At 57.1% G+C, this 70255-nt stretch overlaps 1 pseudogene; it reads left to right on the forward strand.

Annotated features, from left to right (window-relative positions):
• The first annotated feature begins 14850 nt into the window (after positions 1-14850).
• Positions 14851-54958, forward strand: LOC146839167 (uncharacterized; annotated as a pseudogene).
• Positions 54959-70255: the final 15297 nt, after the last annotated feature.

Below are 70255 nucleotides of genomic sequence, written 5' to 3' on the forward strand. Positions count from 1 at the left end.
CTCGTGTAATCTGATTCTGTCTCTTTCTCGGATCTCCTCCTGCGAGAGGCCCGTTCCCCGCTCCTCGGGAGCCGTGGCGTTCCCCTCTGGTGTGATGCTGTTTTGGTCTGGTGTGACGCTGCTTTGGTCGGAGGGTCCTGCGACCCCAGTTTCTGTCCATGACTCAAGAGCGCGCTTTAGATCATCCTTGGTACTCAGGCCGGTGGTAGCAATGCCAAGTTCTATGCAAAATTGTCTCAGTTCGCGGTGGTTGTATTCTTCTAATTTCTCCATTTGGAATTTCTCGGTGGGGCTGCTATCTTTGGTCGACATCGTGTTTTTGTCGTGGGGTGAGCTACTCTCTGTACGATTACGCGTTGATTCGGATCCCACCGCTGCCACCAATGTTAGAAAAGGTAGACGGACCGGGAGGGTCGGCCGGGGTCAGGGGGAGAGGTCTCCGGGGAGAGCCGTCTCCAGCGATCGTACAGACAAGTAACTTCCCCCCCACAGACAGATACCACACACGGATAAGGTTCAGTGTTCTTTATAAGCACTCATCAAGGTACGGTTGAACGGTACAAGGAGGTCTGGACTCAGGGGTCCCCTCGATTAGAGTCTCGCAAGGTAGGGAAGGGGGTAGCGGGACAGTCTGTTTACTAATCAGGCAGTTCGGATGAGATGATGATGAGCTCACAATCCTCGAGCTTGGTGGTTAGGTGGTACGGGCCGCGGCAGCGCCAGCAGTTCCCAGAAAGATGGACGATGTACGGTCCGCGGCAGCGCCAGCAGGTCCCGGTGAGGATAGTCGGTACAACGGGCCGCGGCAGCGCCAGCAGGTCCCAGGAAGATGTACGGTCCGCGGCAGCGCCAGCAGGTCCCGGTGAGGATGGTCGTTACAACGGGCCGCGGCAGCGCCAGCAGGTCCCAGGAAGATGGTCGGTGTACGGTCCGCGGCAGCGCCAGCAGGTCCCGGTGAGGATGGAGGTTGCAGAAGGCCGCGGCAGCGCCAGCAGGCAGGACGATGGTTCACAAGAGCGGGCTACGGCAGCGCCAGTAGACCGTCAAGGTTGAGTTCACTCGGTGTCTCTCGACTCCAGGATACAACTGCCTTCCTGCTCCGGAGCTGCCCCAGTTATAGGGCTGGTGCCCTTTGATGTCCGGACCCTCGCACTTGGAGGTCGGAGGGTCCGGGATGAAGGTGTCCAGACACCCAGCAGGGGGTGGAGCCAGTGCCTGGGGGAGCTGGGGGTGATCGGCACCTGGCGGGGGAGAGCCCTTGACACTTCGTTCTCCCATTGACCTGCCAAGTGGTCCGCTCACCTCCTGGGTGGATGGTGGTGCCGGGATGTCGGGGCCGGCCAGGCCCGGGGTTAGGGTCGGGGTGAGGCCACGCGGCCGCGTGGTGCAGGGCCCAAGATGGCGGCTTGACCTGGCCGGGGAAGCCGGTGGGGCTGGAACCCGTGATGAGTAGAGGTTCGAGGGCAGAAGATCCGTCGGAAGACGGGGTACAGGTGCTTGTCGCGGGGATATGCCTGGGGGGCCGGAGCTCGGGCCCTGTCGTGCGGGGAGGGAGCAAGCCGTCTGTGTGGCCTGTCCAACACGAGGCCTGTCCAGGGGTGCAGAGCAGGCGAGGCCTGTCCAGGAGTACAGAGAAGGTGAGTCCTGTCCAGGGGCTGAAGAGGGGGTGAGGCCTGTCCAGGGGGGCAGAGGAGGAGAGTCCTGTCCAGGGGTACAAATGATGTGAGGCCTGTCCATGGGGGAGAGGAGGAGAGGCCTGTCCAGGGATGCAGGGGAGGTAATGCCTGTTCAGGGATGCAGAGGAGGAGAGGCCTGTCCAGGGGTGCAGAGGAGGTGAGGCCTGTCCATGGGGCAGAGGAGGTGAGGCCTGTCCAGGGGGTGCAGAGGAGGTGAGGCCTGTCCCGGGGTGCAGAGGAGGCAAGGCCCGTCCAGGAGTACAGAGGAGGTGGGGCCTGTCCAGGGGCTGAAGATGAGGTGAGGCCTGTCCAGGGGTGCAGAGGAGGCTAGGCCTGTCCAGGGGTGCAGACGAGGTGAGGCCTGTTCAGGAGTACCGAGGAGGTGATGCCTGTCCAGGAGCTGAAGAGGAGGTGAGGCCTGTCCAGGGGGGCAGAGGAGGTGAGGCCTTTCCAGGAGTACAGAGGAGGTGAGGCCTGTCCAGGGGTACAGAGGAGGTAAGGCCTGTCAAGGGGTGCAGAGGAGGTGAGGCCCATCCAGGGGTGCAGAGGAGGAGAGGCCTGTCCAGGGGTGTAGAGGAGGTGAGGCCTGTCCATGGGGCAGAGGAGGTGAGGCCTGTCCAGGGGTGCAGAGGAGGTGATGCCTGTCCAGGAGTACAGAGGAGATGAGGCCGGTCCAGGGGCTAAAGAGGAGGCAAGTCCTGCCTGGGGGGCAGAGGAGGCGAGGCCTGTCTAGGGGTGCAGAGGAGGTGAGGCCTGTCCAGGAGTACAGAGGAGATGAGGCCTGTCCATGGGTGCAGAGGAGGTGAGGCCTGTCCAGGGGGGGCAGTGGAGGTGAGGCCTGTCCATGGGTGCAGATGAGGTGAGGTCCGTCCAGGGGTGCAGAGGAGGAGAGGCCTGTCCAGGGGTGCAGAGGAGGTGAGGCCTGTCCATGGGGCAGAGGAGGTGAGGCCTGTCCAGGGGTGCAGAGGAGGTGAGGCCTGTCCAGGAGTACAGAGGAGATGAGGCCTGTCCATGGGTGCAGAGGAGGTGAGGCCTGTCCAGGGGGTGCAGTGGAGGTGAGGCCTGTCCATGGGTGCAGATGAGGTGAGGCCTGTCCAGGGGTGCAGAGGAGGTGAGGCCTGTCTTGGGGTGCAGCGGAGGTGAAGCGTGTTCAGGGGTGCAGAGGAGGTGAGGCCTGTCCAGGGGTACGGAGGAGGTGAGGCCTGTCCAGGGGGTGCAGAGGAGGAGAAGCCTGTCCAGGGGTGCAGAGGAGGAGAAGCCTGTCCAGGGGTGCAGAGGGGGTGATGCCTGTCCAGGGGGCAGAGGAGGTGAGGCCTTTCCAGGGGGTGTAGAGGAGGTGAGGCCAGTCCATGTGGCAGAGGAGGTGAGGCCTGTCCAGGGGTGCAGAGGAGGTGAGGCCTGTCTAGGGGTTGAAGAGGAGGTGAGGTCTGTACAGGGGGGCAGAGGAGGTGAGGCCTATCCAGGGGAGCAGAGGAGGTGAGGCCTGTCCAGGGGGTGCAGAGGAGGCAAGGCTTGTCCAGGGGTGCAGAGGAGGTGAGGCCTGTCCAGGGGGTGAAGAGGAGGCGAGTCCTGCCTGGGGGGCAGAGGAGGCGAGGCCTGTCTAGGGGTGCAGAGGAGGTGAGGCCTGTCCAGGAGTACAGAGGAGTACAGAGGAGATGAGGCCTGTCCATGGGTGCAGAGGAGGTGAGGCCTGTCCAGGGGGTGCAGTGGAGGTGAGGCCTGTCCATGGGTGCAGATGAGGTGAGGCCTGTCCAGGGGTTCAGAGGAGGTGAGGCCTGTCTTGGGGTGCAGCGGAGGTGAAGCCTGTTCAGGGGTGCAGAGGAGGTGAGGCCTGTCTGTTGGACAGGCCACACAGACGGCTTGCTCCCTCCCCGCACGACAGGGCCCGAGCTCCGGCCCCCCAGGCATATCCCCGCGACAAGCACCTGTACCCCGTCTCCCGACGGATCTTCTGCCCTCGAACCTCTACTCATCACGGGTTCCAGCCCCACCGGCTTCCCCGGCCAGGTCAAGCCGCCATCTTGGGCCCTGCACCACGCGGCCGCGTGGCCTCACCCCGACCCTAACCCCGGGCCTGGCCGGCCCCGACATCCCGGCACCACCATCCACCCAGGAGGTGAGCGGACCACTTGGCAGGTCAATGGGAGAACGAAGTGTCAAGGGCTCTCCCCCGCCAGGTGCCGATCACCTCCAGCTCCCCCAGGCACTGGCTCCACCCCCTGCTGGGTGTCTGGACACCTTCATCCCGGACCGTCCGACCTCCAAGTGCGAGGGTCCGGACATCAAAGGGCGCCAGCCCTATAACTGGGGCAGCTCCGGAGCAGGAAGGCAGTTGTATCCTGGAGTCGAGAGACACCGAGTGAACTCAACCTTGACGGTCTACTGGCGCTGCCATAGCCCGCTCTTGTGAACCATCGTCCTGCCTGCTGGCGCTGCCGCGGCCTTCTGCAACCTCCATCCTCACCGGGACCTGCTGGCGCTGCCGCGGACCGTACATCGACCATCTTCCTGGGACCTGCTGGCGCTGCCGCGGCCCGTTGTAACGACCATCCTCACCGGGACCTGCTGGCGCTGCCGCGGACCGTACATCGACCATCTTCCTGGGACCTGCTGGCGCTGCCGCGGCCCGTTGTAACGACCATCCTCACCGGGACCTGCTGGCGCTGCCGCGGACCGTACATCGACCATCTTCCTGGGACCTGCTGGCGCTGCCGCGGCCCGTACCACCTAACCACCAAGCTCGAGGATTGTGAGCTCATCATCATCTCATCCGAAACTACCTGATTGGTAAACAGACTGTCCCGCTACCCCCTTCCCTACCTTGCGAGACTCTAATCGAGGGGACCCCTGAGTCCAGACCTCCTTGTACCGTTCAACCGTACCTTGATGAGTGCTTATAAAGAACACTGAACCTTATCCGTGTGTGGTATCTGTCTGTGGGGGGGAAGTTACTTGTCTGTTCGATCGCTGGAAACGGCTCTCCCCGGAGACCTCTCCCCCTGACCCCGGCCGACCCTCCCGGTCCGTCTACCTTTTCTAACATTGGTGGCAGCGGTGGGATCCGAATCAACGCGTAATCGTACAGAGAGTAGCTCACCCCACGACAAAAACACGATGTCGACCAAAGATAGCAGCCCCACCGAGAAATTCCAAATGGAGAAATTGGAAGAATACAACCACCGCGAACTGAGACAATTTTGCATAGAACTTGGCATTGCTACCACCGGCCTGAGTACCAAGGATGATCTAAAGTGCGCTCTTGAGTCATGGACAGAAACTGGGGTCGCAGGACCCTCCGACCAAAGCAGCGTCACACCAGACCAAAACAGCATCACACCAGAGGGGAACGCCACGGCTCCCGAGGAGCGGGGAACGGGCCTCTCGCAGGAGGAGATCCGAGAAAGAGACAGAATCAGATTACACGAGTTGGAGATGGCACGACTCAAGATGGATGGGGAACTCAAGTTAGCTGAACAGAAACTCAACCTCGAGCATATGCGGCTTCGAGAGGAACGAGAAGAAAAGCAGAGACAGAGAGAGCTGGAAGAGAAAAAAATAACGCTCGAGCACGAGCGCCGACTAGCGGAAATAGAACTGCGAAAACAGAATAAGGAACTGGGGGTGCCTGAGCGACCACACACCCCGGGGCCAATTGAGAAAAAAGTCCATATCCCCAAGGATGTTGTCCGCGAGTATGTCCGAGAAGACGACATACAACAGTGGTTTAAAGCCTATGAGATCGCCATGACCTCCCACCGGATCGACCGGAGTGATTGGGGAGCCGGACTTTGGGGGAGATTTATCAACGAGGGTCGCGATGCCCTGCTGCAGCTCCCCGATCACCAAATGTCGTCCTACGACCACATGAAGGCTGCCCTCCTCACCCGCTACGGCCTCACGCCCGAGATGTACCGCCAGAGGTTCCGAAATTGCACCCGGATCCCAGGTACAACTTGGGTAGAATACGTGAACTATTTCAGCCGTGCCTTCGAGGGTTGGATCAAGGGAAGTCAGGTCACCACCTACGAACAACTCTTCAACCTTATGGTATGGGAGCACCTGTCAAACAACTGTTTCGTCGAGCTCAGGCAGCACCTCCTCGACAGTAAGCTGACTGACCCCCGGCAGCTCGCCGCCGAAGCTGACCGATGGGAAAGCACCCGAGTGGGCCGGAAAGGGCCACACGACCAGAACAGAAGCAGCCAAGGCCAACACCGTCCTCGGGGAGGAGGAGGGGGCCAGGGTCGAGGGAGAGACGCCTTGCCAGCAACACCCGTGGCCAGCACCCCGCCTCCGGCCGGCCGGGGCAACCCCCCGTTGCGGCCTGGATTCCGAGCCAACGTCACGTGCCACCGGTGCCAGCGACTAGGCCACTACGCCAATGACCCGAGCTGCCCGCTAAACCAAACACCCAAGCCCCGCCAGGTAGCTGCCTGTTGGACAGGCCACACAGACGGCTTGCTCCCTCCCCGCACGACAGGGCCCGAGCTCCGGCCCCCCAGGCATATCCCCGCGACAAGCACCTGTACCCCGTCTCCCGGCGGATCTTCTGCCCTCGAACCTCTACTCATCACGGGTTCCAGCCCCACCAGCTTCCCCGGCCAGGTCAAGCCGCCATCTTGGGCCCTGCACCACGCGGCCGCGTGGCCTCACCCCGACCCTAACCCCGGGCCTGGCCGGCCCCGACATCCCGGCACCACCATCCACCCAGGAGGTGAGCGGACCACTTGGCAGGTCAATGGGAGAACGAAGTGTCAAGGGCTCTCCCCCGCCAGGTGCCGATCACCCCCAGCTCCCCCAGGCACTGGCTCCACCTCCTGCTGGGTGTCTGGACACCTTCATCCCGGACCCTCCGACCTCCAAGTGCGAGGGTCCGGACATCAAAGGGCACCAGCCCTATAACTGGGGCAGCTCCGGAGCAGGAAGGCAGTTGTATCCTGGAGTCGAGAGACACCGAGTGAACTCAACCTTGACGGTCTACTGGCGCTGCCATAGCCCGCTCTTGTGAACCATCGTCCTGCCTGCTGGCGCTGCCGCGGCCTTCTGCAACCTCCATCCTCACCGGGACCTGCTGGCGCTGCCGCGGACCGTACATCGACCATCTTCCTGGGACCTGCTGGCGCTGCCGCGGCCCGTTGTAACGACCATCCTCACCGGGACCTGCTGGCGCTGCCGCGGACCGTACATCTTCCTGGGACCTGCTGGCGCTGCCGCGGCCCGTTGTACCGACCATCCTCACCGGGACCTGCTGGCGCTGCCGCGGACCGTACATCGTCCATCTTTCTGGGACCTGCTGGCGCTGCCGCGGCCCGTACCACCTAACCACCAAGCTCGAGGATTGTGAGCTCATCATCATCTCATCCGAACTACCTGATTGGTAAACAGACTGTCCCGCTACCCCCTTCCCTACCTTGCGAGACTCTAATCGAGGGGACCCCTGAGTCCAGACCTCCTTGTATCGTTCAACCGTACCTTGATGAGTGCTTATAAAGAACACTGAACCTTATCCGTGTGTGGTATCTGTCTGTGGGGGGGAAGTTACTTGTCTGTACGATCGCTGGAGACGGCTCTCCCCGGAGACCTCTCCCCCTGACCCCGGCCGACCCTCCCGGTCCGTCTACCTTTTCTAACATTGGTGGCCAGCGGCGCGATCCGAATCAACGCGTAATCGTACAGAGAGTAGCTCACCCCACGACAAAAACACGATGTCGACCAAAGATAGCAGCCCCACCGAGAAATTCCAAATGGAAAAATTAGAAGAATACAACCACCGCGAACTGAGACAATTTTGCATAGAACTTGGCATTGCTACCACCGGCCTGAGTACCAAGGATGATCTAAAGCGCGCTCTTGAGTCATGGACAGAAACTGGGGTCGCAGGACCCTCCGACCAAAGCAGCGTCACACCAGACCAAAACAGCATCACACCAGAGGGGAACGCCACGGCTCCCGAGGAGCGGGGAACGGGCCTCTCGCAGGAGGAGATCCGAGAAAGAGACAGAATCAGATTACACGAGTTGGAGATGGCACGACTCAAGATGGATGGGGAACTCAAGTTAGCTGAACAGAAACTCAACCTCGAGCATATGCGGCTTCGAGAGGAACGAGAAGAAAAGCAGAGACAGAGAGAGCTGGAAGAGAAAAAAATAACGCTCGAGCACGAGCGCCGACTAGCGGAAATAGAACTGCGAAAACAGAATAAGGAACTGGGGGTGCCTGAGCGACCGCACACCCCGGGGCCCATTGAGAAAAAAGTCCATATCCCCAAGGATGTTGTCCGCGAGTATGTCCGAGAAGACGACATACAACAGTGGTTTAAAGCCTATGAGATCGCCATGACCTCCCACCGGATCGACCGGAGTGATTGGGGAGCCGGACTTTGGGGGAGATTTATCAACGAGGGTCGCGATGCCCTGCTGCAGCTCCCCGATCACCAAATGTCGTCCTACGACCACATGAAGGCTGCCCTCCTCACCCGCTACGGCCTCACGCCCGAGATGTACCGCCAGAGGTTCCGAGATTGCACCCGGATCCCAGGTACAACTTGGGTAGAATACGTGAACTATTTCAGCCGTGCCTTCGAGGGTTGGATCAAGGAAAGTCAGGTCACCACCTACGAACAACTCTTCAACCTTATGGTATGGGAGCACCTGTCCAACAACTGTTTCGTCGAGCTCAGGCAGCACCTCCTCGACAGTAAGCTGACTGACCCCCGGCAGCTCGCCGCCGAAGCTGACCGATGGGAAAGCACCCGAGTGGGCCGGAAAGGGCCACACGACCAGAACAGAAGCAGCCCAGGCCAACACCGTCCTCGGGGAGGAGGAGGGGGCCAGGGTCGAGGGAGAGACGCCTTGCCAGCAACACCCGTGGCCAGCACCCCGCCTCCGGCCGGCCGGGGCAACCCCCCGTTGCGGCCTGGGTTCCGAGCCAACGTCACGTGCCACCGGTGCCAGCGACTAGGCCACTACGCCAATGACCCGAGCTGCCCGCTAAACCAAACACCCAAGCCCCGCCAGGTAGCTGCCGCTGCCCTAGGGGAAGAGCGATCATCGGAGGAACCCGAAGAGTATGAGCCGGCCCAGCAAGGGTGGGAACCGGCCGCCATGGTCCTGGCGTGCTTAGGGGGGAGAGACATGGTCCCGCGGGCTCCCCTACCCGCCAACACCAGGAAATACGGTCAGTGGGTGACCATTAATGGACAAAGAGCCGAGGCCTTGCGGGACACCGGCGCCAGTGTGACGGCCGTCCGCTGTCACCTGGTGAAGCCCGAGCAGATCCTGCCGAACATTCTCTGCCCCGTCCGCTCGGCAGATAACTCTGAGAGTATGTGTAAGATGGCCTGCGTTCCATTTGAATGGGGAGGGGTCTCCGGCCTGCTGAAGGTGACGGTCCGGGACGATGCCCCCGTGGACTGCCTCCTGGGGAATGACCTCGAGAGTTCCCCGTGGGCCACCGTCGAGAGAAGAGAACACCTGGGGATGCTGGGCCTCCCGGACTGGGCCTGCATAACCACCCGGTCCATGGCCGCCCGTGCCGCCCCCCGATCAGAAGAACCCGAATGGCCAGCACCTCCGCCCCCGGTCGCCCCAGTAGAAGACAACGACGAGGCTAGCCTCCCGGACCCGACGACCGAAGAGGACGCGCAACCCCAGGACCTTCCGGATCTGGCTCAGTGGCGTCAAGAAGGGGGGCCCACCCAAGAACAGTTCCGCCAGGAACAAAAGACCTGTCCCTCCCTCGAGGGACTCCGCCAACAAGCCAGCACCCAAAACGCAGGGGACGCCACCGGAACTCACTGGGTCTACTGGGATAACGACCTGCTCTACAGCGAGCAAAGAATCGCCGAGCTGGGGGCCGGTCGGGTTCTGGTGGTACCTCTCCGCTTCAGAGACTTTCTGCTCAACTTAGCCCACGATGTCCCCCTGGCTGGACACCTGGGCCAGGACAAAACGTACAGTCGCCTGGTGACCCACTTTTTCTGGCCAAAAATGAGGAATGACGTCCTGAACCACTGCCGATCTTGCCCCACATGCCAAGCCAGCGGGAAGAGTGGTCGGAAGCTGAAAGCCCCTCTGCAACCCTTCCCTGTGGTCACCACCCCGTTCGAGAGGGTGGGGATAGACATTGTGGGGCCTCTGGACCCCCGCACGGCACAAGGACACAGGTTCATCTTGGTACTAGTGGACCATGCCACCCGCTACCCCGAGGCGGTGCCCCTACGGACAGTGACAGCTCCGGTGGTTGGCCGGGCCCTAATGGGGATCTTCTCCCGGGTAGGCTTCCCCCGAGAAGTCGTCAGCGACCGAGGCACGAATTTCATATCCAAATACATGAAGTCCCTCTGGCAACAATGCGGGGTCACCTACAGATTCACGACCCCCTATCACCCCCAAGGGAACGGACTAGTGGAGCATTTTAACCGCACTCTCAAGGGGATGATTGGGGGATTGGAAGAGCCCCTCCGTCGCCAGTGGGATGTACTACTCCCGTGCCTCCTCTTCGCCTACCGGGAAGTTCCACAGAAGTCCCTCGGTTTTAGCCCTTTCGAACTCCTGTACGGGCACCCTGTGCGGGGGCCCCTCAGCCTAGTCAAGGAAGGTTGGGAGATGGCCCCCCTAGCGACCCCTCCAGACGTCTTCAAATACATCCTGGCCTTACGAAACCAGACCCGGCGCTTCAGGGAGATAGCCAAGGCGAACCTCGAGGCCAGCCAGGAGGACATGAAGAGGTGGTATGATCACAATGCCTCCTCCGTTGAATTCGAGCCTGGGCAGCAAGTATGGGTGATGTCCCCCACCGAACCCTGTGCCCTGCAAGATAAGTGGACGGGGCCCTTCAAAGTGGTCGAGCGCAAAAGCCCCGTCACTTACCTCATCGACATGGGGACCTCCCGGAACCCCCTTCGGGTCCTCCACACCAACCGGCTCAAACCACACTTTGTGCGCTCAGAACTTAGCCTCTTGATGGCTACGGACAGTGGTGCAGAAGAAGACTCCGAGCCCCTCCCGGATCTCCTGAAGACTCAGGAGAATGACGGCTCCGTGGACGGGGTCCGGCTCTCTGACGCCCTCACTTCGGAGCAACGCCAGGACTGCCGGAACCTCCTGCTGCAGTTCGCTGCCCTGTTCTCCCTCACCCCCGGGGTCACCCCTTGGTGTTTGCACGACGTAGACACCGGGGACAGTCCCCCTGTCCGGCACCGGGCCTACCGCGTACCAGATCGGGTACGGGCCTGCATACAGGAGGAAGTGGCCAAGATGCTTACGATCGGGGTCATCGAGCCCTCGGACAGTCCCTGGGCCAGTCCGGTTGTATTAGTTCCCAAGGCCGCTGCCCCCGGCACCGCACCTGAACTGAGATTCTGCGTCGACTACCGGGGCTTGAACACTGTCACCCGGACCGACGCTCATCCCATCCCCCGAGCAGACGAGCTGATCGACCGGCTGGGGGCCGCCCGCTACCTTAGTATCTTTGACCTAACGGCGGGCTACTGGCAGATCGGCCTCACACCCAGGGCTCAGGAACGGTCAGCCTTCTCTACCCCCGATGGCCACTATCAATTCAAGGTCATGCCCTTTGGCATGAAGAATGCCCCCGCCACGTTCCAACGCCTTGTGAACCAGGTCTTGGCGGGGCTCAAAGAGTTCAGCGCTGCCTACCTGGACGATATCGCTGTATACAGCCGCCACTGGTCCGACCACCTCCGTCACCTCCAAGAGGTCCTGCAAGCCCTCCAGCGGGCCGGCCTCACCATTAAGGCCGGCAAGTGCCAAATTGGCCAAGGGTCTGTGACCTACCTTGGGCACCAAGTGGGAAGCGGGCTGGTGGCCCCACTACAACTTAAGATTGCTGCCATCCAGTCCTGGCAGCCCCCCGTCACCCAGACCGAGGTCCGAGCCTTCTTGGGGCTCACCGGCTACTACCGGCGGTTCGTGAAGGACTACGGCAGCATCGTGGGGCCCCTCACGGGTCTCACGTCCAAGAACCAACCGAAGCGGATCAACTGGACTCCTGATTGTCAAGCGGCCTTCGAGAAGCTGAAGGCCGCCCTGTGCACCGCCCCTGTGCTCCAGGCCCCCGATTACAGTCGGGAATTTGTGGTGCAGACCGACGCCTCCGACCACGGCATCGGAGCCGTCCTCTCTCAGTTGAACCCCGAAGGTCATGACCAGCCGGTGGCCTTCATCAGTCGACGTCTCCTGGCCCGAGAACAGCGTTGGAGCACCATCGAGAGGGAGGCATTTGCAGTAGTGTGGGCCCTCAAAAAGCTCCGACCCTATCTCTTCGGTACCCACTTCCGGGTACAAACCGACCATCGACCCCTGCAATGGCTGATGCAGATGCGGGGGGAGAACCCAAAACTCTTGCGCTGGTCCATTTCCCTGCAGGGAATGGACTTCACCGTGGAGCATCGACCAGGCCAAGACCACGCCAACGCGGATGGCCTGTCCCGCTTTTTCCGCCTCGACGAAGAGAGTCCCCAAGGAGATGGGTGACTCTCCCCGCCTTCAGCTGGGGGGGACGCATGTTGGACAGGCCACACAGACGGCTTGCTCCCTCCCCGCACGACAGGGCCCGAGCTCCGGCCCCCCAGGCATATCCCCGCGACAAGCACCTGTACCCCGTCTCCCGACGGATCTTCTGCCCTCGAACCTCTACTCATCACGGGTTCCAGCCCCACCGGCTTCCCCGGCCAGGTCAAGCCGCCATCTTGGGCCCTGCACCACGCGGCCGCGTGGCCTCACCCCGACCCTAACCCCGGGCCTGGCCGGCCCCGACATCCCGGCACCACCATCCACCCAGGAGGTGAGCGGACCACTTGGCAGGTCAATGGGAGAACGAAGTGTCAAGGGCTCTCCCCCGCCAGGTGCCGATCACCTCCAGCTCCCCCAGGCACTGGCTCCACCCCCTGCTGGGTGTCTGGACACCTTCATCCCGGACCCTCCGACCTCCAAGTGCGAGGGTCCGGACATCAAAAGGCGCCAGCCCTATAACAGGGGCAGCTCCGGAGCAGGAAGGCAGTTGTATCCTGGAGTCGAGAGACACCGAGTGAACTCAACCTTGACGGTCTACTGGCGCTGCCATAGCCCGCTCTTGTGAACCATCGTCCTGCATGCTGGCGCTGCCGCGGCCTTCTGCAACCTCCATCCTCACCGGGACCTGCTGGCGCTGCCGCGGACCGTACATCGACCATCTTCCTGGGACCTGCTGGCGCTGCCGCGGCCCGTTGTAACGACCATCCTCACCGGGACCTGCTGGCGCTGCCGCGGACCGTACATCGACCATCTTCCTGGGACCTGCTGGCGCTGCCGCGGCCCGTTGTAACGACCATCCTCACCGGGACCTGCTGGCGCTGCCGCGGACCGTACATCGACCATCTTCCTGGGACCCGCTGGCGCTGCCGCGGCCCGTTGTACCGACCATCCTCACCGGGACCTGCTGGCGCTGCCGCGGACCGTACATCGTCCATCTTTCTGGGACCTGCTGGCGCTGCCGCGGCCCGTACCACCTAACCACCAAGCTCGAGGATTGTGAGCTCATCATCATCTCATCCGAAACTACCTGATTGGTAAACAGACTGTCCCGCTACCCCCTTCCCTACCTTGCGAGACTCTAATCGAGGGGACCCCTGAGTCCAGACCTCCTTGTACCGTTCAACCGTACCTTGATGAGTGCTTATAAAGAACACTGAACCTTATCCGTGTGTGGTATCTGTCTGTGGGGGGGAAGTTACTTGTCTGTACGATCGCTGGAGACGGCTCTCCCCGGAGACCTCTCCCCCTGACCCCGGCCGACCCTCCCGGTCCGTCTACCTTTTCTAACACTGTCCAGGGGTACAGAGGAGGTGAGGCCTGTCCAGGGGGTGCAGAGGAGGAGAAGCCTGTCCAGGGGTGCAGAGGAGGAGAAGCCTGTCCAGGGGTGCAGAGGGGGTGATGCCTGTCCAGGGGGCAGAGGAGGTGAGGCCTTTCCAGGGGGTGCAGAGGAGGTGAGGCCAGTCCATGTGGCAGAGGAGGTGAGGCCTGTCCAGGGGTGCAGAGGAGGTGAGGCCTGTCTAGGGGTTGAAGAGGAGGTGAGGTCTGTACAGGGGGGCAGAGGAGGTGAGGCCTATCCAGGGGAGCAGAAGAGGTGAGGCCTGTCCAGGGGGTGCAGAGGAGGCAAGGCTTGTCCAGGGGTGCAGAGGAGGTGAGGCCTGTCCAGGGGGTGCAGAGGAGGCGAGGCCTGTCCATGGGTGAAGAGGAGACGAGGCCTGTCCAGGGGTGCAGAGGAGGTGAGGCCTGTCCAGAGGGTGCAGAGGAGGTGAGGATTGTCCAGAGGGGTGCAGAGGAGGTGAGGCCTGTCCAGGGGTGCAGAGGAGGAGAGGCCTGTCCATGGGTGAAGAGGAGACGAGGCCTGTCCAGGGGTGCAGAGGAGGTGAGGCCTGTCCAGAGGGTGCAGAGGAGGTGAGGATTGTCCAGAGGGGTGCAGAGGAGGTGAGGCCTGTCCAGGGGTGCAGAGGAGGTGAGGCCTGTCCAGAGGGTGCAGAGGAGGTGAGGATTGTCCAGAGGGGTGCAGAGGAGGTGAGGCCTGTCCAGGGGTGCAGAGGAGGTGAGGATTGTCCAGAGGGGTGCAGAGGAGGTGAGGCCTGTTTTGAGAAGTTGGCCTGGCATATGATGGTCACGTGTTAAAGTGGCCACCTTGCACCAATCCAATTAGACTCTTATGGTAGATAGGTCACCAAAGCGCCCGGAGGCATTTAAAAGACAGACGCTCCCTCCGCGTCGCGGGATCGCGCGCGGGTCGGCGCCGGGAGAAGCCCGGGACAAGGGCGGGACCGTCTGTGGCCGTCAGGGGCCGAAGGAGGCCGGGCTGGGCCACCCCTCTAAATCGTTGGATCTGATGTGCTGCACACTAAACAGGTACTGTGCCCGAGTAGCACCGTCACCCACCACCTGCGGTGGTCTTGGACTGGGTAGTGCCTATTGACTGATTATTTCCTATTGTAGCCGCCGTACTTACGTAAGGCGTTTTTGTGCCTAGAACCCCCACTCTACTTACTTGTTGGTTCCTGATTTATACACTTGCTGCTTATTGTATACCCGACCGGGGCTTGTGTTGTTCTGCCTCACGGCCCGACTCTGTATTATTACTAATGTCGACACGTTCAGGTAAAAGTCTGAGGGGGAACGTGGGGGCCATGGCTGGAACCATGGACCAGTACATTACCCGTGTGGCCAATGTCATTGACAGAGAAATATCTATGGCTGAGCGGCGGCTATCTGGAAGCCCATTTGGCGACAGACAATCATCGATTGGCCCGATAGCACAGATATCTTCACCAGAACATGCTATGGTTCCACTTTCGCACCCTCTTGACCCCTCCCCTCCGGACCACCCTCGGGTGGCGGCTTTGAGAGCCAATTTAGAAGGGCTTGAAAACCTGTCAGATACGGCACTTAATGCCCAAAGCCTAGTGACACCAGTTGTAGTATTAAACAAGTCTGCTACTGCTATTTCCCATTTGACTGTCCCCATCATTCCCTCAACTATACCAAACCCGAAATCTATCATGGTACAGGCGGATGTCCACCCTGCCCCCCCTAAATCTAGAAAACTTACCACCTTACAGAAAAATAGATTTTCTAGAACTGGTAAAAACAAGAGGCGGGTGGCTGTTAGGAGGGGCTGCCCCACTAAGGTTACAGGAGGGGAATCCAGTTTATTCCAGGCAGATAGAGAAGAGGGCACCGTTGAGGGGAATGTAACTTTTGCTGTTAATACCCAAAATGTCGGTAGCTTAGAGCCCCCTCCCTCAGATTCACCCCTGGCAAAACAAATGGAGGAAACAATGAAAGCCCTACTTCTGCCAGTATTAGACAAAATTAGAGGGATATCCGAGCGATTGGATAAAATGGAGCAGACAACCCTAGACAATTTTTTCTCATTAAAATCTTTTATAAAAATGCAGTTAAAATCTAGGGATGATAGCTTGGGTAGGGGCTCTGACAAAAAGGCGACGTCTACTGCCCGACATAATCTAGCTCCTTCAGTTGATAAACCAGTAGTTTTGGAGGTGAGTGATCACAATTTGTTCTCTACGGCGTCTGCCGATGGCACTTCCAGTGTCATCGGCTTGTCTTCTGTTAAGCCGGCTGAGAAGTCCAAATCCCCCAAAGCTACATCCAACACTCTGGGCAAAAAAACTGCTTGTCCCCCTGCACTGGCTAGCGTAGGCGAGAGTAATTCTACTAGCACTGCTACATCTTCGACCATGGAACCATCAGAAAATGCAAAAGCCCAGGCCCCTCCTGGCGGGAGAAACGCTATTATTAATCTTCCTCCTGAGTGTAAGCCCTATGTAGTCATTTTGACTGGGGTTCCCGCCCTTAGACCAGGCAAGAAAGAGTCCTATGCTGAACTGTTTAATAAGACCCTATTTTGGCTCAAAGAGAACAGACCTCTGCCCGAGTTTTGGGGGGGCAGGATACTACACGTACGTAGAGTTGGCTGGATTGGCTCCAGGGAAAAAGTTATTTCTGGTGATTGTATTATAGTGAATTTCGAAGATCCAAGGATTGCCAGTTTTATATGTAGTGGCGCTACAAAGGAACATAGTCTAGTAGGAAGCCCGGGTCCAATCGGCACGTGCGACCTCAGCTATTTTTATCCCCTAATTTTGCCAAGGCAGACTGATCATGATATGAGGGATGGTTGGGTCCATAGACATATTGGTGGCTGTAGTTCTCAATCCAGTATAGTTAATAATGGCCCTGGTCACCTGCAGGGTCGTTTATGGAAGGGTAATTGGCAGGTAATTTCCCCCATATGTGAGTTACACGCTGAACCATTTGGGGAACTTTTATTGGAAAGTTTACCCCTTGGAGAGCTGCAGGTGAACTCTTCAATTACTATCTTTCCTCCTCCCTCCACTTTGCTTAGGGGTTACCCACAGGCGTTGTCCCAACTTAGTGGGGAGACGCCTGTTGAAAATCTTCCAATTTACTCTACTGTGGTGCCCCCTATTGACCATAAGGATATTTTCACGGATTGCACTCCCCCTATAGGAGACCTGGTTTCTGAGCACGGAGGGATTCCCAACAACCCCCTGAAGGTCGTAAGCTGGAATATTGCCGGCTTAACCCGAAATATAAGTATCCCAGAGTGGAACACATTCATCGAATCTTTTTCGATCTGTTTGTTCCAGGAAACCTGGTGCATGGACCCACAATATAAGCTGGGATACACTACCTATTTTGCACCAGCTGTCCGCCCGATTGGAGGTAAAGGGCGCCCCTCCGGAGGACTGTTAATTTGGGTAAGCACTTCCTTGCGGTACTCTATTAAAAGCATAGCCACCAATTCCCCAGACCTCTTGAGACTAACTGTAAGATGCCCGTCTGGTGGAGGAGTGCTTGAAATATTCAATATCTATGTTAGGAGTACTAAAGGTGGTCTATCTATTTTAGCTCCATCTGGTATCGACGAGGAACTAAAGCGCTGTGGTCCAGATTCCCATGTCCTACTAGCTGGGGATTTTAATTGCACATTCGAACCTCTTGCTCTGGAAGATGTGTTGGGCATTGGTGAGGATGATGCAAGGAGAGGCATTCCTCCATTGTCTATCTCGCCTATTAGAAAATGGACCCAAAATGCAATAGACCTCAATGCTCTTTGTCTGGAGCATGGTCTTAGAGCAACAAATGGCAGATCCAAATCGGACCAAAGGGGGGCACACACGTTTAATAGAATAGGGCATTCCTCTAGAATTGACTACATTATGTTGAATTTTCGGTTGTGGTCTTTTCTGGTGGACATGGAGGTTTGGCCTTCGATTGATAGTGACCATAATCCCCTAATCTTGTCTCTGTCCCAACCTTGGAAGGGCTGGTCTCCTCCCCAAACCCCTCATGTATGGAAATCAACCCATGAAGTGCGCCCCTCCAATTGCGGGAGGCGCCTGAAATGGAAAAATATTGTTGACAATGAGGCTAAGATGTCGGAGGTGCAATCTGTGATGGCTAATACCATACTTTATTTAGATTCCCCCTCATTCAGTGTCCAAGAGGTACCTTCAATCTTTGAACAAACCACAAAGGCTATTGGCGAACTATTTATAGCCCCAAATGTTGGAAAGAGGGCCAACAAGAGTGGCGACAGGAAGGGTTCTGCTGGGTGGTTTTCAGTTGCATGCCGCATGGCCAAACGGGATCTCTTAATGGCAGTTAAATCCAAGACTAGAGTGCGAATTTGTGCTGCGAGGGGTAACTATAGGAGGGTACTATTAAAGGCAAAGTCAGATTGGGAAGAACAGTTTTGGTGTGACCTGAAGGCTGCAAGTCTTAGGAAGGATGCTAAGGGTTTCTGGGATCTACTTAGAAATAGAGAAAGACCTGTGGATACTCTGATTACCTGCAATGTCCCCGAGAGTGCGTGGGTCTCCCATTTTTCCCAACTCTATTCAATGACCCCGGACCAGGTTGAAAGCCTGAGAATACGCCACCCTTCCGCTCATTCTCAATCTATGGATGAGATTATGTTTACACCCAAGGAAGTGGTGGAGGCGATTATTTCCCTTACGCCCAACAAAGCTGCTGGTCCGGATGGGATCCCAGGAGATTTGCTACGCATCAATCCTGAGGAATGGGGAAAACTCATCTCCGCACTATTGAATGCCAGCCTCAGTGGGGCCGCCCTGCCGACCTCCTGGAAGGGCGCTGAGGTCGTTCCTATTTTCAAAAAAGGATGTCGTAACGACCCAGCTAATTATCGCCCAATAAGCCTGCTAGATACCTCACAAAAAGTGGCAGGAAAAGTGGTTTTGGCAAGGATATTACAATGGGTAGAGGAAAAGGGCATTCTTTCGGACTTTCAGGCTGGTTTCAGATCAGGCACAGGGACAATAGAGCAATCTTTTCGCCTCTTAATGTTATACTGGAAGGTGGTTCTACTGGGCAAGGGCAGCCTGTACCTTGCTTTTATTGACTTACGGACTGCCTTTGACCTAGTTCCCCGTAGCCAATTATGGAGTGTGCTCAGCGAACAGGGTATCCCACCTTATTTGCTGAGCTTGTTGATAAACCTCCATTCGGAAAATTTTGCCCAGATCAGGTGGGGAAATCAGGGACAAAAAACACCCCGCATCCCAGTAAATAGAGGGGTACGCCAGGGTTGTGTTCTTGCCCCCAGTGGTGGAGCATCTGCTACAACATCCTGCAGATGCACCAACCCTGGCTGGCAGAAGAATCCCTACCCTTCTATTTGCGGATGACACCCTCCTGATTTCTAAAACCCCGGTGGGTTTACAGAGTCTATTAACCAACTTCAAGTCTTTTTGTGATGTGAGAGGGTTAGTTATTAATACAGCTAAAACCAAGTATTTGGTCCTTAACCCCCCGAAAAGGTTGGCTAAACCTCCATCTTTGGACTCTGTTCTCCTCGATAGAGTGTCAGATTTTGACTATCTTGGTATCCGCCTCTGCGACTCCATGAGTTGGAAGTGTCACCACCAAAAAATGTTACTGACTCACAAGAGGGTGGCGGGTGCCTTGCTTAAGGAACATCGTGCTTCATCATTGAAACTCATTGCTCCTGTCCTTGATATATATGGGGCAAGGGGGGTTAGCGCAGCTCTTTATGGGGCGGAACTCTGGGGCGTCCATAAGGTCGACCATTTGTCCCGCTCAGAAAATAAATTCCATAAAGATCTTATGGGGCTTCCATATAGTACCCCAACTCTTCCACTCCTCTTGGACCTGGGCACCCGACCAATTAGCGATCAGGCTAGGCTCCGCCCTCTTCTCTTATGGGCGCGCATATGGAGAACACCTGAACTATCTAGCTATGCGGAGGGCCTTAATGAGGTGCTGGGGTTAACAGGCTGGTCCAAGATCTTTTGGCTGAGGGAGGTTAAGCGTCTCCTTGTTTGCCTTGGTCTTGGCGAGGCCTGGTCCAATAGAACTGCACCACCTAAGTCTGTGCTAAAAAAGATTTATTGGAGCTGGGTGGTGGGTACCAGAAGCAGTAATGCCAATCTGTGCAGGTCCACTCTGGATTTTCTTTTGGTTAAAGAAATTTATTCTTGTGAGCCTTACCTGGATGTTATCTCTAATCGTAAAGACAGGGCCCTATATTTTCAATTTAGAATAGGACTACTCCCTGTAGGAGAATTAACTTCCAGGTGGAAAGTCCCACTCCAAACAAATTCCCTCTGTCCGTTTTGTGATAAGCGGTCTGAGTCTGTTCCTCACTTCTTGTTTGAATGTCCCGCCTATGCAGCCCCTCGGAGTAGGTGGTTAAAACCGCTCTGCAGAGAACTTGGTACCAGACATTGCATAGAAGCCTTACGAATATTAAAGAATGATTCAAGGCCCCTCTTTGCTTGTGGTTTAGCCAAGTTCTTAGGCTGGGCTTGGCGTATCAGGTCATCTAGGCTTTTGCTTGTTGTTTAATCTGTTTTTTAATTGCTGTTTTTAGTTAATTTAACGGCTTTAGTAGTAGCATGAACTGTATAAATATCTTTCCTTGCACTGCTTCCCTTTTATTTTTTTATTGTACAAATGCTGTTGCTATGCTTTTTAAGATATATTCATATCGAAATAAAGCCTCTTTGACTGACTGACTGATAGGTTTAATACAACCTTTTAAAGAAAGCTATCCTAGTGGTAGCTATGGAGAGCAGCCTTCAGGCTAAGTCTCTGAGGAATGTAAAGCAGCTTGTTTTACCTTATAATCTCTTGAATTACCAAATGAAAGGACACCACACAGGTATATATATCAAATATATATGTATTTATTTCAAGACGCACTCTACTAATCTCTTTATGAGATTAGAAGTCAGGAACATATGCACAAATCAATGTTTCACAACAAATTAAGCACAAATATGGCTGGGGCCCTAGGAGCGTACCAGACCATATACTAAAAAAGAGGTATAAGAAGAACGACTTGAGAAGGGAGAAGGCCTAAGGTCTTCAGAAGCGCTGGGGCCTCACTAATCCACCCAAGGCAGGTAAGTAAAGGACCCACGGGAGACGCATGCAGTGTGAGAACACAGCCGCGGATCCCAATAGACTTCAATGGAGCAAGTCGCGGTTGGAATTTTAAAGTTTTAGGATACTACGGGAGAGACTACAAGCAAGTCACTTACAGGGTAAGTAGTTCTAGAGCCAACACACACAGGAGTGCACGAGTTACCTACCCAGGGAAGCCGGGTGCGTAGGTGTCTTTTGGTGTCGGGTCGCGGCGTCGTTTTCAATGGGAGCCAAAGAAGACTTGCTGCTTGTGATGACAGGAGAAGTGTCCGGTGGAATCCAAGGATGGATTCTGAAGAAAGAAGACCTGAAAGCAGAGGAGACAGTGTTCAAAGTCACTTGCCAGTGATCCGGGCCCAGGAAGATGGATGCCCACAGTCGTCGGGTGATTTCAGGTGATCACAGGTGTCTTGACTCTTCAGCCACGAGGTCCAGGAGGCGTCGACAACAACCAGGAGCTGGATTCAGAGTGTCCAACGAAGTCTGCAGCTTACTGAGGTGTCGGAAACCAGATTGGAGCCAACGAGCCTTGGCAACAGCAAGTCTCGTGGAATATGAAGAAAGTCAGCGGTGCAGACCAGCAAGGTCTGAGGGACTCACCAAGAAGGGTAAGTCTGGGCAGGCCTGGAGAAACCAGGGGAGCCCTTTGGTTCGATGAGAAGGTCTTCAGGGGACCCACAAGCCAACTGGCAAGGGATCGCGAAGACGCCTCAGGAGGATTCACTCCACAGGAGCCCACGGTCACTCTGGACGAGGTAGGCCTCTGATCTTCGGAGGAAATCCTGCTGGAGGCTTGGACCACACGTGATCCAATGCACAAGTTTGTTGAACGTCGTGAAGGGATTGCACTCGAAAATAGTGTACGGTACCCGGGTATTGCTGTTCCTCGTCACTCGTGGGGTCCACTCGCCTCAGCTCTGCTGGGGACTCACAATGGCCGTCGAGAAGTCAGGAAATTCACTTCCGGAGCTGCAGGGACTTCGGACTCCGGTGGGAGAGGGAAAGTTTGCGACCGTTGATTCAAAGTTTTGGTGCCTGCCAAGCAGGGGAGTCACTCCTTGTTTCCAAGGGAGATTCTTCAGTCTTCCAAAGGTAGTGGAACTTCGAAGGTCCAGGATTCTTCTTGTAGAGCATCGTCCAGGGATATCTAGCTTGCAATGGCAAGGGTTCCCTAACTTATACTAAAGGAAAGGGAGGGACTAGCTCTATGACCACTCCTCTGGGAGGGTCAGGGTAGGGGGTGGTTACACCCACTTCCCTTTGTCCAGTTTCGTGCCAGAGCAGGGGCACGTTGCCCCTGAACCGGTTTGAGCTGGCATATGCAGAGAGGAGCCTACTGCTCCCCCAGTGCAGGACTTCAAAGCACTCTAGGAGTGCACCCACCCAGCCCCAATATACTAAATCCTGTCTGGAAGGTGGTGACACCTCCCTGTGACAGGATGCCCATTGTTGGGCCTCCTCCACTGTGAGTTTCGGTCAGCAGCAGGAGGGCAGCCCAGTGTCTGTGCTGGTGGTATCCATTTTGTGATGCCAGGGCTCTTTCAGGATTCTACCGTGTTTCCACAGTAGGTACATGTCTACCCCTCTAGAAGGGTGGGATCATACTCCCACACCAGTTACTGGTGTGGGGGTATGATTCCAAAGCGTTTGACACCAAACACAACATGTTTTGATGCAGCCATCCCAGAGTTAGCATTAACCGCGAGGTTATAATGCACTTAAGAGTATATGTTTTAACCGCATCCACAAACAGCCACAGAGAATAGACTCTGAAGGCTGCAGAGGGGCCCTGCTCAGGCACAGGCACACCCTCACATGTAAACCAAGCACCCTGCCATCAGGATTGATAGGGCCTGCGTTAGGGGTGACTGATAGGTTTATATGTGTGTGTAAGGAGAGATATAGGGAACCTATATCTCAGTGAGGAGTGCTAACACTACCTCACCCAGGCTGCAGTAGCAGGCCTGTGGTGTCAGATTTAGTCTGCTTCCCAGGGGTGGGATAATACATGCTTCAGCCCCTGGTAGGCCTGTGAAGTACCTATGCCCTTGGTACCTAATGTACCATATACTAGGGGCTCATAAGGTACCACAGTATCCAATCACTAGTGCATCTAATATGCACTCCAAGTTGTTTAGAGAGAACAGAGAGACTGGGGCACTGCTTAGCAGGGACCCAGCCAGACTATAGCCAGAAACCAGTGTTAACATCAGAAAAATAGTGGGGGCATCATAAGTGCAGATCCTACTCTCCTACACCTGTCCATGGGGGCAGAGGAGGTGCGGCCTGTCCAAGGGCTGAAGAGGAGATGAGGCCTGTCCAGGGGTGCAGACGAGGCGAGGCCTGTCCAGGGGGGCAGAGGAGGTGAGGCCTGTCCAGGGTGCAGAGGAGGTGAGGAATGTCCAGGGGTGCAGATGAGGTGAGGCCTGTCCAGGGGTGCAGAGGAGGTGAGACCTGTCCGGGGGGTAGAGGAGATATGGCCTGTCCAGGGGTGCAGAGGAGGTGAGGCCTGTCCAGTGGGCCTAGGAGCTGAGGCCTGTCCAGGGGGAAGAGAGGAGGTGAGGCTTGTCCAGGGGGAGCAGTGGTGGTGAGGCCTGTCCATGGGACAGAGGAGGTGAGGCCTGTCCAGGGGTGCAGAGGAGGCGATGCCTGTCCAGGAGTACAGAGGAGGCGAGGCTTGTCCAGGGGCTGAAGAAGAGGCGAGGTCTGCCAGGGGGGCAGAGGAGGCGAGACCTGTCCAGGGGTACAGAGGAGGTGAGGCCTATCCAGGGGTGCATGGGAGGTGAGGCCTGTCCAGGGGTACAGAGGAGGTGAGGCCTGTCCAGGGGTGAATGGGAGTTAAGGCCTGTCCAGGGGTGCAGAGGAGAAGAGGCATGTCCAGGGGTGCAGAGGAGGCGAGGCCTGTCCAGGGGTGCAGAGGAGGAGAGGCCTGTCCTGGGGGCAGAGGAGGTGAGGCTTGTCCAGTGATGCAGAGGAGGTGAGGCCTGTCCAGGTGTGCATGGGAGGTTCTGCCTGTCTAGGGAGGTGCCGAGGACCTGAGGCCTGTCCAGGGGTGCAGAGGAGGAGCGGCCTTTCCAGGGGTGCAGAGGAGGAGAGGCCTGTCCAGGGGTGCTGAGGAGGTGAGGCCTGTCCAGGGGTGCAGAGGAGGTGAGGCCTGTCCAGGGGGGCAGAGGAGAATAGGCCTGTCCAGGGGTGCAGTAGAGGTGAGGCCTGTCTTGGGGTGCAGAGGAGTGGCCTGTCCAGGAGTGCAGGGGAGGTGAGGCCTGTCCAGGGGGGCAGAGGAGGTGAGGCCTGTCCAGGGGTGCAGGGGAGGTGATGCCTGCCCAGGGGTGCAGAGGAGGTGAGGCCTGTTTAGGCGTGCAGAGAAGGAGAGGCCTGTCGAGGGGTGCATAGGAGGTGAAGCCTGTCCGTGGGGCAGAGGAGGTGAGGCCTGTCCAGGGGGTGCAGAGGAGACGAGGCCTGTCCAGGGGTGCAGAGCAGGTGAGGCCTGTCCAGGAGTGCAGAGGAGCTGAGGCCTAACCAGGGGCTGAAGAGGGGGTGAGGCCTGTCCAGGGGGGCAGAGGAGGTGAGGCCTATCCAGGGGTGTAGAGGAGGAGAGGCCTGTCCAGGAGTACAGAGGAGGTGAGGCCTATCAAGGGGTGCAGAGGAGGTGAGGCCTGTCCATGGGGCAGAGGAGGAGAGGCCTGTCCAGGTGTGCAGGGGAGGTGAGGCGTGTCCAGGGATGCAGAGGAGGAGAGACCTGTCCAAGGGTGCAGAGGAGGTAAGGCCTGTCCATGGGGCAGAGGAGGTGAGGCCTGTCCAGGGGGTGCAAAGGAGGTGAGGCCTGTCCAGGGGTGCAGAGGAGGCGAGGCATGTCCAGGCGTACAAAGGAGGTGAGGCCTGTCGAGGGGCTGCAGAGGAGGTGAGGCCTGTCCAGGGGTGCAGAGGAGGAGTGGCCTGTCCAGGAGTGCAGGGGAGGTGAGGCCTGTCCAGGGGTGCAGAGGAGGTGAGGCCTGTCCAGTGGGCCTAGGAGCTGAGGCCTGTCCAGGGGGAAGAGAGGAGGTGAGGCTTGTCCAGGGGGAGCAGTGGAGGTGAGGCCTGTCCATGGGGCAGAGGAGGTGAGGCCTGTCCAGGGGTGCAGAGGAGGCGATGCCTGTCCAGGAGTACAGAGGAGGCGAGGCTTGTCCAGGGGCTGAAGAAGAGGCGAGGTCTGCCAGGGGGGCAGAGGAGGCGAGGCCTGTCCAGGGGTACAGAGGAGGTGAGGCCTATCCAGGGGTGCATGGGAGGTGAGGCCTGTCCAGGGGTACAGAGGAGGTGAGGCCTGTCCAGGGGTGAATGGGAGTTAAGGCCTGTCCAGGGGTGCAGAGGAGAAGAGGCCTATCCAGGGGTGCAGAGGAGGCGAGGCCTGTCCAGGGGTGCAGAGGAGGAGAGGCCTGTCCTGGGGGCAGAGGAGGTGAGGCTTGACCAGGGAGGCAGAGGAGGTGAGGCCTGTCCAGGTGTGCATGGGAGGTGATGCCTGTCTAGGGAGGTGCCGAAGACCTGAGGCCTGTCCAGGGGTGCAGAGGAGGAGAGGCCTTTCCAGGGGTGCAGAGGAGGAGAGGCCTGTCCAGGGGTGCTGAGGAGGTGAGGCCTGTCCAGGGGTGCAGAGGGGGTGAGGCCTGTCCAGGGGGGCAGAGGAGAATAGGCCTGTCCAGGGGTGCAGTAGAGGTGAGGCCTGTCTTGGGGTGCAGATGAGTGGCCTGTCCAGGAGTGCAGGGGAGGTGAGGCCTGTCCAGGGGGGCAGAGGAGGTGAGGACTGTCCAGGGGTGCAGGGGAGGTGATGCCTGCCAAGGGGTGCAGAGGAGGTGAGGCCTGTCTAGGCGTGCAGAGGAGGAAAGGCCTGTCCAGGGGTGCATAGGAGGTGAGGCCTGTCCATGGGGCAGAGGAGGTGAGCTCTGTCCAGGGGGTGCAGAGGAGACGAGGCCTGTCCAGGGGTGCAGAGCAGGTGAGGCCTGTCCAGGAGTGCAGAGGAGCTGAGGCCTAACCAGGGGCTGAAGAGGGGGTGAGGCCTGTCAAGGGGGGCAGAGGAGGTGAGGCCTATCCAGGGGTGCAGAGGAGGCGATGCCTGTCCAGGAGTACAGAGGAGGCGAGGCTTGTCCAGGGGCTGAAGAAGAGGCGAGGTCTGCCAGGGGGGCAGAGGAGGCGAGGCCTGTCCAGGGGTACAGAGGAGGTGAGGCCTATCCAGAGGTGCATGGGAGGTGAGGCCTGTCCAGGAGTACAGAGGAGGTGAGGCCTGTCCAGGGCTGAATGGGAGTTAAGGCCTGTCCAGGGGTGCAGAGGAGAAGAGGCCTGTCCAGGGGTGCAGAGGAGGCGAGGCCTGTCCAGGGGTGCAGAGGAGGAGAGGCCTGTCCTGGGGGCAGAGGAGGTGAGGCTTGTCCAGGGAGGCAGAGGAGGTGAGGCCTGTCCAGGTGTGCATGGGAGGTGATGCCTGTCTAGGGAGGTGCCGAGGACCTGAGGCCTGTCCAGGGGTGCAGAGGAGGAGAGGCCTTTCCAGGGGTGCAGAGGAGGAGAGGCCTGTCCAGGGGTGCTGAGGAGGTGAGGCCTGTCCAGGGGTGCAGAGGAGGTGAGGCCTGTCCAGGGGGGCAGAGGAGAATAGGCCTGTCCAGGGGTGCAGTAGAGGTGAGGCCTGTCTTGGGGTGCAGAGGAGTGGCCTGTCCAGGAGTGCAGGGGAGGTGAGGCCTGTCCAGGGGGGCAGAGGAGGTGAGGCCTGTCCAGGGGTGCAGGGGAGGTGATGCCTGCCAAGGGGTGCAGAGGAGGTGAGGCCTGTCCAGGGGTGCATAGGAGGTGAGGCCTGTCCATGGGGCAGAGGAGGTGAGCTCTGTCCAGGGGGTGCAGAGGAGACGAGGCCTGTCCAGGGGTGCAGAGCAGGTGAGGCCTGTCCAGGAGTGCAGAGGAGCTGAGGCCTAACCAGGGGCTGAAGAGGGGGTGGGGCCTGTCAGGGGGGGTGGGGCAGAGGAGGTGAGGCCTATCCAGGGGTGCAGAGGAGGAGAGGCCTGTCCAGGAGTACAGAGGAGGTGAGGCCTATCAAGGGGTGCAGAGGAGGTGAGGCCTGTCCATGGGGCAGAGGAGGAGAGGCCTGTCCAGGTGTGCAGGGGAGGTGAGGCATGTCCAGGGATGCAGAGGAGGAGAGACCTGTCCAAGGGTGCAGAGGAGTTAAGGCCTGTCCATGGGGCAGAGGAGGTGAGGCCTGTCCAGGGGGTGCAAAGGAGGTGAGGCCTGTCCAGGGGTGCAGAGGAGGCGAGGCATGTCCAGGCGTACAAAGGAGGTGAGGCCTGTCGAGGGGCTGCAGAGGAGGTGAGGCCTGTCCAGGGGTGCAGAGGAGGCGAGGCCTGTCCAGGGGTGCAGAGGAGGTGAGACCTGTCCAGGAGTACAGAGGAGGTGAGGCCTGTCCAGGGGCTGAATAGGAGGTGAGGCCTGTCCAGGTGGGCAGAGGAGGTGAGGCCTGTCCAGGAGTACAGAGAAGGTGAGGCCTGTCAATGGAGCAGAGGAGGAGAGGCCTGTCCAGGGGTGCAGGAGAGATAAGGCCTGTCCTGGGGTTCAGAGGAGGAGAGGGCTGTCCAAAGGGTGCAGAGGATGTGAGGCCTATCCAGGGGTGTAGAGGAGGAGAGGCCTGTCCAGGAGTACAGAGGAGGTGAGGCCTATCAAGGGGTGCAGAGGAGGTGAGGCCTGTCCATGGGGCAGAGGAGGAGAGGCCTGTCCAGGTGTGCAGGGGAGGTGAGGCGTGTCCAGGGATGCAGAGGAGGAGAGACCTGTCCAAGGGTGCTGAGGAGGTAAGGCCTGTCCATGGGGCAGAGGAGGTGAGGCCTGTCCAGGGGGTGCAAAGGAGGTGAGGCCTGTCCAGGGGTGCAGAGGAGGCGAGGCATGTCCAGGCGTACAAAGGAGGTGAGGCCTGTCGAGGGGCTGCAGAGGAGGTGAGGCCTGTCCAGGGGTGCAGAGGAGGAGTGGCCTGTCCAGGAGTGCAGGGGAGGTGAGGCCTGTCCAGGGGTGCAGAGGAGGTGAGGCCTGTCCAGTGGGCCTAGGAGCTGAGGCCTGTCCAGGGGGAAGAGAGGAGGTGAGGCTTGTCCAGGGGGAGCAGTGGAGGTGAGGCCTGTCCATGGGGCAGAGGAGGTGAGGCCTGTCCAGGGGTGCAGAGGAGGTGATGCCTGTCCAGGAGTACAGAGGAGGCGAGGCTTGTCCAGGGGCTGAAGAAGCGGCGAGGTCTGCCAGGGGGGCAGAGGAGGCGAGGCCTGTCCAGGGGTACAGAGGAGGTGAGGCCTATCCAGGGGTGCATGGGAGGTGAGGCCTGTCCAGGGGTACAGAGGAGGTGAGGCCTGTCCAGGGGTGAATGGGAGTTAAGGCCTGTCCAGGGGTGCAGAGGAGAAGAGGCCTATCCAGGGGTGCAGAGGAGGCGAGGCCTGTCCAGGGGTGCAGAGGAGGAGAGGCCTGTCCTGGGGGCAGAGGAGGTGAGGCTTGTCCAGGGAGGCAGAGGAGGTGAGGCCTGTCCAGGTGTGCATGGGAGGTTGTTAGAAAAGGTAGACGGACCGGGAGGGCCGGCCGGGGTCAGGGGGAGAGGTCTCCGGGGAGAGCCGTCTCCAGCGATCGTACAGACAAGTAACTTCCCCCCCCACAGACAGATATCACACACGGATAAGGTTCAGTGTTCTTTATAGGTACTTAGTTACGATACGGTAGAATGGTACAAGGAGGTCTGGACGCAGGGGTCCCCTCGATTAGAGTCTCGTAAGGTAGGGAAGGGGGTAGCGGGTCAGTCTATTTACCAATCAGGTAGTTCGGATGAGAGGATGATGAGCTCACAATCCTCGAGCTTGGTGGTTAGGTGGTACGGTCCGCGGCAGCGCCAGCAGGTCCCGGTAAGGATGGTTGATACAACGGGCCGCGGCAGCGCCAGCAGGTCCCCGGAAGATGTACGGTCCGCGGCAGCGCCAGCAGGTCCCGGTGAGGATGGTCGTTACAACGGGCCGCGGCAGCGCCAGCAGGTCCCAGGAAGATGACGGTCCGCGGCAGCGCCAGCAGGTCCCGGTGAGGATGGTCGTTACAACGGGCCGCGGCAGCGCCAGCAGGTCCCAGGAAGATGAAGGTTGCAGAAGGCCGCGGCAGCGCCAGCAGGCAGGACGATGGTTCACAAGAGCGGGCTACGGCAGCGCCAGTAGACCGTCAGGGTTGAGTTCACTCGGTGTCTCTCGACTCCAGGATACAACTGCCTTCCTGCTCCGGAGCTGTCTCAGTTATAGGGCTGGTGCCCTTTGATGTCCGGACCCTCGCACTTGGAGGTCGGAGGGTCCGGGATGAAGGTGTCCAGACACCCAGCAGGGGGTGGAGCCAGCGCCTGGGGGAGCTGGAGGCGATCGGCACCTGGCGGGGGGAAGAGCTCTTGACGCTTCGTTCTCCCATTGACCTGCCAAGTGGTCCGCTCACCTCCTGGGTGGATGGTGGTGCCGGGATGTCGGGGCCGGCCAGGCCCGGGGTTAGGGTCGAGGTGAGGCCACGCGGCCGCGTGGTGCAGGGCCCAAGATGGCGGCTTGACTCGGCCGGGGAAGCCGGTGGGGCTGGACCCCGTGATGAGTAGGGGTCCGAGGGCAGAGGGTCCGTCGGGAGACGGAGTACAGGGGCTTGTCACGGGGGTATGCCTGGTGGGCCGGAGCTCGGGCCCTGTCGTGCGGGGAGGGAGCAAGCCCTCTGTGTGGCCTGTCCAACATGCGTCCCCCCCAGCTGAAGGCGGGGAGAGTCACCCATCTCCTTGGGGACTCTCTTCGTCGAGGCGGAAAAAGCGGGACAGGCCATCCGCGTTGGCGTGGTCTTGGCCTGGCCGGTGCTCCACAGTGAAGTCCATTCCCTGCAGGGAAATGGACCAGCGCAAGAGTTTTGGGTTCTCCCCCCGCATCTGCATCAGCCATTGCAGGGGTCGATGGTCGGTTTGTACCCGGAAGTGGGTACCGAAGAGATAGGGTCGGAGCTTTTTGAGGGCCCACACTACTGCAAATGCCTCCCTCTCGATTGTGCTCCAACGCTGTTCTCGGGCCAGGAGACGTCGACTGATGAAGGCCACCGGCTGATCATGACCTTCGGGGTTCAGCTGAGAGAGGACGGCCCCGATGCCGTGGTCGGAGGCGTCGGTCTGCACCACAAATTCCCGACTGTAATCGGGGGCCTGGAGCACCGGGGCGGTGCACAGGGCGGCCTTCAGCTCCTCGAAGGCCGCTTGACAATCAGGAGTCCAGTGGACCCGCTTCGGTTGATTCTTGGATGTGAGTCCCGTGAGGGGCCCCACGATGCTGCCGTAGTCCTTCACGAACCGCCGGTAGTAGCCGGTGAGCCCCAAGAAGGCTCGGACCTCGGTCTGGGTGACGGGGGGCTGCCAGGACTGGATGGCAGCAATCTTAAGTTGTAGTGGGGCCACCAGCCCGCTTCCCACTTGGTGCCCAAGGTAGGTCACAGACCCTTGGCCAATTTGGCACTTGCCGGCCTTAATGGTGAGGCCGGCCCGCTGGAGGGCTTGGAGGACCTCTTGGAGGTGACGGAGGTGGTCGGACCAGTGGCGGCTGTATACAGCGATATCGTCCAGGTAGGCAGCGCTGAATTCTTCGAGCCCTGCCAAGACCTGGTTCACAAGACGTTGGAATGTGGCGGGGGCATTCTTCATGCCAAAGGGCATGACCTTAAATTGATAGTGGCCGTCGGGGGTGGAGAAGGCTGACCGTTCCTGAGCCCTGGGTGTGAGGCCGATCTGCCAGTAGCCCGCCGTTAGGTCGAAGATACTAAGGTAGCGGGCGGCCCCCAGCCGGTCGATCAGCTCGTCTGCTCGGGGGATGGGATGAGCGTCGGTCCGGGTGACAGCGTTCAAGCCCCGGTAGTCGACGCAGAATCTCAGTTCAGGGGCGGTGCCGGGGGCAGCGGCCTTGGGAACCAATACAACCGGACTGGCCCAGGGACTGTCCGAGGGCTCGATGACCCCGATCGTGAGCATCTTGGCCACTTCCTCCTGTATGCAGGCCCGTACCCGATCTGGTACGCGGTAGGCCCGGTGCCGGACAGGGGGACTGTCCCCGGTGTCTACGTCGTGCAAACACCAAGGGGTGACCCCGGGGGTGAGGGAGAACAGGGCAGCGAACTGCAGCAGGAGGTCCCGGCAGTCCTGGCGTTGCTCCGCAGTGAGGGCGTCAGAGAGCCGGACCCCATCCACGGAGCCGTCCTTCTCCTGAGTCTTTAAGAGATCCGGGAGGGGCTCGGAGTCTTCTTCTGTACCACTGTCTGTCGCCATCAGGAGGCTTAGTTCGGAGCGCACAAAGTGTGGTTTGAGCCGGTTGGTGTGGAGGACCCGCAGGGGGTTCCGGGTGGACCCCATGTCGACGAGGTAAGTGACGGGGCTTTTACGCTCGACCACTTTGAAGGGCCCCGTCCACTTGTCCTGCAGGGCACATGGCTCGGTGGGGGACATCACCCATACTTGCTGCCCAGGCTCGAATTCAACGGAGGAGGCATTGTGGTCATACCACCTCTTCATGTCCTCCTGACTGGCCTCGAGGTTCGCCTTGGCCATCTCCCTGAAGCGCCGGGCCTGGTTTTGTAGGGCCAGGATGTATTTGAAGACGTCGGGAGGGGTCGTTAAGGGGGCCATCTCCCAACCTTCCTTGACTAGGCTGAGGGGCCCTCGCACAGGGTGCCCGTACAAGAGTTCGAAAGGGCTAAAACCGAGGGACTTCTGGGGGACTTCTCGGTAGGCGAAGAGGAGGCACGGGAGCAGCACATCCCACTGGCGACGGAGAGGCTCTTCCAATCCCCCAATCATCCCCTTGAGAGTGCGGTTAAAACGCTCCACTAGTCCGTTCCCTTGGGGGTGATAGGGGGTCGTGAATCTGTAGGTGACCCCGCATTGTTGCCAGAGGGACTTCATGTATTTAGATATAAAATTCGTACCTCGGTCGCTGACGACTTCTCGGGGGAAGCCTACCCTGGAGAAGATCCCCATCAGGGCCCGGCCAACCACCGGAGCTGTCACTGTCCGTAGGGGCACCGCCTCGGGGTAGCGGGTGGCATGGTCCACTAGTACCAAGATGAACCTGTGTCCTTGTGCCGTGCGGGGGTCCAGAGGCCCCACAATGTCTATCCCCACCCTCTCGAACGAGGTGGTGACCACAGGGAAGGGTTGCAGAGGGGCCTTCAGCTTCCGACCACTCTTCCCGCTGGCTTGGCACGTGGGGCAAGATCGGCAGTGGGTCAGGACGTCATTCCTCATTTTTGGCCAGAAAAAGTGGGTCACCAGGCGACTGTATGTTTTGTCCTGGCCCAGGTGTCCAGCCAGGGGGACATCGTGGGCCAGGTTGAGCAGAAAGTCTCGGAAGCGGAGCGGTACCACCAGAACTCGGCCGGCCCCCAGCTCGGCGATTCTTTGCTCGCTGTAGAGCAGGTCGTTGTCCCAGTAGACCCAGTGGGTTCCGGTGGTGTCCCCTGCGTTTTGGGTATCGGCTTGTTGGCGGAGTCCCTCGAGGGAGGGACAGGTCTTTTGTTCCTGGCGGAACTGTTCTTGGGTGGGCCCCCCCTCTTGACGCCACTGAGCCAGATCCGGAAGGTCCTGGTGTTGCGCGTCTGCTTCGCTAGTCGGGTCCGGGAGGTCGGACTCGCCGTTGTCCTCGACGGGGGCAACCGGGGGCGGAGGTGCTGGCCATTCGGTTTCTTCTGATCGGGGGGTGGCACGGGCGGCCATGGATCGGGTGGTTATGCAGGCCCAGTCCGGGAGGCCCAGCATCCCCAGGTGCTCTCTTTTCTCGACGGTGGCCCACGGGGAACTCTCGAGGTCATTCCCCAGGAGGCAGTCCACGGGGGCATCGTCCCGGACCGTCACCTTCAGTAGGCCGGAGACCCCTCCCCATTCAAACGGGACGCAGGCCATCTTACACATACTCTCAGAGTTATCTGCCGAGCGGACGGGGCAGAGAATGTTCGGCAGGATCTGCTCGGGCTTCACCAGATGACAGCGGACGGCCGTCACGCTGGCGCCGGTGTCACGCAGGGCCTCGGCTCTCTGTCCATTAATGGTCACCCACTGACCGTATTTTCTGGTGTTGGCGGGTAGGGGAGCCCGCGGAACCATGTCTCTTCCCCCTAGGCAGGCCAGGACCATGGCGGCCGGTTCCCACCCTTGCTGGGCCGGATCGTACTCTTCGGGTCCCTCCGATGATTGCTCTTCCCCTAGGGCAGCGGCCGCTACCTGGCGGGGCTTGGGTGTTTGATTTAGCGGGCAGTTCGGGTCATTGGCGTAGTGGCCTAGTCGCTGGCACCGGTGGCACGTGACGTTGGCTCGGTACCCAGGCCGCAACGGGGGGTTGCCCCGGCCGGCCGGAGGCGGGGTGCTGGCCACGGGTGTTGCTGGTAAGGCGTCTCTCCCTCGCCCCTGGCCCCCTCCTCCTCCCCGAGGACGGTGCTGGCCTTGGTTGCCTCTGTTCTGGTCGTGGGGCCCTCTCCGGCCCACTCGGGTGCTTTCCCACCGGTCAGCTTCGGCGGCGAGCTGCCGGGGGTCGGTCAGCTTACTGTCGAGGAGGTGCTGCCTGAGCTCGACGAAACAGTTGTTTGACAGGTGCTCCCATACCATGAGGTTGAAGAGTTGTTCGTAAGTGGTGACCTGACTTCCCTTGATCCAACCTTCGAATGCCCGGCTGAAATAGTTCACGTATTCTACCCAAGTTGTACCTGGGATCCTGGTGCAATCTCTGAACCTCTGGCGGTACATCTCGGGCGTGAGGCCGTAGCGGGTGAGGAGGGCAGCCTTCATGTGGTCGTAGGACGACATTTGGTGATCGGGGAGCTGCAGCAGGGCATCGCGACCCTCGTTGATAAATCTCCCCCAAAGTCCGGCTCCCCAATCACTCCGGTCGATTCGGTGGGAGGTCATTGCGATCTCATAGGCTTTAAACCATTGTTGTATGTCGTCTTCTCGGACATATTCGCGGACAACGTCCTTGGGGATGTGAACTTTTTTCTCACTTGGCCCCGGGGTGTGTGGTCGCTCCGGCACCCCCAGTTCCTTATTCTGTTTGCGCAGTTCTATTTCCGCTAGTCGGCGCTCGTGCTCGAGCGTTATTTTTTTCTCTTCCAGCTCTCTCTGTCTCTGCTTTTCTTCTCGTTCCTCCCGAAGCCGCATATGCTCGAGGTTGAGTTTCTGTTCAGCTAACTTGAGTTCCCCATCCATCTTGAGTCGTGCCATCTCCAACTCGTGTAATCTGACTCTGTCTCTTTCTCGGATCTCCTCTTGCGGGAGGCCCGTTCCCCGTTCCTCGGGAGCCGTGGCGTTCCCCTCTGGTGTGATGCTGGTTTGGTCTGGTGTGACGCTGCTTTGGTCGGAGGGGCCTGTGACCCCCGTTTCTGTCCATGACTCCAGAGCGCGCTTTAGGTCATCCTTGGTACTCAGGCCGGTGGTAGCAATGCCAAGTTCTATGCAAAATTGTCTCAGTTCGCGGTGGTTGTATTCTTCTAATTTCTCCATTTGGAATTTCTCGGTGGAGCTGCTATCTTTGGTCGACATCGTGTTGTTGTCGTGGGGTGAGCTACTCTCTGTACGATTACGCGTTGATTCGGATCGCGCCGCTGGCCACCAATGTTAGAAAAGGTAGACGGACCGGGAGGGCCGGCCGGGGTCAGGGGGAGAGGTCTCCGGGGAGAGCCGTCTCCAGCGATCGTACAGACAAGTAACTTCCCCCCCCACAGACAGATATCACACACGGATAAGGTTCAGTGTTCTTTATAGGTACTTAGTTACGATACGGTAGAATGGTACAAGGAGGTCTGGACGCAGGGGTCCCCTCGATTAGAGTCTCGTAAGGTAGGGAAGGGGGTAGCGGGTCAGTCTATTTACCAATCAGGTAGTTCGGATGAGAGGATGATGAGCTCACAATCCTCGAGCTTGGTGGTTAGGTGGTACGGTCCGCGGCAGCGCCAGCAGGTCCCGGTAAGGATGGTTGATACAACGGGCCGCGGCAGCGCCAGCAGGTCCCCGGAAGATGTACGGTCCGCGGCAGCGCCAGCAGGTCCCGGTGAGGATGGTCGTTACAACGGGCCGCGGCAGCGCCAGCAGGTCCCAGGAAGATGACGGTCCGCGGCAGCGCCAGCAGGTCCCGGTGAGGATGGTCGTTACAACGGGCCGCGGCAGCGCCAGCAGGTCCCAGGAAGATGAAGGTTGCAGAAGGCCGCGGCAGCGCCAGCAGGCAGGACGATGGTTCACAAGAGCGGGCTACGGCAGCGCCAGTAGACCGTCAGGGTTGAGTTCACTCGGTGTCTCTCGACTCCAGGATACAACTGCCTTCCTGCTCCGGAGCTGTCTCAGTTATAGGGCTGGTGCCCTTTGATGTCCGGACCCTCGCACTTGGAGGTCGGAGGGTCCGGGATGAAGGTGTCCAGACACCCAGCAGGGGGTGGAGCCAGCGCCTGGGGGAGCTGGAGGCGATCGGCACCTGGCGGGGGGAAGAGCTCTTGACGCTTCGTTCTCCCATTGACCTGCCAAGTGGTCCGCTCACCTCCTGGGTGGATGGTGGTGCCGGGATGTCGGGGCCGGCCAGGCCCGGGGTTAGGGTCGAGGTGAGGCCACGCGGCCGCGTGGTGCAGGGCCCAAGATGGCGGCTTGACTCGGCCGGGGAAGCCGGTTGGGCTGGACCCCGTGATGAGTAGGGGTCCGAGGGCAGAGGGTCCGTCGGGAGACGGAGTACAGGGGCTTGTCACGGGGGTATGCCTGGTGGGCCGGAGCTCGGGCCCTGTCGTGCGGGGAGGGAGCAAGCCCTCTGTGTGGCCTGTCCAACAGAGGTGATGCCTGTCTAGGGAGGTGCCGAGGACCTGAGGCCTGTCCAGGGGTGCAGAGGAGGAGAGGCCTTTCCATGGGTGCAGAGGAGGAGAGGCCTGTCCAGGGGTGCTGAGGAGGTGAGGCCTGTCCAGGGGTGCAGAGGAGGTGAGGCCTGTCCAGGGGGGCAGAGGAGAATAGGCCTGTCCAGGGGTGCAGTAGAGGTGAGGCCTGTCTTGGGGTGCAGATGAGTGGCCTGTCCAGGAGTGCAGGGGAGGTGAGGCCTGTCCAGGGGGGCAGAGGAGGTGAGGCCTGTCCAGGGGTGCAGGGGAGGTGATGCCTTCCAAGGGGTGCAGAGGAGGTGAGGCCTGTCTAGGCGTGCAGAGGAGGAAAGGCCTGTCCAGGGGTGCATATGAGGTGAGGCCTGTCAATGGGGCAGAGGAGGTGAGCTCTGTCCAGGGGGTGCAGAGGAGACGAGGCCTGTCCAGGGGTGCAGAGCAGGTGAGGCCTGTCCAGGAGTGCAGAGGAGCTGAGGCCTAACCAGGGGCTGAAGAGGGGGTGAGGCCTGTCAAGGGGGGCAGAGGAGGTGAGGCCTATCCAGGGGTGCAGAGGAGGCGATGCCTGTCCAGGAGTACAGAGGAGGCGAGGCTTGTCCAGGGGCTGAAGAAGAGGCGAGGTCTGCCAGGGGGGCAGAGGAGGCGAGGCCTGTCCAGGGGTACAGAGGAGGTGAGGCCTATCCAGAGGTGCATGGGAGGTGAGGCCTGTCCAGGAGTACAGAGGAGGTGAGGCCTGTCCAGGGCTGAATGGGAGTTAAGGCCTGTCCAGGGGTGCAGAGGAGAAGAGGCCTGTCCAGGGGTGCAGAGGAGGTGAGGCCTGTCCAGAGGGTGCAGAGGAGGTGAGGATTGTCCAGAGGGGTGCAGAGGAGGTGAGGCCTGTCCAGGGGTGCAGAGGAGGCGAGGCCTGTCCATGGGTGAAGAGGAGACGAGGCCTGTCCAGGGGTGCAGCGGAGGTGAGGTCTGTAATGGGGATGCAGAGGAGGTGAGGCCTGTCCAGGGGTTCAGATGAGGTGAGGCCTGTCTAAGGTTGCAGGGGAGGTGAGGCCTGTCCAGGGGGGCAGAGGAGGTGATGCCTGTCCAGTGGGCAGAGAAGGGGAGGCCTGTCCAGGGGCGCAGAGGAGGTGAGGACTGTCCAGGGGTGCAGAGGAGATGAGGCCTGTCCTGTCCATGGGTGCAGAGGAGGTGAGGTCTGTCCAGGGGTGCAGAGGAGGCGAGGCCTGTCCTGTCCATGGGTGCAGAGGAGGTGAGGTCTGTCCAGGGGTGCAGAGGAGGTGAGGCCTGTCCAGGGGGAAGAGGAGGAGAGGCCGGTTCAGGGGTGCTGAGGAGGAGAGGTCTGTCCAGGGGTAGCAGAGAGGTGAGCCTGTCCAGGGGTCCGAGGAGGTGAGGTTTGTCCAGGGGTGGAGAGGAGGTGAGGCCTGTCCAGGGGTGCATGGGAGGTGAGGCCTGTCCAGGGGTGCAGAGGAGGTGAGGCCTGTCCAGGGGTGAATGGGAGGTAAGGCCTGTCCAGGGTTGCAGAGGAGTTGAGGCCTGTCCAGGGGTGCAGAGGAGGAGAGGCCTGTACAGGGGTGCAGAGGAGGTGAGGGGTGCAGAGGAGGAGAGGCCTGTCCTGGGGTACAGAGGAGGTGAGGCCTGTCCAGGGGGCAGAGGAGGTGAGGCTTCCCTAGTGGTGCAGAGGAGGCGAGGCCTGTCCAGGTGTGCATGGGAGGTGAGTCTTGTCTAGGGAGATGCAGAGGAGGTGAGGCCTGTCCAGGGGTACAGAGGAGGAGAGGCCTATCCAGGGGGCAGAGGAGGTGAGGCCTGTCCAGTAGTTCAGAGGAGGTGAGGCTTGTCCAGGGGGGTAGAGTAGTTGAGGCCTGTCCAGGGGTGCAGAGGAGGTGAGGCCTGTCTAGAGGGGTAGAGGAGGAGATGCCTGTCCAGGGGTGCAGATGAGGTGAGGCCTGTCCTGGGCTGCAGAGGAGGAGTGGCCTGTCCAGGGGTGCAGGGGAGGTGAGGCCTGTCCAGGGGGGCAGAGGAGGTGAGGCCTGTCCAGGGGTGCAGAGGAGGAGAGGCCTATCCAGCGTTGCAGAGTACAAGAGGCCTGTCCAAGGGTGCAGAGGAGGTGAGGCCTGTCCATGGGGCAGAGGACGTGAGGTCTGTCCAGGGGGTGCAGAGGAGACTAAGACTGTCCAGGGGTGCAGAGCAGGCGAGGCCTGTCCAGGAGTACAGACGAGATGAGGCCTGTCCAGGAGCTGAAGAGGAGGTGAGGCCTGTCCAGGAGTGCTGAAGAGCTGAGGCCTGTCCATGGGGCAGAGGAGGCGAGGCCTGTCCAGGGGGTGCAGAGGAGGCGAGGACGGTCCAGGGGTGCAGAGGAGGCGAGGCCTGTCCAGGGGTGCAGAGGAGGTGAGGCCTGTCCAGGGGGTGCAGAGGAGGCGAGGCCTGTCAATGGGTGCAAAGGAGGCGAGGCCTGTTCAGGGGTGCAGAGGAGGTGGGGCCTGTTCAGAGTGTGCAGCGGAGGTAAGGCTTATCCAGAGGGGTGCAGAGGAGGTGAGGCCTGTCCAGGGGGGCAGAGGAGTTGAGGCCTATCCAGGGGCTGAAGAGGAGGTGTGGCCTTTCCAGGGGTGCAGAGGAGGTGAGGCCTGTCCAGGGGGCAGAGGAGGTGAGGCCTCTCCAGGGGGAGGAGAGGAGGTGAGGCTTGTCCAGGGGGAGCAGAGGAGTTGAGGCCTGTCCAGTGGGTGCAGAGGAGGTTAGGCCTGTCCAGGGGTCAGAGGAGGTGAGGCCTGTCCAGTGGTGCAGAGGAGGTGTGGCCTGTCCAGAGTTGCATGGTAGGTGAGGCCTGTCCAGGGGGCCGAGGAGCTGAGGCCTCTTCAGGGGGAGGTGAGGAGGTGAGGCTTGTCCAGGGGGAGCAGAGGAGTTGAGGCCTGTCCAGGGGGAGGAGGAGGTGAGGCCTGTCCAGGGGAGCAGAGGAGGTGAGGCCTCTCCAGAGTTGCATGGGAGGTGAGGCCTCTCCAGGGGTGCAGAGGAGGTGAGGCCTGTCCAGGGGTGAATGGGAGGTAAGGCCTGTTCAGGGGTGCAGAGGAGGTGAGTCCTGTCCAGGGGTGCAGATGGGGCGAGGCCTGTTCAGAGTGTGCAGCGGAGGTAAGGCTTGTCCAGAGGGGTGCAGAGGAGGTGAGGCCTGTCCAGGGGGGCAGAGGAGTGGAGGCCCATCCAGGGGCTGAAGAGGAGGTGTGGCCTTTCCAGGGTTGCAGAGGAGGTGAGGCCTGTCCAGGGGGAGGTGAGGCTTGTCGAGGGGGAGCAGAGGATGTGAGGGGTGCAGTGGAGGAGAGGCAAGCCCTGGGGTGCAGAAGAGATGAGGTCTGTCCAGGTGTGCATGGGAGGTGAGCCCTGTCTTGGGAGGCGCAGAGGAGTTTAGGCTTGTCCTGGGGAGCAGAGGAGGAGAGGCCTGTCCAGGGGGCAGAGGAGGTGAGGCCTGTTCAAGGGTGCAGATGAGGTGAGGCCTGTCCAGGGGGGCCGAGAAGGAGAGGCCTGTCCAGGGGTACAGAGGAGGTGAGGCCTGTCCAGGGGGTAGAGGAGGTAATGCCAGTCTAGGGGGTGCAGGGGAGGCGAGGCCTGTCGATGGGTGAAGAGGAAGTGAGGCCTGTCCAGGGGTGCAGAGGAGGTGAGGACTGTCCAGAGTGTGCAGAGGAGGTGAGGCTTGTCCAGAGGGGTGCAGAGGAGTTGAGGCCTGTCCACGGGGGCAGAGGAGGTAAGGCCTGTCCAGGGGCTGGAGAGGAGGTGAGGCCTGTCCAGGGGTGCAGAGGAGGTGAGGCGTTTCCAGGGGCTGTATAGGAGGTGAAGCCTGTCCATGGGGCAGAGGAGGCGAGGCCTGTCCAGGGGGTGTAAAGGAGGCGAGGCCTGTCCAGGGGGGCAGAGGCGGTAAGGCCTGTCCAGGAGTGCAGAGGAGGTGAGGCCTGTCCAGGAGTACAGAGGAGGTGGGGCCTGTCCAGGGGGGCAGAGGATGTGAGGCTTGTCCATGGGGCAGAGGAGGTGAGGCCTTTCCAGTGGGTGCAGAGGAGGGAAGGCCGGTCCAGGGGTGCAGAGGAGGCGAGGCCTGTCCAGGGGTGCAGAGGAGGTGAGGTGTTAGAAAAGGTAGACGGACCGGGAGGGTCGGCCGGGGTCAGGGGGAGAGGTCTCCGGGGAGAGCCGTCTCCAGCGATCGTACAGACAAGTAACTTCCCCCCCACAGACAGATACCACACACGGATAAGGTTCAGTGTTCTTTATAAGCACTCATCAAGGTACGGTTGAACGATACAAGGAGGTCTGGACTCAGGGGTCCCCTTGATTAGAGTCTCGCAAGGTAGGGAAGGGGGTAGCGGGACAGTCTGTTTACCAATCAGGTAGTTCGGATGAGATGATGATGAGCTCACAATCCTCGAGCTTGGTGGTTAGGTGGTACGGGCCGCGGCAGCGCCAGCAGGTCCCAGAAAGATGGACGATGTACGGTCCGCGGCAGCGCCAGCAGGTCCCGGTGAGGATGGTCGGTACAACGGGCCGCGGCAGCGCCAGCAGGTCCCAGGAAGATGTACGGTCCGCGGCAGCGCCAGCAGGTCCCGGTGAGGATGGTCGTTACAACGGGCCGCGGCAGCGCCAGCAGGTCCCAGGAAGATGGTCGATGTACGGTCCGCGGCAGCGCCAGCAGGTCCCGGTGAGGATGGAGGTTGCAGAAGGCCGCGGCAGCGCCAGCAGGCAGGACGATGGTTCACAAGAGCGGGCTATGGCAGCGCCAGTAGACCGTCAAGGTTGAGTTCACTCGGTGTCTCTCGACTCCAGGATACAACTGCCTTCCTGCTCCGGAGCTGCCCCAGTTATAGGGCTGGTGCCCTTTGATGTCCGGACCCTCGCACTTGGAGGTGGGAGGGTCCGGGATGAAGGTGTCCAGACACCCAGCAGGAGGTGGAGCCAGTGCCTGGGGGAGCTGGGGGTGATCGGCACCTGGCGGGGGAGAGCCCTTGACACTTCGTTCTCCCATTGACCTGCCAAGTGGTCCGCTCACCTCCTGGGTGGATGGTGGTGCCGGGATGTCGGGGCCGGCCAGGCCCGGGGTTAGGGTCGGGGTGAGGCCACGCGGCCGCGTGGTGCAGGGCCCAAGATGGCGGCTTGACCTGGCCGGGGAAGCTGGTGGGGCTGGAACCCGTGATGAGTAGAGGTTCGAGGGCAGAAGATCCGCCGGGAGACGGGGTACAGGTGCTTGTCGCGGGGATATGCCTGGGGGGCCGGAGCTCGGGCCCTGTCGTGCGTGGAGGGAGCAAGCCGTCTGTGTGGCCTGTCCAACATGCGTCCCCCCCAGCTGAAGGCGGGGAGAGTCACCCATCCCCTTGGGGACTCTCTTCGTCGAGGCGGAAAAAGCGGGACAGGCCATCCGCGTTGGCGTGGTCTTGGCCTGGTCGGTGCTCCACGGTGAAGTCCATTCCCTGCAGGGAAATGGACCAGCGCAAGAGTTTTGGGTTCTCCCCCCGCATCTGCATCAGCCATTGCAGGGGTCGATGGTCGGTTTGTACCCGGAAGTGGGTACCGAAGAGATAGGGTCGTAGCTTTTTGAGGGCCCACACTACTGCAAATGCCTCCCTCTCGATGGTGCTCCAACGCTGTTCTCGGGCCAGGAGACGTCGACTGATGAAGGCCACCGGCTGGTCATGACCTTCGGGGTTCAACTGGGAGAGGACGGCCCCGATGCCGTGGTCGGAGGCGTCGGTCTGCACCACAAATTCCCGACTGTAATCGGGGGCCTGGAGCACAGGGGCGGTGCACAGGGCGGCCTTCAGCTTCTCGAAGGCCGCTTGACAATCAGGAGTCCAGTTGATCCGCTTCGGTTGGTTCTTGGACGTGAGACCCGTGAGGGGCCCCACGATGCTGCCGTAGTCCTTCACGAACCGCCGGTAGTAGCCGGTGAGCCCCAAGAAGGCTCGGACCTCGGTCTGGGTGACGGGGGACTGCCAGGACTGGATGGCAGCAATCTTAAGTTGTAGTGGGGCCACCAGCCCGCTCCCCACTTGGTGCCCAAGGTAGGTCACAGACCCTTGGCCAATTTGGCACTTGCCGGCCTTAATGGTGAGGCCGGCCCGCTGGAGGGCTTGTAGGACCTCTTGGAGGTGACGGGGGTGGTCGGACCAGTGGCGGCTGTATACAGCGATATCGTCCAGGTAGGCAGCGCTGAACTCTTCGAGCCCTGCCAAGACCTGGTTCACAAGGCGTTGGAACGTGGCGGGGGCATTCTTCATGCCAAAGGGCATGACCTTGAATTGATAGTGGCCATCGGGGGTAGAGAAGGCTGACCGTTCCTGAGCCCTGGGTGTGAGGCCGATCTGCCAGTAGCCCGCCGTTAGGTCGAAGATACTAAGGTAGCGGGCGGCCCCCAGCCGGTCGATCAGCTCGTCTGCTCGGGGGATGGGATGAGCGTCGGTCCGGGTGACAGTGTTCAAGCCCCGGTAGTCGACGCAGAATCTCAGTTCAGGTGCGGTGCCGGGGGCAGCGGCCTTGGGAACTAATACAACCGGACTGGCCCAGGGACTGTCCGAGGGCTCGATGACCCCGATTGTGAGCATCTTGGCCACTTCCTCCTGTATGCAGGCCCGTACCCGATCTGGTACGCGGTAGGCCCGGTGCCGGACAGGGGGACTGTCCCCGGTGTCTACGTCGTGCAAACACCAAGGGGTTACCCCGGGGGTGAGGGAGAACAGGGCAGCGAACTGCAGCAGGAGGTTCCGGCAGTCCTGGCGTTGCTCCGAAGTGAGGGCGTCAGAGAGCCGGACCCCGTCCACGGAGCCGTCATTCTCCTGAGTCTTCAGGAGATCCGGGAGGGGCTCGGAGTCTTCTTCCGCCCCACTGTCCGTAGCCATCAAGAGGCTAAGTTCTGAGCGCACAAAGTGTGGTTTGAGCCGGTTGGTGTGGAGGACCCGCAGGGGGTTCCGGGAGGTCCCCATGTCGATGAGGTAAGTGACGGGGCTTTTGCGCTCGACCACTTTGAAGGGCCCCGTCCACTTATCTTGCAGGGTACAGGGTTCGGTGGGGGACATCACCCATACTTGCTGCCCAGGCTCGAATTCAACGGAGGAGGCATTGTGATCATACCACCTCTTCATGTCCTCCTGGCTGGCCTCGAGGTTCGCCTTGGCCATCTCCCTGAAGCGCCGGGTCTGGTTTCGTAAGGCCAGGATGTATTTGAAGACGTCTGGAGGGGTCGCTAGGGGGGCCATCTCCCAACCTTCCTTGACTAGGCTGAGGGGCCCCCGCACAGGGTGCCCGTACAGGAGTTCGAAAGGGCTAAAACCGAGGGACTTCTGTGGAACTTCCCGGTAGGCGAAGAGGAGGCACGGGAGTAGTACATCCCACTGGCGACGGAGGGGCTCTTCCAATCCCCCAATCATCCCCTTGAGAGTGCGGTTAAAACGCTCCACTAGTCCGTTCCCTTGGGGGTGATAGGGGGTCGTGAATCTGTAGGTGACCCCGCATTGTTGCCAGAGGGACTTCATGTATTTGGATATGAAATTCGTGCCTCGGTCGCTGACGACTTCTCGGGGGAAGCCTACCCGGGAGAAGATCCCCATTAGGGCCCGGCCAACCACCGGAGCTGTCACTGTCCGTAGGGGCACCGCCTCGGGGTAGCGGGTGGCATGGTCCACTAGTACCAAGATGAACCTGTGTCCTTGTGCCGTGCGGGGGTCCAGAGGCCCCACAATGTCTATCCCCACCCTCTCGAACGGGGTGGTGACCACAGGGAAGGGTTGCAGAGGGGCTTTCAGCTTCCGACCACTCTTCCCGCTGGCTTGGCATGTGGGGCAAGATCGGCAGTGGTTCAGGACGTCATTCCTCATTTTTGGCCAGAAAAAGTGGGTCACCAGGCGACTGTACGTTTTGTCCTGGCCCAGGTGTCCAGCCAGGGGGACATCGTGGGCTAAGTTGAGCAGAAAGTCTCTGAAGCGGAGAGGTACCACCAGAACTCGACCGGCCCCCAGCTCGGCGATTCTTTGCTCGCTGTAGAGCAGGTCGTTATCCCAGTAGACCCAGTGAGTTCCGGTGGCGTCCCCTGCGTTTTGGGTGCTGGCTTGTTGGCGGAGTCCCTCGAGGGAGGGACAGGTCTTTTGTTCCTGGCGGAACTGTTCTTGGGTGGGCCCCCCTTCTTGACGCCACTGAGCCAGATCCGGAAGGTCCTGGGGTTGCGCGTCCTCTTCGGTCGTCGGGTCCGGGAGGCTAGCCTCGTCGTTGTCTTCTACTGGGGCGACCGGGGGCGGAGGTGCTGGCCATTCGGGTTCTTCTGATCGGGGGGCGGCACGGGCGGCCATGGACCGGGTGGTTATGCAGGCCCAGTCCGGGAGGCCCAGCATCCCCAGGTGTTCTCTTCTCTCGACGGTGGCCCACGGGGAACTCTCGAGGTCATTCCCCAGGAGGCAGTCCACGGGGGCATCGTCCCGGACCGTCACCTTCAGCAGGCCGGAGACCCCTCCCCATTCAAATGGAACGCAGGCCATCTTACACATACTCTCAGAGTTATCTGCCGAGCGGACGGGGCAGAGAATGTTCGGCAAGATCTGCTCGGGCTTCACCAGGTGACAACGGACGGCCGTCACACTGGCGCCGGTGTCCCGCAAGGCCTCGGCTCTTTGTCCATTAATGGTCACCCACTGACCGTATTTCCTGGTGTTGGCGGGTAGGGGAGCCCGCGGGACCATGTCTCTCCCCCCTAAGCACGCCAGGACCATGGCGGCCGGTTCCCACCCTTGCTGGGCCGGCTCATACTCTTCGGGTTCCTCCGATGATCGCTCTTCCCCTAGGGCAGCGGCAGCTACCTGGCGGGGCTTGGGTGTTTGGTTTAGCGGGCAGCTCGGGTCATTGGCGTAGTGGCCTAGTCGCTGGCACCGGTGGCACGTGACGTTGGCTCGGAACCCAGGCCGCAACGGGGGGTTGCCCCGGCCGGCCGGAGGCGGGGTGCTGGCCACGGGTGTTGCTGGCAAGGCGTCTCTCCCTCGACCCTGGCCCCCTCCTCCTCCCCGAGGACGGTGTTGGCCTGGGCTGCTTCTGTTCTGGTTGTGTGGCCCTTTCCGGCCCACTCGGGTGCTTTCCCATCGGTCAGCTTCGGCGGCGAGCTGCCGGGGGTCAGTCAGCTTACTGTCGAGGAGGTGCTGCCTGAGCTCGACGAAACAGTTGTTGGACAGGTGCTCCCATACCATAAGGTTGAAGAGTTGTTCGTAGGTGGTGACCTGACTTCCCTTGATCCAACCCTCGAAGGCACGGCTGAAATAGTTCACGTATTCTACCCAAGTTGTACCTGGGATCCGGGTGCAATCTCGGAACCTCTGGCGGTACATCTCGGGCGTGAGGCCGTAGCGGGTGAGGAGGGCAGCCTTCATGTGGTCGTAGGACGACATTTGGTGATCGGGGAGCTGCAGCAGGGCATCGCGACCCTCGTTGATAAATCTCCCCCAAAGTCCGGCTCCCCAATCACTCCGGTCGATCCGGTGGGAGGTCATGGCGATCTCATAGGCTTTAAACCACTGTTGTATGTCGTCTTCTCGGACATACTCGCGGACAACATCCTTGGGGATATGGACTTTTTTCTCAATGGGCCCCGGGGTGTGCGGTCGCTCAAGCACCCCCAGTTCCTTATTCTGTTTTCGCAGTTCTATTTCCGCTAGTCGGCGCTCGAGCGTTATTTTTTTCTCTTCCAGCTCTCTCTGTCTCTGCTTTTCTTCTCGTTCCTCTCGAAGCCGCATATGCTCGAGGTTGAGTTTCTGTTCAGCTAACTTGAGTTCCCCATCCATCTTGAGTCGTGCCATCTCCAACTCGTGTAATCTGATTCTGTCTCTTTCTCGGATCTCCTCCTGCGAGAGGCCCGTTCCCCGCTCCTCGGGAGCCGTGGCGTTCCCCTCTGGTGTGATGCTGTTTTGGTCTGGTGTGACGCTGCTTTGGTCGGAGGGTCCTGCGACCCCAGTTTCTGTCCATGACTCAAGAGCGCGCTTTAGATCATCCTTGGTACTCAGGCCGGTGGTAGCAATGCCAAGTTCTATGCAAAATTGTCTCAGTTCGCGGTGGTTGTATTCTTCTAATTTTTCCATTTGGAATTTCTCGGTGGGGCTGCTATCTTTGGTCGACATCGTGTTTTTGTCGTGGGGTGAGCTACTCTCTGTACGATTACGCGTTGATTCGGATCGCGCCGCTGGCCACCAATGTTAGAAAAGGTAGACGGACCGGGAGGGTCGGCCGGGGTCAGGGGGAGAGGTCTCCGGGGAGAGCCGTCTCCAGCGATCGTACAGACAAGTAACTTCCCCCCCACAGACAGATACCACACACGGATAAGGTTCAGTGTTCTTTATAAGCACTCATCAAGGTACGGTTGAACGATACAAGGAGGTCTGGACTCAGGGGTCCCCTCGATTAGAGTCTCGCAAGGTAGGGAAGGGGGTAGCGGGACAGTCTGTTTACCAATCAGGTAGTTCGGATGAGATGATGATGAGCTCACAATCCTCGAGCTTGGTGGTTAGGTGGTACGGGCCGCGGCAGCGCCAGCAGGTCCCAGAAAGATGGACGATGTACGGTCCGCGGCAGCGCCAGCAGGTCCCGGTGAGGATGGTCGGTACAACGGGCCGCGGCAGCGCCAGCAGGTCCCAGGAAGATGTACGGTCCGCGGCAGCGCCAGCAGGTCCCGGTGAGGATGGTCGTTACAACGGGCCGCGGCAGCGCCAGCAGGTCCCAGGAAGATGGTCGATGTACGGTCCGCGGCAGCGCCAGCAGGTCCCGGTGAGGATGGAGGTTGCAGAAGGCCGCGGCAGCGCCAGCAGGCAGGACGATGGTTCACAAGAGCGGGCTATGGCAGCGCCAGTAGACCGTCAAGGTTGAGTTCACTCGGTGTCTCTCGACTCCAGGATACAACTGCCTTCCTGCTCCGGAGCTGCCCCAGTTATAGGGCTGGTGCCCTTTGATGTCCGGACCCTCGCACTTGGAGGTCGGAGGGTCCGGGATGAAGGTGTCCAGACACCCAGCAGGAGGTGGAGCCAGTGCCTGGGGGAGCTGGGGGTGATCGGCACCTGGCGGGGGAGAGCCCTTGACACTTCGTTCTCCCATTGACCTGCCAAGTGGTCCGCTCACCTCCTGGGTGGATGGTGGTGCCGGGATGTCGGGGCCGGCCAGGCCCGGGGTTAGGGTCGGGGTGAGGCCACGCGGCCGCGTGGTGCAGGGCCCAAGATGGCGGCTTGACCTGGCCGGGGAAGCTGGTGGGGCTGGAACCCGTGATGAGTAGAGGTTCGAGGGCAGAAGATCCGCCGGGAGACGGGGTACAGGTGCTTGTCGGGGGGATATGCCTGGGGGGCCGGAGCTCGGGCCCTGTCGTGCGGGGAGGGAGCAAGCCGTCTGTGTGGCCTGTCCAACATGAGGCCTGTCCAGGGGGTCAGAGGAGATGAGGCCTGTCCAGTGGCTGAAGAGGAGGTGAGGCCTGTCCAGGGTGGCAGAGGAGGTGAGGCCTATCCAGGGGGCAGAGGAGGTGAGGACTGTTCAGGGGTGCAGATGAGTTGTGGCCTGTCCAGGGGTGCCGAGGAGGTGAGGACTGTCCAGGGGGTTGAGGAGGTAAGGACTGTCCAGTGGTGCAGAGGAGGTGAGGCCTGTCCAGGGGACCGATTAGCTGAGGTCTCTTCAGGGGAAGGAGAAGTGGTGAGGCTTGTCCAGGGGGAGCAGAGGAGTTGAGGCCTGTCCAGGGGGTGCAGAGGAGGTGAGGCCTGTCCAAGGGTCAGAGGAGGTGAGGCCTGTCCAGGGGTGCAGAGGAGGTGAGGCCTATCCAGGGGTGCATGGGAGGTGAGCCCTTATCTGGAAGGAAAATCTGCACAAGGCGCAGCTGTCTGAGGTCCTGCCTGGAAGGAAGATTTGTACAAGGCACAGCTGACAGAAGTCCTGCCTGGAAGGAAGATCTGCATCAGACACAGCTGATAGAAGCCGCAGCCTGAAAGGAAGATCTGCACAAGGCGCAGCTGACAGAAGTTCTGCCTGGAAGGAAGATTTGCACAAGGCGCAGCTGACAGAGGTCCTGCCTGGAAGGAAGATTTGCACAAGGCTCAGCTGACATAAGCCGCAGCCTGAAAGGAAGATCGTCACAAGGCGCAGCTGACAGAGGTCCTGCCTGGAAAAAGATTTGCACAAGGCACAGCTGACTGAAGTCCTGCCTGGAAGGAAGATCTGCACAAGGCACAGCTGACAGACGCCCTGCCTGGAGGGATGATCTGCACAAGGCACAGCTGACAGAAGCCCCTGCCTGGAAGGAAGATCGGCACAAGGTGCAGCTGACAGAAGTCCTGCCTGGAAGGAAGATCTGCACAAGGCACTGCTGACAAAAGTCCTGCCTGGAAGGAAGATTGGCACAAGGCGCTGCTGACAGAAGCCCCTGCCTGGAAGGAAGATCTGCACAAGGTGCAGCTGACAGAAGTCCTGCCTAGAAAGGAAGATCTGCACAAGGCGGGGCTGACAGACGTTCTGCCTGGTGGTGGCCTCAAAGCAGTGAGAGACCCACAAACCACAAGATCTTTCAAGCCCAGCTAGCCACACTGCACACAATGTACACCAAAGGCCTGATTTAGATTTCAGCAAATGGTTTATTCCATCACAAATGTGACAGGTATCCTGCCCGCCCCATTAAGAATGCATTACATCCTGTGGCAATTACAATAAGGCAGACAGGATATCTGTTACGTTTTGATTAGGCCTTGGTGTAGTTCGCAGAGTTTTACTCCGCGGAACTCCACGAAGTGCCAGGGAAACTCCGCCACACTCTGCGGACTTCCGCAAGTGGCAGAATATGTTAAGTTGCGCTGCTCTCACTGATTGTTAGTGCCTGGAGTTTGTCCCGCACTGTAAAATCAGCACAAATGGCACTACGTGTTGCGCCAGTAGGTGCTGCTGCTTTCTACCGCTCGAATTGACTTTCTAATCGAGTGGCAGCTTCATCAACGAGAATGGCAGATTTCTACACTCAAGTGGTTGCAACCTGCCGCGACCTCCCGCAATGAGTAATCTCACAAGAGGTCTAGCGAGTTATATTTTCTCACAAGCGCTCGCCACCTTACAGTTGGCGAACCGCTTGAAAAAAAAACTCCCTTCTGCATCACTTTGTGGAGTTTTTTGGAACACCGCACAGAGTGCGGAGTGGTCAAAACTTCGCGAGCTCCGCCGGCAGAGCTGAATTCTTCACCCACCCTTAGTTTTGAGGCAATAATCTGTGGACAAACTCTGAACTAGGCCCTTTGTCTGCAATAAGTGTTGTAGAAGAAGTGAGATCCATGGCCTTGTGACTACCAGGCAGTTATCTGACTTCTGATGAACCCCACAGAGTGAGTGCGCAGCCAGAGGGCTGTAGCGGGGCCGAAGAACAGGAAATGAGGTAAACTTGAATATGAGAAATATGCAAAGGTAGAAATGCTGCATCACCTGTGGATAACTGACACCTCCTCCCGCTCTGCCAAATGCCCATCCAGTCACAAAGTGGCATCCTGGGCCCCAAACGGACAACGTCATGCCAGATGCCATGTAATGGTGGAAAAGGGGGAAAAAAGAGTAATATGCACACATCTGCTGCGGGGATATGTCAGGTAAAGTATTGGTTGTGATGGATTCTCTATAAGTACTAAATGACTGATATCGTTGAATATTAAATTATATGAATCAACATTTGTTTGCCTTATCTGCGCTTATAATGTAAAGGATGGGCCTTACAGTGAACCCCTCGCTCTGTTTGACACAAAAGCCCCGGAAGGAGCTGCATCTTACAGAACTTTATCTACTTTAGGAAGAACTAAAGACTTGCTTTTTAAAGTTGTCTTTCAGGGTCAGATTCGGGGGTGCTGTAAGCTGCACTAGTTTCAGGGAGATGGACAGATGTTATGGCGATAGGAAACCCCCCTCAACTCACAATAATGTTCCAATCTTCCAGGTACAAAGAAACCAGAAATGCTTGAATCAAGGGAGCTTTTGAAAGTGTCAAAGGTGACTTATGAACAGCGAGTAAAGACAGGAGTTGGTATTTGAGATGATCTTAAGTGAATAGGAAAGAACGAGAAGAAGTGTGTGAATGGAGTTACTTTTGTTGTATACTTTGTAAAGAGTTACTGGAAATTTTGCAGCCCAGCCTGATCCATCTCTTTTTCTAAAATCTATTGTTGTTTAAATGAAATCTTGACCATATGCGTCTATCTTAAGCTATACCTCTAGCACTTGGGTGCTCCGTGAGCGCCCTTACTTTGCTGAGTTAGTTTGTGAACACTGGTAAATCACCTCCTTTTCAGACATTAATAAGATGTCACCCGATCAACAGAACTTTTAGTTAAATATCTGGGTATGATGAAATATTCCTTGCTAAGTTTCAAAGGTGGTAAAGAAGAAGGGGGAGATTTACTAAGATTTTGCGCCGTTTTTGCGTCACAAGAGTGGCACAAAACAGCATAAAACCTTTTTTTACTAATTTACTTTCCAGCTCTAAACTTGTTAAGCGCTGGAAATAACGTAAAAGTAATGTGAAGCAGCGCATAGCATTACTTCACACCATGGGGGCCTGCCAAGGGGGGCGCATGGGCGTTCCCGTCCAACCACCCAAGGTTTCTCACGCTAAATCCAATTTACCAAATACAGTAGATTGGGTTTAGCGTAAGAAAACTGCGCCCTTTTAACCTAGGCGCGAGGAAGGAGAAATGCTTTCATTTCTCGTTCCTTTTCTGACTTTGCATGCGTGCTGCACTGTGCAACACGCATACAAAGTAGGAAAAGCTTTCCCTTGTGTCTGGCATAGTATTGTGTACAGGAAGGGTGTCCTTCCTGTACAAAACCGATGCTGGACTCACACAAACACACACACACACACACACATACCCTAGCACTCTGGTGCTATGGTGTGTGCATGGCGCAGGCCCTCTGTAATCAGCGCCGGCGCAAGGGAAAGGGAAGGAGAGAGCCATATCTTTGAAAATATGGTGTTCTCCGGCTCCCTCCCTGTCGCACAGCGCAGCCTCGAGGGGGGAGGGCTGTGCTGCATTGCATGGAGATTTGGTGAATCTCCCCCGAAATGTCTTTTACAACCAGTTAAACATTGTGAATTCTCATTCCATTATGTTTCAATTTAGTAATTTTAAATATCTTTACATCCAACAGAAAACAAGCCTTGAATGTATGAAATGACCATCAATAATGAAGCAAATGCTGTAAATCTTCAATAATAGCAGAAATAATGAGCTACAGTATTCAGGAAAACATCAGCGCAGTCGGCGACAGAGGAACCTGCACACAAACTGACAGATCCCGGATGAAACATGAAGGGCAGTTCAGTGATTGGAAGAGGCTGAGCTGTGCACCTCCACGCCACAAGACGAAGAAATGACCTTAGGAAAATTAAGGCAACAACAAAAACAAACCGCCTCCTGTATAAACAAGTGTCCAATACCAGCTTTGATCATGGGATCGGTATGATGTGATTACAGCAGTGCTCTGTTTTCTAAAATGACGACAAGCTATCATTCAGTGCTCTAGGTGAATTGTAAACTCTTTCTGGCCAAACCACAGTAACCAGAAAAGAGCACAACAGAGCGGAGCCAGACAACTGACGGGTAAAGGAAAGAGGAGTTCTTTTATCTACAATACAACAGATTGTCCCAATTTGCACCGGCCAGAAGGAGGATACATCTTTACCCACAAGCATGCATAGCCTTAATGCAATCTTGTCGCGATTACTCGACGAGGGCCTAGGAACTACAACACCCAGAACACTCTGGGGCAAGGAGGAGGAACCCGCGTTCTACCAGGAAGTAGAAAAGGCCGCCTCCCCCACTAGGAGGCACTTGACAATCTTTTCCTTGTTGTTCAGAGCCTCGACCAGGAAGCTCGTTTCCCGGACGCCGCAGTATTCCCGTGCAGAATTACCAGGAGAACTCTTCAGGAAGACGTCCTTCCTCCTGGATTCTTTCCCCACTACAAGACGCAGGCGGAGGCAACGGACCAGTCGTCGGACTTCTCCCTCCCCCTGACTCCAAGTCTCACCCTGTGCAGAGGCGCATAACCTCGGAGCAGAGCCTTGCTCCTTTCACCGCTCCCGTTGTGAGGAAACAGCGGGCGAGCACTACGCATCAGTCGAGATGCGGAACGCGCCTCCCGTGTGAGGCGTTGATGCTACCTTTTGGTTTACCTAAGTTCACCCTTTTGCATCCACGGTAGAGCTGTGACGGAACAGCTTGCTTAACTGTGGTTCATTCCGCTCCTCTGGACTCACTTATTTTACTCCTCAGAGGTGCGAGACAAGACACTGGATTGTAGGGGGTTAAAGAACCCTCCCTTGTTCTCGCTGCGCGGAGCCATACCCTATCAAAGGGTACAGGAGCAGCGCAACTTCCTCGAACTTGTGAACCCGTGTTTGGCAGAAGCGGAAGTCGCTAAATCCTAGCGGAATCACAGTGAGTACCTGGGCAGAGGGTTGGGGCTTGAGGAGGTTAGGCTGAGACTCTCCCCCCTTAACACCTATCCCTTTCTCCTCCCTAGGGCCCTTCCTGGGACACCCTTGTAGGACCTGTTGAGTGCCCCCCTGTTAATCCTCCCTCCGTCTCAACTTCCTTTTACCCCTGTTTTCCCCCGTTGGTTCCCGTGCACTGCGTGGGCCTACTAGTCGCAGTGGGCGAGAGCTGAAGAGGGAAGGAAGGGATCAGCACCGATATATCCTCGTTCCTGCTGGCTGGCTCAGGTTAGTGGGTTGTGTAAGTACTCCCTCTGACACTCGGACCTGTCGTGACAAATCTAAAGGCACAATCGCCTACAAAGACACCTTCTACGTATTAGGAGTGTGGCAAATATTTGGTGGCTATCACATTTTATTGTTAAAACAGAAATCAAACGTGCAAAATACTGCAAACATATAAAGTGTGTGAGAAAAACACAAGTGCTTTATCAGCCATGTTGGCCCATCAGGAAATACAGTCATGGGATGTAGACACATTTATACCCGACCAACCGACACTAAACAAGAAAGAAGAATCATACACATGCAGCAAGAGCTTTAGTTTGTCATCACTACTCAAGCTTCATCAGCACACGTACACAGAACAAAAACCATTCAAGTGCAGTGAATGTGACAGTAGTTTTCGCTTCTCTTCAGTATTAAGGACTCATCAGCGAACTCACACAGGAGAAAAACCATTCAAGTGCAATGATTGTGGGAAGAGCTTTAGTAAGTTATCAAACCTACAAACACATCAGCGAACACACACACGGGGAAAAACCCTATCATTGCAGTGAATGTAACAGTAGTTTTCGCTTCTCTTCAGTATTAAGGAATCATCAGCGAACACACACAAGAGAAAAACCATTCAAGTGCAGTGAATGTGTGAAGAGCTTTAGTCAGTTATCAGACCTAAAAAGACACCAGCGAACACACACAGGGGAAAAACCATTCAAGTGCAGTGAATGTGTAAAGAGCTTCAGTCGATTGTCACATCTTCAAAGTCATCAGCGAACACACACGGGGGAAAAACCATTCAAGTGCAGTGAATGTGCAAAGTGCTTTAGTCAGTTATCAGACCTAAATAGTCATCAGCGAACACACACGGGGGAAAAACCCTATCATTGTAGTGAATGTGACAGTAGTTTTCGCTTCTCTTCAGTATTAAGGAATCATCAGCGAACACACACAGGAGAAAAACCATTCAAGTGCAATGAATGTGAGAAGAGCTTTAGTCACTTATCAAACCTCCAAACACATCAGCGAACACACACAGGGGAAAAACCCTATCATTGCTGTGAATGTGACAGTAGTTTTCGCTTCGCTTCAGTATTAAGGAATCATCAGCGAACACACACAAGAGAAAAACCATTCAAGTGCAGTGAATGTGCAAAGTGCTTCAGTAAGACATCACACCTACAAAATCATCAGCGAACACACACAGGAGAAAAGCCATTTAAATGCAGTGAATGTGGGAAGAGCTTTGGGGCCATATGTAGGTAGACTGTGTTTTGCGATTCTCTAATTGCAATTTTTAAGGAATCGCAATTAGAGAATAGCAAAATGCAATGTAGGTAGGATTAGCAATTTTTATTGCGAATCCCACCCATTCCTTATTTGCGATTCTCTAATTGAGAATCGCAAATAAGGAATACCTTGCCATGCATTCCTATGGGCTAAAAGGCCCATAGGAATGAATAGGAAGACATTCTCAATTTGCGATTCTCAATTAGAGAATCGCAAATTGAGAATGCAATTTCAAGGTTGCAAGGGTGTCAATAGGACACCCTGTTGCACCCCTGAAATTAGCATGGGTGCACATGTGGTGCACATACATGCCCTAAGGGCATGTGTGTGCACCACATTCCACTTTGAAAAATGCAAAAAACTGCATTATTACAAGAAATCGCAAATTACCACCAACCTGTAGTTGGTGGTAATTTGCGATTCCTTATGGCCAAATAGCACTTTTTTGGAGCTTCCTACATTGCATTTAAGGAATCGCAAAATTTGCGATTCCTTAAATGCAATTGCAAAATAAGGAATCGCAAATTTAGCGATTCCTTATTTTGCATGCAGATTTGCCTTCCTACATTCCACTTAGCAAATTTGCGATCGCAAACGCCGAAATTCGGCGAATTTCAGCGTTTGCGATCGCAAATTTGCTTTCTACATATGGCCCTTAGTCAGTTATCAGACCTACAAAGACACCAGCGAACACACATGTGGGAGAAACCATTCAAGTGCAGTGAATGTGTGAAGAGCTTCAGTCGATTGCCACATCTTCAAAGTCATCATCGAACACATACGGGGGAAAAACCATTCAAGTGCAGTGAATGTGTGAAGAGCTTCAGTCGATTGCCACATCTGTGAAGAGCTTTAGTCAGTTATCATACCTACAAAGACACCAGCGAACACACACAGGGGAAAAACCATTCAAGTGCAGTGAATGTTTGAAGAGCTTCAGTCAATTGCCACATCTTCAAAGTCATCAGCGAATACACACGGGGGAAAAACCATTCAAGTGCAGTGAATGTGCAAAGTGCTTTAGTCAGTTATCAGACCTAAATAGTCATCAGCGAACACACACGGGGGAAAAACCCTATCATTGTAGTGAATGTGACAGTAGTTTTCGCTTCTCTTCAGTATTAAGGAATCATCAGCAAACTCACACATGAGAAAAACCATTCAAGTGCAATGAATGTGGGAAGAGCTTTAGTCACTTATCAAACCTCCAAACACATCAGCGAACACACACGGGGAAAAAACCCTATCATTGTAGTGATTGTGACAGTAGTTTTCGCTTCTCTTCAGTATTAAGGAATAATCAGCGAACACACACAAGAGAAAAACCATTCAAGTGCAGTGAATGTGCAAAGTGCTTCAGTAAGACATCACACTTACAAAATCATCAGCGAACACACACAGGAATAAAGCCATTTAAAGCAGTGAATGTGGGAAGAGCTTTAGTCAATTAGAAAATCTACAAACACATCATCGAACACACACAGGGGAAAAACCATACCATTGCAATGAATGTGAAGGCATTTTTAGTCGTTACTCAGCATTAAGAATTCATCAGCAAACACACACAGGGGATAGCCATTTAAATGCAGTGAATGTGCAAAGTGCTTTAGTCACTTATCAAACCTCCAAACACATCAGCGAACACACACAGGGACCCTATCATTGTAGTGAATGTGACAGTAGTTTTCACTTCTCTTCAGCATTAAGATATCATCAGCGAACTCACACAGGAGAAAAACCATTTAAGTGCAGTGAACGTGTGAAGAGCTTTAGTCGATTATCAGAGCTACAAAGTCATCAGCGAACACACAGGGGGAAAACATTGGAGGGCACTGAAAGTGTGAAGGGCTTTTGTCAATTTTCGATCCCACACAGCCCTCAGTGAATACACTCCTTCATTTAATTCACATGTAAATAATCCTAGAGGTGCAGAGACTCCCGAAAGAACTTAAGAACATCAAAAATAATATTGACCCATCTGAGGACATAGACAAGAGCAGAACAGTGCAGTTATTGTGAGAGGAATGAATTACAGAAAAAGATAAAATTCTAATTATGTGGGATATTAAAATACCAGATGATAGACGACCGGACTAGAAGTAAATAAGAAAAACAGATAACATTATTTGCAGAATTATAAAAGTGTTTGTGTCCAGTGATTGTTCACTTCCGTACACATAGCAAAGCAACATGATGTACCACGATACACAGTGGGAAGCGAGCACAATGTGGATTAAAAGAAAAGAAACATTGTTGATTTTTATTTTGTGAAGAAAAGATACAAAGAAAATCATTCAATCGCACCTGATCACACTACCTGGAAAAGCAACACTGAACAATACTGGGACTAACAACGGTGCTTTCAGCTAACTTGTCAGATTAGTGATAAAACCTATAAACCCAACACACCCAGAGTGGACATGTTGTCAGGGCTCTGGAGATGGGAAACTTCATTGGTAAAATCTAAGTATTACTATTAACAAATGCCACTGCAGTATATGTAATGAACTAAAGCGAAGCACAGGTGTTCAAGAAATAACTTATTTTTAGATATAAAAGAGCATATGCCTTGTTTTTAAGTAACGTTTGCTGCATCTTTTACAGACTGTTATCGGTTGATGGATCAGCTCGTGCCTCGGGCCTTATAACAAAGTGTGACTCGTGGCTCCTCTCCCACTTGGCTCTCCCTATTCATTTTGTGCCTTGCCAAACTCTACTTTTTACCAGAATTGAGCCACTGTAAGCAGCAGACTCTGTTTGAAGAATGTGGTGAAATAGCGAAATCCCACATCAAAAGCTGATATGAGCCAGGACAATCCGTTGCTCTCCCAGCAACTCGTCTTCCACACTGATCGTCCCTTGGTCTCAAATGTTCTGAAGGATTTGTCGTATGAATGCCAGAAGTGGCAGTGACATTCATGAAGCTAACGCTAACAGGAGTGTGTGGGAGATAGAGAGGGGGAGAGATAAAGAGAGCGAGAGAGACAAAGAAAAGGGGAGCAAAAAGAAAGAGAAATGGAAGGAGGGGGAACGGCAGGTGATTTGTATTCACTTCAAAATAGAAGAAGCAGCCGAATACATGTCAATGTGTGACATCACCAGAGAAACGGGCTGAACACCTGTGAATTTATATATTTATTTTTAATACCTATAGACCCCTGTCATGCCAATAAACAGGGCACAAGTAAGAAATAGTGAAGGAGCCCATTATCATATGCAAATCACAATGACGTCACATGTAGTGACGTCACAAGAAGGGATGTCAGGCCCTTATAATAATTTAGACGGTCGACGGCCTGTTTTAAGAACAAAAAACAAGAAACAATATAATGTAAAAATAAGTTTTTGGTATCAGTTTTTATACATCAAGTGTTTTTCCCACGATCAGTTTCTAACTAAACTCGGAAATGACTGAAAGTGTAAATATTTTTAAACAGATATGTGGAACTTGGAAATTACACTTTTAAACAGTTTTCAGCGAATACATAAAATGTGCTTTTAATTTGCATTTGCTTCCTGATGTTTTTCTTTATCCAGCCCCTAAGCCCCAAAGTGTTTCACATTTACAGTGTATTAAGCAATAGAAGGGCTGATTTTGTCAAGTTCTCTGTTCCTTTCTTGCGCCGCTCACACAAATAAATAAAGGAGACACTGCTAGTGGGACGGATAGTTACAAACACTCTGAGACCTGTGTCTGCAGATGCAAGAAACCAAGCAACAATTCCCAGTCGCAGGCTAAGGAGCTAGGTGGAACTGCGCCCCTTTTCTAGGTAACAGTGGGGGGACCCCATCAAACTGTGGCTACCCCCGACTTGTGCCGTGCTGATAAAGCAATAGTGAATTTGAGTAATTTACGATGAATTGAAATGAGAGAAAGAGAAGAAGAGAGCGAGGTGCAGGATATATTAAAGAAAATTAAAAAAGAGACACAAGACATTACTCTGTTCTGTGTACAAGCATTTTATGTAAACAAAGTTGTGTTGCGCTTTGTGAAAAGGCTGTCACCCCCCTTTGTATGTAAATGAGCTTCTGTGACCAGACACCTCAGGCTGCCATCTCTTCTAGCGCGGATGATAATGTGAGCACTGTAAGGTAATCACTAACAAGGGCTATATTGAGAAATAATCATCTTCCAGGTCCATCAGCTGTGGATGTGTGGTTCTTTATTAGTTTTTTGAATTTACTTTAATTTGCAGTAATTCTCCAGGTTACTTTTTCTCAGTATATCGCTTTATATCGCTCTTTGCGCTCCATCAGTTAAACGTGAGGTTTGATGTAGGATTTGTTGTCAGTGTCCCTAGACCATGTCTCAATCCATTTGTCCTCGATTTGTCAGCATGTGTTTTGTCCACACACTGGTCTAGGATGGGCCTTCGCAAGGTAGAAGGCGCTGTAATAGGAATAATAAATACAACATATGAAATTGTATGTAAACAAATGTGTGCCTTTCAGTTATCAGGCACCACCAGACTCACGTCTGCACATGTGATTGAGCACGAGACTAAAGTGACTCCTCCCTGTATAAATATGTGCCATCAGTAATCGGGCTGATGGTTCCGCTGATGCTCACAGCAAATAAAGTTTCTGGGATTGCGCTCATTGGACTAAATTTTAATTGCTGAAGTTTCACGCAGTTTCGCTGATGCGCACAGCTTATGAGGTTTGTGGATATTGCGCACTGTAAGCAGATCACTGAAGTTCACCCTTAAGTAGTAACTAGGTCAAACATACATAGTACGTACAACATGCAAAATGTCACTGCTCCTCCCTTCTTTTTGACATCTCCAGGAGTTCCTCCTCTCTCGTGGCTGAAGTGGAAGAAGGTTTTCACACATTATGCTCGTGTCTGTGGAACTTCCTTAAGCGCAGAGAGGAAAGCCTCATGGTTAATGCATTGTTTTGGCTCTGAGGGACAAGAATTCTTTGAACACCTTCCTGAACTCTCTGATAGTGGCTCTGCCACTCTTAATGAATACGAGATCTGCATCAAAAAGTTGGACTTGCACTACCTCCCCAAAGTGAGTACTGTCCTTGAACGATATCACTTCGGGAGAAGGATGAAGAGGCAGGATGAGTCGGTCGAACAGTACATAACTTCCTTGCGCAAATTGGCTTCCACGTACAATTTTGGTGCAGCTTTAGAGGAGCAGTTTATGTTGGGATGCGCCCTCGACAAAACCAGAGACCCCCTGTGGCAAAAAGACACGCCATCGCTTCAAGAAGTGCTGACCATAGCCAAAAGTCACGAGTGCAGGAGAGTAGGATCTGCTTCTTATAGTTACCCCCACTTTTTGCTGATGTTTCACTGTTTTCGACTTAGCCTGGTTGGGATCCTGCTATTCAGGACCCTAGCCTGGCTGCTTTCTCTTATAAACTGATTGCATGAACTTTAGGTACACTCCAGATTGGGTTCTGGGGTACCCTTATAAGTCCCTAGTATATGTTATACTATGTACCTAGGGCATAGGTACCCCAGAGGCCTCCCAGGGGCTGCAGCATGTATTATGTCTCCCCTGAGAGGCCACTCAAATTGACACCACAGGTCTGCTACTGCAACCTGTGTAAGGTCGTGCATGCACCCCTTACTTAGATTTAGGTTCACTATATCTACCTTATCACTGCACATATAAACATATCCGTCACCCCTATGGCAGGCCTTATCAATCCTGAAGCCAGGGTGCTGGGTTTTATGTGAAAGGGTGCCCATTCTCCCATTCTCTCTCTCCCCTTTTTCTCTCCTTTTTCACAGTTTTTTTCCCTCACTGCTATCTCCCCCCTTCACTCACCTTCTCGGTCTTTCCTCAATTTCCTGTCGTTTTCCCCTCATTTTAAGCTCCCCCCTTCACTCTCCTTCTGTGTCTTTCTGCCGTTTTCATCCGCTTTTTTTTCCCTCATCTCAATCTCCCCCTTTCACTCTCCTTCTGTGTCCTCTGTGTCTTTCCTCCACTCTTTCTTGCACTTCTGCTGCCTTATTTGCACTTTTCTCTCTCTTTTTGCCTTTTTCCTTTTGCCTTTTTCAGCCCGTTTTCCCCTGCCACTGCTACCCCCACGCCCCTCCCCCCCAGCACGTGCGACCGGCCCAATTCAGCTCCCCTCCTCTCCCCGCCTCCCAGCTGTCCAGCCCTCCCCGACCCCTACTTAATGGCAGTCGCAGCGGGGACAGGCGAGCGAGACCACTGACTCATTGTCAGTGAAATTGCTCTCCCTCCCTCGCAGCTCCACCATTAAGTGAGACCTCCCCCCGAGCCCCTGCACTCTCGAGTGTTGGTGTTCGAGGCCCTCCTCCACCCACAGGTTTCACCTGCTCCTTATCCCTGGTGGTCCAGTGGACCTCTGTCTCCATTCTCTCGCTCAGCTTTTTCTCACCTTTTTCACTATTTTTTTCCCCTCACTTCTATATCCCCCTTCACTCTCCTTCTGGGTCTTTCCTCCATTTTCTGTTGTTTTCCCCTCATTTCATGCTCCTCCCTTCACCCTCCTTCTGTGTCTTTCCTCCGTTTTTCACTCATTGTTTACTCTCATCTCAATCTCCCCCTTTCACTCTCTTTCTGTGTCCTGTGTCTTTCCTCCACTCTTTCATGCACGTTTGCTGCCTTATTTGCACTTTTCTCTCTCTTTTTGCCTTTTTCTTTTTGCCTTTTTCAGCTCGTTTTTCTCCTCTGCTGGTGCCCCTCCTTCCAGCACTGTGAGAAGTTGGCCTGGCATATGCTGGTCACTAGTTATAGTGGCCACCTTGCTCCAGTCCAATTCGACTCTTATGGTTGATAGGTTTAAGACAACCTTTTAAAGAAAGCTATCCTAGTGGTAGCTGTGGAGGTCAGCCTTCAGGCTAAGTCTCTGAGGAATGTAAAGCAGCTTGTTTTACCTTATAATCTCTTGAATTACCAAATGAAAAGGACACCACACAGGTATATATATCAAATATATATGTATTTATTTCTAGACACACTCTACTAATCTCTTTATGAGATTAGAGCCCAGTAAACATTCAAATGTCAACAGTTCTCAATAAATTAAGCACAAATATGGCTGAAGCCCTAGGGGCGTACCAGACCATATACTACAAAAATGGTTTAACAAAGTCGACTTGCAAAATGACAAAGCCTAGGGCCTTGGGAATCGCTGGGGCTTCACTACTGCAGTGTTAGCAGGTAAGTAACAAGCCCACGGGAGACGCGTGCAGTGTCTAAACACAGCCGCGGGTTTCCTATAGGTTACAATGGAGCAAGTCGCGGTTTGTATTTTAAAGTTTTGGGGCACTTCGAAGAGGTCAACAAGCAAGCCACTTACAAGGTAAGTATTTCGAGGGCCAACACACACTTGGGCACCGGAGTGCACGAGTTACCTCACCCAGGGAAGCCGGGTGCATAGGTGTCTTTTGGTGTCGGGTCGCAATGCTGTTTTCAATGGAGATCAATGAAGACTTGCTGCTTGAGACGACTGGAGAGGTGTCCGCTGGAATCCGAAGGTGGATTGAAGATGGAGAAGACCTGAAAGTTGAAGGGATAGTGTTCAAAGTCACTTGCCAGTGACCGGTGGCCAGCAAGATGGATGACCACAGATGTCGCGTCGCTTCAGGTCGTCGATGGTGTTTTGTCTCTTCGCTCACGAGGTCCAGGAGGGATTGACGATGACCAGCAGCTGGATTCGGAATGTCCCACAACGTCTGCAGCTGATGACGCTGTCGGCAACTGGATCAGAGCTAACAAGCCTTGGCAACTGCAAGTCTCATTTGAACTGAAGATAGTTGGTGATGCAGACCAGCAAGGTCTGATAGACTTACCCAGCGAGGGTAAGTGAGGGCAGACCTGGAGAAACCAGGAGAGCCCTTTGAATCATTGAGAAAGTCTTCGGGGAACCTACTAGCCAACGGGCAAGTGATCGCGAAGACGCCGCCACAGGAAAAGTTTCACAGGAGCCCACGGTCACTCGGTACGGGGTAGGCCGCTGATTTTTGGAACAAGACCTGCTGGGGAATTGGGCCACAAATGTTCCAAAGCAGAAGTTCGTAGAACATTGTTTAGGGTTTGCACTCGAAATCAGTGCACGGTTCCCAGGTATTGCCGTTCCTCGTCACTCGTGGGGTCCAGATGCCAAAGCTTTGCTGGGGACTCAAAATGGCCATCGAGAGATCAGGAAATCTGCTTCTGGGGCCGCAGGGACTTCGGACTCTGGCGGGAGCAGTGAAGTTTGCAACTGTTGATTGAGGTTTTTGGTGCCTGCCAAGCAGGGGAGTCACTCCTTGACTCCAAGGGAGATTCTTCAGTCTTCCAAAGGTAGTGGAACGTCGAAGGGCCAGGATTCTTCTTTGTAGAGCGTCGTCCAGGGTAATCTGAATTGCATTGGCAATGCTTGCTATCTTATAGTGAAGATAGGGGAGGAACTAGCTCTATGACCACTCCTCTAGGAGGGTCAGGGTAGTGGGTGGTTACACCCACTTCCCTTTGTCCAGTTTCGTGCCAGAGCAGGGGCAGGTAGCCCCTGAACCGGTTTGAGCTGGCATATGCACAGAGGAGCCTACTGCTCCCCCAGTGCAGGACTTCAAAGCACTCTAAGAGTGCACCCACCCAGCTCCAATACACTAAATCCTGTCTGGGAGGTGGTGACACCTCCCTGTGACAGGATGCCTTTTGTTGGGCTTCCTCCACTGCGAGTTTCAGTCAGCAGCAGGAGGGCAGCCCGGTGTCTGTGCTGGTGGCATCCATTTTGTGATGCCAGGGCTCTTGGAGATTTCTACCGTTTAGTACAGTGGGTACATGCCATCCCCTCTAGAAGGGTGGGATCATACTCCCACACCAGTTACTGGTGTGGGGGTATGATTCCAAGTTCTTTGACACCAAACACAACATGTTTTGATGCAGTAATTCCAAAGTTAGCATTTACCGTGAGGTTATAATGCACTTAAGAGTATATGGTTTAACCGCATCCACAAACAGCAGCAGAGAATAGACTCTGCCAGCTGCAGAGGGGTCCTGCTCATGCAGAAGCACCCCCTCACATAGTAAACCAAGCACCCTGCCCTCAGGATTGATAGGGCCTGCAATAGAAGTGGCTGATAGGTTTATATGTGTGTGTAAGGTGAGATATAGGAACCTATACCTCAGTGAGGAGTGCTAACACTACCTCACACAGGTTGCAGTAGCAGGCCTGTGGTGTCAGATTGAGAATACTTCCCAGGGGTGGCATAATACATGCTGCAGCCCCTGGTAGGCCTGTGAAGTACCAATGCCCTAGGTACCTAAGGTACCATATATTAGGGGCTCATAAGGTACCACAGTATCCTATCACTAGTGAATCTAATATGCGCACCAAGTTGTTTAGAGAGATCAGTGAGACTGGGGCCCTGATTAGCAGGGACCCAGCCAGACTATAGCCAGAAACCAGTGTTAACATCAGAAAAAAGTAGGGGCAACATAAGTGCAGATCCCACTCTCCTACACAACCCCCCCCCCCAACGCAGGGACATTAAACTAACCTTGACCAGTTGAGTCTTCATGTTCTAAGTGGAAATACCTTGAGAGTTGTTGGAAGGCGGACCCCGAGGAGTCGGTGAGACCACCAAGGGGGGCCCTCACACTGTACGAAGTAGCCGAGCGCTGCCGAGAAGTCCCCTGAGAGATCCTTCTCCTATCACGTACTAGCACAGTAACACCACCACACAGGACTCGAGGAGGTTGTCTCAAGACAAGCAATTCTTTATCAGCAATAAAAAGGTTACGAGGTCAATATTTACACGAAGGGATCGAGGGATCCACCAAAAGTCTCAGTGTCTCTTTGGAAGGGTTGGGGTAGCGGGACAGTCTTTGGCAGAGGTGCGGTACGAGGGTACCTGGGGCCCAGTTCTTAACCTCCAGCTGGAGGACCTCCGGATCTCGGAGGGGTCGAGCCGCGACGGCGTCCGCAGAGCTCTGGCGTATAGTTCGTGGAGAGCCGCGATCCAATCAGCAGGGCTCTCAAGGTGGTTTCTGCTCGGCTCGAGCCGCGACGTCGTCAGCAGGGCTCCGAGGGAGGTTTCAGCGAGGTTGGGCCGCGACAGCGTCAGCAGGGCTCCGATGTTCCGGGTGGCTTCAAAGTGTTCACAAGAAGGAGCCGCGACGCAGTCCGCAGGGCTCGTGATGGTTCCGACAAAAGTTCTTCTCCGTAGGTCAGCCGCGATTCAATCAGCAGGGCTCTCGACTCCGGGATACAACTGCCGATCTGTGGCGGGGTCGCCCCAGATATAGGTCTGGAGCCCTTTGATGTCCGGACCCAGGCACCCGAGGGGGGCGGAGATGCCGGGTGGAGGTGGCCAGACGCCCAGCAGGAGAGGCGCCAGGCCCAAGGGAGTTGCAGGGCGATCACACCTTGAGAGAGGAGGACAGTTGGGGGTCCCATCGATACTGTCCTCCGCCGGGGGCGATGAATGGTTCCTGCGGCACCCCCTGGCCAGTTCGTGGTGCCTCGATGTCGGGGCTTCGCTGGGGTCGAGGCCGGGTTGAGCGGGGTCGCGCTGGCTGGTGCATAGAGTCACGTGGATGCCAACAAGATGGCGGAGCCACGAGGGGTGTGCGCCCTCGTGCAGCTCAGGATGAAGGGCCTCGTGGTAGTTCAGAAGGGTGGCCCGTGAAGACCGGGGCGGGGAACGGGCACAATCCACGGGGGTAAGGACCACGCCACGAGGCCGGGTCCAACAGGCGTCCCCCCCAGCCGAAGGCATGGAGAGTCACCCATCTCCTTGGGGATTCTCCTCGTCAAGGCGGAAGAAGCGGGACAGGCCGTCGGCGTTGGCGTGGTCATTGCCGGGCCGGTGCTCAACGTCAAAGTCCATCCCTTGCAGCGAGATGGACCACCGCAGCAGCTTGGGGTTCTCGCCCCGCATTTGCATCAACCACCGCAGGGGCCGGTGGTCGGTCTGGACCCGGAAGTGGGTACCGAAGAGGTAGGGCCAGAGCTTCTTGAGGGCCCACACTACGGCGAAGGCCTCACGCTCGATGGTGCTCCATCGTTGCTCCCGGGGCAGTAGCCGTCGGCTGATGAAGGCCACTGGTCGGTCGCGCCCCTTTTCATCGGCCTGGGACAGGACTGCCCCGATCCCATACTCGGAGGCGTCCGTCTGCACCACGAACTCCTTATTGTAGTCAGGGGCCTGCAGCACCGGGGCAGTACACATTGCTGTCTTTAGGGTGTCGAAGGCTACTTGGCAGCGGGGGGTCCAGTGCACTTTCTTGGGCTGCTTTTTGGACGTTAGTTCTGTGAGGGGGCCAACAATGCTCCCATAGTCCCGGATAAACCGCCGGTAGTATCCGGTGAGACCCAGGAAGGCCCGGACAGCGGTCTGGGTAGTGGGGGGTTCCCAAGCCTGGATGGCGTCTATCTTTGGTTGGAGAGGGGCCACCTGCCCGCTCCCCACTTGATGGCCCAGGTAGGTCACGGAGCCGTGGCCGATCTGGCATTTGCTGGCCTTGATTGTGAGCCCGGCCCGCTGGAGGGCGGCCAGGACGGCTTTAAGGTGAAGGAGGTGCTCTGCCCAGTGGTTGCTGTACACGGCAATGTCATCTAGGTAGGCCGCGCTGAAGGCCTCAAGCCCGGCCAAAACCTTGTTCACCAGTCTTTGGAAAGTGGCCGGGGCGTTCTTCATTCCGAAGGGCATCACCCGAAAGTGGTAATGCCCATCCGGGGTCGAAAAGGCGGATCTTTCTTGGGCGCCGGGGGTGAGCTGGATCTGCAAGTACCCGGCGGTGAGGTCCAGTGTGCTCAAGTAGCGGGCGGCCCCTAAGCGGTCAATGAGTTTGTCGGCCCGGGGTATAGGGTGGGCGTCTGTTTTGGTCACGGCATTCAGGGCTCGGTAGTCCACGCAGAAGCGCAACTCCGGGGGGTGGCCGGGAGCTGCGGCCTTTGGCACCAGGATGACAGGACTGGCCCACGGGCTGTCGGAGGGTTCGATGACCCCCAGGGCCAGCATCTTTGTTACTTCGGCCTGGATGCATGCCCGCACTCGGTCGGGTACCCGGTAGGCTCTGTGTCGCACGGGGGGGCTCTTCCCGGTGTCGACGTCGTGGACGCACCAGTGGGTCACCCCCGGGGTGAGGGAGAAGAGGGCTGCGTAGTCCTGCAGCAGTTGCTGGCAGTCGTTGCGCTGTTCCGGAGTCAGGGAAGAGGCGAGTTGGACGTCTTTGATCGATCCCTCATGGACGTTGGACTGCAAGAGGTCGGGCAGGGGCTCGGAGTCGTCCTCGCCCCCCTCGTCGGTCGCCAGTAGCAGGCTCAGTTCGGTCCGGGCGAAGTGGGGTTTTAGCCTGTTAGCATGTAGGACTCGGAGGGGGTTCCAGGGGGACTCCAGGTCGACCAGGTAGGTGACGGGACTTTTCTTCCCCACTACCTTGAAGGGCCCGGTCCACTTGTCCTGGAGGGCACCAGGTTCAACCGGGGCCATGACCCATACTTTCTGTCCTGGTTCGAATTCTACGGTAGAGGAGTTCCGATCGTACCACCGCTTCATGTCCTCCTGGATGGCCTCGAGGTTGGCTTCGGCCATGGCTCGGAACTTGCGGGTCTGGTTTCGGAGGGTCAGGAGGTATCGGTAGACGTCAGGAGGGGCGCCTTGGGGCTTCGTCTCCCAGCCCTCCTTGACCAGGCTGAGCGGTCCGCGGACCGGGTGTCCGTACAATAGTTCAAACGGGCTGAACCCCAGGGATTTCTGCGGGACCTCCCGATAGGCAAACAGGAGGCACGGCAGCAGGACATCCCATCTCCGCCTGAGGGGCTCTTCCAGGCCCTGGATCATCCCTTTTAATGTTCGGTTGAACCGCTCAACCAGTCCGTTCCCCTGAGGGTGATAGGGGGTCGTGAACTTGTATGTGACCCCGCACTGCTGCCACAGGGACCGCATGTACCTGGAAATAAAGTTAGTGCCTCTGTCGCTCACCACTTCGCGGGGGAATCCCACTCGGGAGAAGATCCCCATTAAGGCCCGGCCTACCACGGGGGCCGTTATAGTTCTTAGCGGGACCGCCTCCGGGTACCTGGTGGCGTGATCCACGAGGACTAGGATGAAGCGGTGGCCCAGGGCGGTCTGGGGGTCCAGGGGCCCCACGATATCGATTCCGCCCGTTCGAACGGGGTGCTGACGGCTGGAAAGGGTTGAAGGGGGGCCTTGACCCGACCCCCCGTCTTCCCGCTGGCTTGGCAGGTCTGGCAGGACCGGCAGTGGTTGTCCACGTCCCTCCGCATCCGGGGCCAGTAGAAGTGGGTCACCAGACGGCTGTAAGTTTTGTCTTGTCCCAAGTGTCCGGCGAGGGGCACATCGTGTGCCAGGTTGAGCAGGAACTCCCGGAAGCGGAGGGGGACCACCAACACTCGGCTGGCCCCGAGTTCTGCCACTTTTTGCTCACTGTATAGCAGGCCCTCGGCCCAGTAGACCCAGTGGGTGCCGGTCTGGTCCCCGTTGGTTTGGGCGGATGCTTGTTGGCGGACCCCTTCGAGAGTGGGGCAGGACTGCTGCTCTTGTTGGAACTGCTCCCGGGTGGGGCCCCCTTCGTGTCGCCATTGGGTCAGTTCTGGTAGGGCGCACGGGGAAGCCATCTCCTCGGGGGAGGATTCACTAGGTTCAGGGTCGGTGTCCGCCTCCCCCTCGCTGATGGCGGGAGGGGGTGCGCGTCCCTCGGGCTGGGCTGCCCCGGAGGCCGAGTATGAGCTGGGGGCCCGGGCGGTCATGGACCGGGTGATGGCGCAGGCCCAGTCGGATAGTCCCAGCATTCGGAGGTGCTCTCGTCGCTCTACTTGAGCCCAGGGGGAACTCTCCAAGTCGTTCCCCAGGAGGCAGTCTACGGGGGCGTCGTCGCGTACCGTCACCTTCAGCAGGCCCGTCACCCCTCCCCATTCGAAGGGGACCAGGGCCATCTGGCACAGGCTTTCGCTGTTGTCGGCCGTCCGGACGGGGCACAGCACATTCGGTAGAATCTGTTCGGGGGTCACCAGGTGGCAGCGGACAGCGGTGATACTGGCGCCGGTGTCACGAAGGGCTTCGGCCCGTTGTCCATTGACCGTGACCTGCTGCCGGTACTTCTGGGTGTTGCTTGGGATGGGGGTGCAGGGCACCATTTCTCGGCTACCCAGGCAGACCAGGGACATGGCTGCCGGCTCCCATTCAGTGGTCCCTCGGTCGAGGGTCTCCTCTTCCTCTTCTCCTTCTCTCAGGGCGGCGGCCGCCAGCTGTCGGGGCGGGGGCCCGCCGGCCCCGTTTCTTCGGTTCAGAGGGCAGACCGGATCGCTGGCATAGTGACCGGTTTGTTGGCAGCCGTAGCAGGTTACTGGTGGCCGTGGTCCGGGTCTGGCCGGGGGCGCCCCCCTTCGGGCCAGGCTCGGGGAGAGTTGTTGCTGCGGTGGCCCTCGAGGGGGGCTCCTGGGGGCCCCGGCGGGAGGGTCTCGGTTCCTGTTCGGCCCTCCCCCTCCACCGCGTTGGCGGGGGGGTCCGGTGGGGTTCCTCTGGTACTCCCCCATTGAGTTCCGGGGGACCCGAGAGTTGACCCATCGATCGGCCTCGACGGCGAGTTTTCGCGGGTCGGTCATTTTGCTGTCGAGGAGGTGCTGTCTCAGTTCCACGAAGCAATTGTTGGAGAGATGTTCCCACACGATGAGGTCGACCAGCTGCCCGTAGGTTGTTACTTTGCTACCTTTGATCCATCCTTCTAGGGCCCGACTGAAAAAGTCCACATACTCCACCCAGGTGGTACCCGGGATTTTCTTGCAGTCTCTGAACCGCTGGCGGTACATTTCCGCTGTTAGCCCGTAGCGGGTGAGCAGGGCCTCCTTCATGTGATCGTAGGAGGTCATCACCTCCTCCGGCAGCTGGAGCAGTGTATCTCGGCCCTCACTCAGGAACCGCCCCCACAGGCCCGCGCCCCAGTCTTTTCGGGGCACCCGATGAGAGGTCATGGCCACTTCGTAGGCCTTGAACCATTGTTGGATGTCGTCATTCTTGTAGTACTCCTTGACGACCTCTTTCGGGATATGTACCTTGGTCTCGGAAGGCGGTAGGGTGTCTCTAGTACTGGAGGCGTTGGACCCTCCGTTCTTGGCCTTGATCTCGAGCTCCTTGAGACTGCGCTCGTGCTCAAGGGTCAGTTTCTTTTCCTCCAACTCCCGGTGTCGTCTCTTCTCCTCTATCTCTTCTTGCAGCCGTAGCTGCTCTAGGGCCAGTTTCTTTTCCGCCAGCTGGAGTTCGCCGTCCAGCCGCAGTCGTGCGAGCTCTAGCTCGTGGCTCCGGACCTTCTCCCGCTCTCGTATTTCTTCTTCGGAGAGGCCGGTTTCTAGGCTCTTTCTCCCTCCGGTTGCCGGAGTCAGTGCGGTTGATGTGGTCTCAGTCAGGGGTAGGGGACCCTCTTCCTGGGAGGGGCCCGCCCCGGCCTCCAGCCATGTCCTCAGAGTGTTCTGCATCTCCTCTTTGGTACCTAGGCCGGTGGTTGCAATGCCTTTGTCTTTGCAGAACTGTTTTAACTCTTTGTGCGTATATTCTTCCAGCCGTTCGGGCTGGAACTCCATTGTCGCGTTGTTTTCCTGGCTGCTCATGATTACTGTTCGTTTGGTTGGGTCGCTAGTGGGTACTGGCTGGTACGTATTGCGTTCGGCTCGGATCCCGTCGCTGGCCACCAAATGTTGGAAGGCGGACCCCGAGGAGTCGGTGAGACCACCAAGGGGGGCCCTCACACTGTACGAAGTAGCCGAGCGCTGCCGAGAAGTCCCCTGAGAGATCCTTCTCCTATCACGTACTAGCACAGTAACACCACCACACAGGACTCGAGGAGGTTGTCTCAAGACAAGCAATTCCTTATCAGCAATAAAAAGGTTACGAGGTCAATATTTACACGAAGGGATCGAGGGATCCACCAAAAGTCTCAGTGTCTCTTTGGAAGGGTTGGGGTAGCGGGACAGTCTTTGGCAGAGGTGCGGTACGAGGGTACCTGGGGCCCAGTTCTTAACCTCCAGCTGGAGGACCTCCGGATCTCGGAGGGGTTGAGCCGCGACGGCGTCCGCAGAGCTCTGGCGTATAGTTCGTGGAGAGCCGCGATCCAATCAGCAGGGCTCTCAAGGTGGTTTCTGCTCGGCTCGAGCCGCGACGTCGTCAGCAGGGCTCCGAGGGAGGTTTCAGCGAGGTTGGGCCGCGACAGCGTCAGCAGGGCTCCGATGTTCCGGGTGGCTTCAAAGTGTTCACAAGAAGGAGCCGCGACGCAGTCCGCAGGGCTCGTGATGGTTCCGACAAAAGTTCTTCTCCGTAGGTCAGCCGCGATTCAATCAGCAGGGCTCTCGACTCCGGGATACAACTGCCGATCTGTGGCGGGGTCGCCCCAGATATAGGTCTGGAGCCCTTTGATGTCCGGACCCAGGCGCCCGAGGGGGGCGGAGAGGCCGGGTGGAGGTGGCCAGACGCCCAGCAGGAGAGGCGCCAGGCCCAAGGGAGTTGCAGGGCGATCACACCTTGAGAGGGGAGGACAGTTGGGGGTCCCATCGATACTGTCCTCCGCCGGGGGCGATGAATGGTTCCTGCGGCACCCCCTGGCCAGTTCGTGGTGCCTCGATGTCGGGGCTTCGCTGGGGTCGAGGCCGGGTTGAGCGGGGTCGCGCTGGCTGGTGCATAGAGTCACGTGGATGCCAACAAGATGGCGGAGCCACGAGGGGTGTGCGCCCTCGTGCAGCTCAGGATGAAGGGCCTCGGGGTAGTTCAGAAGGGTGGCCCGTGAAGACCGGGGCGGGGAACGGGCACAATCCACGGG

This window comes from Triturus cristatus, chromosome 4_2 (assembly GCF_964204655.1).
Source record: "Triturus cristatus chromosome 4_2, aTriCri1.1, whole genome shotgun sequence".
Classification (NCBI taxonomy): domain Eukaryota; kingdom Metazoa; phylum Chordata; class Amphibia; order Caudata; family Salamandridae; genus Triturus; species Triturus cristatus.